This window comes from Coffea arabica, chromosome 7c (assembly GCF_036785885.1).
Source record: "Coffea arabica cultivar ET-39 chromosome 7c, Coffea Arabica ET-39 HiFi, whole genome shotgun sequence".
Taxonomy (NCBI): domain Eukaryota; kingdom Viridiplantae; phylum Streptophyta; class Magnoliopsida; order Gentianales; family Rubiaceae; genus Coffea; species Coffea arabica.
The window spans coordinates 19,548,321-19,620,409 of NC_092322.1; the positions used below are offsets into that span (position 1 = coordinate 19,548,321).

Sequence of the window (72,089 nt, forward strand, 5' to 3'; positions counted from 1 at the left end):
TTTTTAAATTATTGAGGAGCATAATGAATGCATAATAATTTAGAGCCCCAATTGGCAAATTAAAAATTAAAGGATTCGACAGAATTTTTTTTTAAAATGAAAACGGTTAACTCGAATTCATTACCATTTCCGAATTCAAATTTGGAAGTGAAATGAATTCGGGTATCTCCAATTTAAATTTAAAAACGATTTAACTTTTTATAAGTTCAATAACCAAATTTATCAAATTCATATACCCGAATTACCGCATTTGCACCGTTTGCTCACCTCTATTGCGAATGATTGGGCCTCTATGGCCTTATTTGTGCAAATAAGTTTTTGACCAAGTTTGTCTTTACAGGTTTTTTAACAACTTTAGTTACAATAATTTCAAAAAACTTTTCAAAATTTTTAGACTATACGTTTCAAAATATTTAAAAATTTACACACTTCAAAATTTTTTCTACAACTTCTATACTAAACTACAGTAAAATTTTAGACAAACATCCAAAAAATTCATTTGTCAAATGCGGCCTATATTTAGAAGAATAGATTAATTTTAGTTTCACACAAAAAGCTTCAAGCATGTTTAAATGATTCTAAACACTTGTCTTTTGTGGTAAACAATATTACAGTAACAAGTCTAAGCGTTACTTCATCTTTTTTGGTTCTCTTGAATGCACAGGGGAGTTAGGACTCAAGGTTATGGGTGACAATTGCTTTGATATATGCACTACGATTAAAGATAAAACAATTTTCTCCTACAACAATAACTATATGCAACACAATACATAGTCAATATGATAGTTATGTCAAATTTGTTAAAGTTCAATAAAGTTTTAGAACAATAATAACATTGAAACAACTCTATGACAATCAATTTTATACAATATGAAACAATAGAACTTTTATGTTCATTTTTTTGTACCAATGGTTTAAAAAAAAGCCTTTTGTTTTTTATTTTCAACTAGTACTTGGTTCATTTTGAACCTATCAGACTTCAAGAACTTGGGGGGTAAAGTAAAGAAATAGAGAAATTTTGTGAAATTTAGGAGGTGTAATTGTAGGAGAAGATTGACATTTAAAAATTTTTCAAGCCCATTGTTGACCTTGGTCGATCAATCCTTAATTTTGATGATTAACAAACCAAAATATAGATTTGGGCTAATGTTTTTATGTGAGCAATTTGTTAGAACAGATTCTTGTGGCACAAAAGAAGAAGCAAAAACAGGGCACTCATGTCGGACGTCCGAAAGGAAGCTATCGGACGTCCGAAAGGATGAAGAACATAAAGAAGGAAACTCTGTCGGACGCTCGTGAGGAAGCATCGGACGTCCGGTAGGATCGGACGCACGCCTCGGACGCACATCGATCGCATCGGACGTCCGAGAAATTTCGCAAAGATTTGATGACTCTCTGACGACGTTCGGACGCAGGGTTCGGATGTCCGATAGGTGGTTTGGACGTAGGGTTCGGACGTTCGACAGGTGGTTCGGACGTCCGACAGGCCAACGGCTAGTTTTGACAGCATTTAATATTTGACCGTTGGAGAGCCTTTTGAAACCATTTCTCACCTTCTATAAAAACCCCAAAGCACAAGAAGACAAGGGACTTTTGCCAACACAAAATACAAGCTTACAAATGAGATTTTTGAGAAGAAAGATTTTTTGTTGGTTGTATAAGGGGTTGGGGAAGTTGGGTTGTGAGGTTGCTCAAGTGAAGGTTTCTCTCTAGGAGGAGTAAAACGTTGGTGAAGGTGAACCTATCACTTGAAGTGGTAAAACCTTGGTGAAGGTTGCCTCATTTATATAAAATAGTTCTTAATTGGGTGAGTGATCTTTCAAGTGTAGGTTGTTGAGGGTTAACTAGAATAGTTGTAAAACTCCTTGGCTCAACCAAAGTGTATTTGGGGTGAGGAAGGAGTGAGCTTTCACTTGTACATCTTGGTTAGCATCGCCATCTATTGAAGAGGCTATTGGATTGATATTTGGTTTGCATTTCTTATCTTTTCTCTTTAATTAAGTTTTCTTTATTGTGCTTAAATTTGATATATCTTTGTGCATCATTGTGAAATTGTTTGTACTCATTGGGTTGCACCAAGCCTTACAATTGGTATCAGAGCTTGGTCTCTTTTGATCAAGTTTAACCGCTTAGAGTAAAGATCATGGCAACCATAAAAGTTTCTTTTTTAGAAGGGCAATCTATTGATAGACCACCTATGTTTAATGGTTCTCATTTTAGCATGTGGAAACAAAGAATGATGATTTTCTTACAATCCGTTTATATTGAATTATGGTATGTGGTAGAAGATGGTCCTTATGAAGCTAGAATAGTTGACTCTACCACCAATTTGAATAGATTAAAGACTAGACAAGAATTGAATGAAAAAGACAAGAGATACATTTCTTTGAATGCCAAGACCATGTGTATATTGTACAATGCATTAGATGTAAATGAATCTAGTAGGATTAAAGGTTGTAAATCAGCTAAAGATATTTGGGATAAATTGTGTGTATTTCATGAAGGTAACCAAGATATTAAAGAACAAAAGAAATCTTTGCTTGTTTCTCAATATGAATTTTTCAAAATGCATCCTCTTGAAAATGTTGATAAGATGTGTAGTAGATTTTGTGACATTATTGAAGATCTTAAATTGCTTGGAAAAGAATATTCTTTGGGTGAAAAAAATAGAAAGATTTTGAATGTTTTGCCAAAAGAATGGGAAAACAAAATAAATGCTATAGAAGAGGCAAAGGACTTAAATTCTATGTCTATTGAATCTCTTGTGGATACCCTAACCTCTTATGAATTAAAGCTGAAATTCAAAGTGCAAGAGGAAGAAAATGCAAGAATGTATAAGAGAGGCATAGCTTTTAAAGCATCTCAAGTGGGGGATAACCCATCTTTCATGGGTAATGAAAACATGGAAGTGGACAATGATATAACTCCTCACATCAAAAGTTTCAAGAAGATCTTCAACAAGAGAAGTTCAAGAGGAGATTGCAAAATTACATGGGATGAATGCAATTCAAAAAGAGAAAAAGAAGAGTTGGCACAAATGGCACTAATGGCCTTTGGAGAAGATGAGGTAAATTCTTATCACTCTTCTTGTGAGGAAGATAATGAAGATGATGATGTGAAAATTCTTATGATTAAAATGCATAAAAGTTTGAGAAAATCTTATGCTAAAAATAAAGATTTGAAAACAAAAATAAATGATTTGTTGGAAGAAAACTCCAAACTTTTTCAAGAAAACAAATGTTTGAGAATGGAAAATGATGATTTAAAAAATCAAAAAAGTGTTTTTGATTGCAAAAATAATTTGAAAAGGAAGTTGGAAGAGAAAACAAAGTTTTATGAAAAAATGTTGGAGGAACAAAATTTGTTAAAGAAAAGAATTAATGACTTGAACGAGTTTCTCCAAAATGAAAAACAAAAGTTTTCTCAAACAAAAGAAAGCAAATCTTTTCAAGGCACAAATAAGTTTGCTATGATAAGAAATAAGAAAATTAGTTGCATTAAATCCACCTATGTGCAAAATACTTCTATCATGTGTCACTTGTTGCAAATTTGGACATATGCAAAATGATTGCTATGTAAAGAAAAATATGAGAAAAGGCATGAAATCCATGTGGATTGCTAGTTCATGTCGTATTAACTCCCAAGGACCCTATAAAGAAAGGGTGCCAAATGAAATTTCTCATATTTAGGTATTTCATGAAGATTTGATCCATGAAGTGCTAAATGGTTGTAAGTTCATTTGAAAATTTTGATATTCAATATGGTCTTGTTTTGAAAAATAAAGGGGGAGTTTGTTTTTTTTTATTGATGCCAAAAGGGGGAGTAGGATTTATTGAAATTTCTTTGTATGTTAGCACTTTCTAAGGGGGAGCTTTATTTGAACTTATTTGATAAAAGAAATCTTCATTTTGTTTGTCATCATCAAAAAGGGGGAGATTGTTGACCTTGGTCGATCAATCCTTGGTTTTGATGATTAACAAACCAAAATGTAGATTTGGGCTAATGTTTTTATGTGAGCAATTTGTTAGAACAGATTCTTGTGGCACAAAAGAAGAAGCAAAAACAGGGCACTCATGTCGGACGTCCGAAAGGAAGCTATCGGACGTCCGAAAGGATGAAGAACATCAAGAAAGAAACTCTGTCGGACGCTCGTGAGGAAGCATCGGACGTCCGGTAGGATCGGACGCACGCCTCGGACGCACATCGATCGCATCGGACATCCGAGAAATTTTGCAAAGATTTGATGACTCTCTGACGACGTTCGGACGCAGGGTTCGGACGTCCGACAGGTAGTTTGGACGCAGGGTTCGGACGTTCGACAGGTGGTTCGAACGTCCGACAGGCCAACGGCTAGTTTTGACAGCATTTAATATTTGACCGTTGGAGAGCCTTTTGAAGCCATTTCTCACCTTCTATAAAAACCCCAAAGCACAAGAAGACAAGGGACTTTTGCCAACACAAAATACAAGATTACAAGTGAGATTTTTGAGAAGAAATATTCTTTGTTGGTTGTATAAGGGGTTGGGGAAGTTGGGTTGTGAGGTTGCTCAAGTGAAGGTTTCTCTCTAGGAGGAGTAAAACCTTGGTGAAGGTGAACCTATCACTTTAAGTGGTAAAACCTTGGTGAAGGTTGCCTCATTTATATAAAATAGTTCTTAATTGGGTGAGTGATCTTTCAAGTGTAGGTTGTTGAGGGTTAATTAGAATAGTTGTAAAACTCCTTGGCTCAACCAAAGTGTGTTTGGGGTGAGGAAGGAGTGAGCCTTCACTTGTACATCTTGGTTAGCATCGCCATCTATTGAAGAGGCTATTGGATTGATATTTGGTTTGCATTTCTTATCTTTTCTCTTTAATTAAGTTTTCTTTATTGTGCTTAAATTTGATATATCTTTGTGCATCATTGTGAAATTGTTTGTACTCATTGGGTTGCACCAGGCCTTACACCCATTTTGAGAATTCTTCAAAGCTAAAGGGGACAACTGCCTCTCTCACATAAATGTAGCTCTTTTTATGGGTTTTTAAAAAACATTTCTTCAATATATTATGTACAAACACTAAGGATATTTTTATATTCAACTTTTACATTTGCTCTTTTATTTTTATATGTATTTGCAAGGTTTGTAGTATGTTAGTGAACTTAAATAATTATAGTGTTATACTTGGTAAGTTTTTTGGTTGTCTGCTATATTTCTCTTATATTGATCTGTTAGTCTAATCATGTATTTACAACTATTTACTAAAAAATTGTAAAATAAAAGAAATCTTTGTTGTTCGAGTAGCATTAAGACTTAAAAGGGATTAAATCCTTTCCAAATTTCTTGTTCAATAAACAGTTCTTAAAACTAGTATCTAGAATATTTAGAGGTCTAACTTTCCTTGATAAAAGTCAAGAAATTTTATTTTTCTCAAGCACTAGAATAAAATCCATTAATGCATAAAATGGGGAAAATTCTAAAATGTCATTGTTACATAATTTAGACCAATAAAATTAAAAATTGACAATAAGAAGTAGTAGTAATAGTAAGAATGGGGTTTCACCATTTTGTTAGGTAAACTTGTACTAGCTACTTCTTTTTCTAAAAAGTAAAAAAATTCATTTAATTTGTCTCATCACTTCTATATATTTATACAACAATTTAAAGATTATTTGTTTATTACCATCAACTTTAACCATGAACACAACAAATGAACTTTTTGTAATTAAAAAAGAATTGAACAACCAATACTTAATTTAAAAATAAATAATTACACTTTCTTCTACATATCTTGTGAAAACAACAATACATTCAAGTTCTACTATCTTGAAGCCTTTAATCCAATACTGTACACCCTGACATCATTGTGGTTGCCTGAAATCCATATCATGTATTTCTTGGACAATCTAAAGCAGAAGGAGTATCAGCTAAACCCCAATCCCTCAAGTTTACAGATATGTGATTTCACTACCAAAGCCCAAGTCACAAAAACAATCTAAAAATCAGTCCCCGTTCAAGGAGGCCTCTTCTCGATCAGCCCAAAACTGAGCTTGAGGCTGCATTAATTGATTCACAATTTTTTTTTTTTTGGGCAACTCGTTAGACCTCATCTTTTTTCTTTTTCTCACATCTTTATTTGTTACTATTACTGTTAGCATTCCTGTAAAAGTAAAGAATACTTAACATAAAACAGTAATTTTGTTAGGTATATATCCAGATATGGATTGGAGTTTATTTATTTAAATCAACTCCACTTTAGTTTAGAATGATAAACTCCTCTAGTTTCAAATGAACCACCACTCTGAGGGCTCCAACTAGTCACATTTGAAATATTAGGAAAAAAAACACAAAAGCACTTTTATCATAAAAGGGGTCAGAAATTCAAACTAATTCAAGAAACCACTCTCTATCTTGTAGTTGTACTTGCTGCTCGCCTTGCCTAAGTTCATAATATAATTTATCTTGGAGGACAACGTTGAATTACTTAATAAATTGGAGGCTCTATTGGAGAAAATACACATTTGATGAATCAAATTAAGAGTCCTAAAACTGAAGGGTCAATAGCGTTCACCCTTTTATTAAGGGGTATTTCTGCAAAATTTCATTCTCACCTAGTTAAGTTCTCTTCTTTTATTCTTGTTCTTGGGTGCAACAACAGTAAGATTTGAGGGACCAGTCTAGTAATTTCTTCACTAAGCTACTAGTAATCCTCGTTAGTCCGATCAGTACTAACATAATACAGTTCAAATAAAGCCACAACTTGTAAAACTAGAGATCATGATATCTAACTCCCTAAGCACTTATGCAAAAATCTTATGATTTATATTTTCTTCCTTTTAACTGATAAATGGAATTGCTTGAATAATTTGGACTTGAGATAAGAAAACAATGTTAGATAAAATAAAAATAAAATTAAACCCCCCATAGAGAAAACCCATGTCACTCAAATCCATAATTGGACTTATAAACTTGTTTATGTATTTATTTGTTATTTTGACAACTAAGGGGAACATCGAGTAGGAATCAAGTAGTTCTGATATTGGGAGAGAACTAGCATAATTAATTGACCAAAAAATTTGTCATAAATTTCCTTTTACAAAAATTTTCATAATTTTTTTGGGCAAAAACGTCAACATTTCATTCATCAAAAACCCAGTTACACACCCTAGAGCAACTACTCTTCAATGTCTGCTTGAGCACTATCAAGCAACCAAACTGGACAACAAGCTTTCGAATCAGCAACAAACCCTAAATTTAGAGCAAATCTTGCTAACTTATGGCTAACAGAGTTGAACTCCCTTCGAACAAAGGAGAAACAACATTCTTCAAAGTTATGTTTTAGCAACTTAATATCCTGCAAGACTGTGGATATAACCACATCATCCGTATCCTTCTTTGTTTTATCTATTACAACCTTACAATCTGATTCTATAATAATTCTTTCCCATTCTTCCAAAGCAACTTTAACCATTGCAGTTTTGATTGCCAATGCCTCCTCAAGTATTGGTACTGAACATGTAAAGGAAGGACAAGCCCATGTAGCAACCAGCTTCCCCTTCCAGTCCCTAGCAACAATACCCCAGCCAGCTTTATTTGTCTGCTAATTCAATGCAGCATCAGTATTCAGCTTGATCCACCCTTTATCAGGAGCAGCCCATCTGTCTTGCTTCCCTACCCTTTGCCTTAACTCTCTCTCTTCCTCTCTTCCCTCTCCCTGGATCTCCTGGTACTCCATCCATTTTGTTAATGCTTTATGTACCACCACCCCTGGACCTCTACCATTCCTATTGAAGTTTATCTCATTCCTATCCTTCCAGATTTGCCATAGCAAGTTGACTATGAAAGTAATATGCTCCTTCCCCTTCTCCCTAGCTGTTGCCTCCACCAGCTCAGACCACCACAACCAAAACTTCTCTCTCAGATTCTCCAATCCATCCCACTGAATTGGAGTCACTTTCCAAATAGCCTCTGCATGACTACATAGAAACAACATATGTTCGGTCGACTCTGAGAAGACACCACAACATTTACACAGTGGATTGCCTTGCATGCTCCTAGTCTTGATGTTTTCATTGACTGGCAAGATACCCTTTATACATTTTCAGATAAAAGGTTTCAGTTTATGCTTCATATTAAGTTTCCATAAGACTTTCCATCCCCTTGCATTTACTTCATTCCTACTTCCAGATTCCTCATGACTATCTCTCACCCTCCTCCATATCTTTCTCTCCTGAGCAGACCTGTATCTAGACTTGACTGTGTATTCCCTTGAGGCAGAATGAGCCCAGAAGAGTCCATCCTTGATATCCTGCAGGCTCAAGGGAATCTGAAAAATCCTCTCCCTATCCTCATTAGCAAACACCCATTCCAATTCCTATTTTTAATCAGCTCACTAACTCTACACAATCCCAGGTCTGTATCCTATTGTGTGCTCACCTTCCCTCCTGCCACTCCAGGGATCCATCTATCCTTCCAGATGTCTATAGTTTTCCCATCTCCTACTCTCTTCCTCATCCCCTCTTCCAACAGTGACCTCGCGCTTAAAATACTTTTCCAACACCAGGAGTCAGTTTGTTTCCCTTTCATCTTCCAGATTGAGGTTCCTTTGAAGTATTTGGCTTTAAGGATCTTGCTGACCAGCAAATTTGGCCTAGCGAGTATTCTCCATAATTGTTTGGCCAGAAATGCCAGATTGAAATTTTCTAAATCTCTGAAGCTCAATCCCCCATTCTGTTTAACTTCAGATAGCTTACCCCCAACCTAACCAGTGCATCTTGCTCTCCTCACCCTTGCTTCCCCACCAAAACTTAGCCATCTCTCTCCTAATACCCCTACAAAGTTCCTTAGAAAGTTTGCAATATGACATCACATATGCTGGAAGAGCCATGACCACAGATTATAGTGGCACTTCTTTCCCAGCCATACTGAGCAACCTCTCTTTCCAACATGATATTCTGCTAACCACCTTTTCCTTAACAAAATTAAACACTTGTGTTTTTGATCTGCCAATTACCAAAGGTAGACCCAAGTACCTGCTCTGTTTAAGCTCCTTCATCGCTCTCACTCTCTCAAGCATCTTCAACCTCTCCCCTATTGGATCATTCTTACTGAAGAAAATTGATGATTTCTCAGTGTTGATGAGTTGTCCTGAAGCTTCACCATATTGCCTTAGAACCTCCATCAACTGCACTGCCTCCTCTTCCTTTGCCTTACAGAATATTAATGAGTCATCTGCGAAAAAGATGTGAGATAGTCTAGGTCCACCAGAAGACAATTGGAGATCAGTTAGTTTTCCTTGTCTGACTGCTTGATTGAGCAGAGTTGAAAAGCCTTTTGCACAAATAAGAAACAGGAAAGGAGACAAGGGATCTCCCTGTCTTAGCCCCCTAGATGGCTTGATACCCTTCTTCTCCCCATTAACATTGACTGCTTAGGAAAAACTAGAAACACACTCCATAATCTATCCTACCGACTGCTGACAGAACCCCATTCTCAACATTAGTTTTTCTAGAAAAATCCATTCTACCCTATCATAGGCTTTGGACATATCTAATTTGATAGCCATAAATTCCTCCTTACTAGATCTTTTGTTATTAAGGAAATGAATGCATTCATGAGCCACAAGTATGTTATCCAGAATTTGTCTACCAGGGACAAAAGCAGACTGAGAAGGACTGATGCAGCAACTGATAACACTTCTTAACCTATGGACCAGAATTTCGGAAATAATTTTGTATAGTACATTACATAGACTAATAGGCCTAAACTGAGTCATAGCAACATGGGAGTCAACTTTAGGAATCAAACAGATCAAAGTCTCATTAACAGCTCTTAGTAAATTACCAGAATGAAAGAAACTTTGAATAGTATTAATCAAATCTAACTTAATGTCACACCAAAACTTTTGAAAAAAGATAGGGGTCATACCATCTGGGCTAGGTGACTTGTTTGGATGCATAGAGAATACAACTCTCTGAACCTCCTGCTCAGTCACAGGTAAGATAAGCTGCTTGTTCATCACACTAGTTATGGACTGTGGGATTTTATTTAGGATGGCATCAATTCCATGAGGAGCCTCAGCAGTAAAAATGTCCTTGAAATATTGTATTATTTTTGTGCTAGTCTCCTTCTCATCCTTGCACCAATCCCCATCTCTTTTCTTGAGAAGACCAATCCTGTTCCTTTTCCTCCTTCCAGCCACACATTTGGTGTTCTTATCTCCCTCCATTAGCCATTTCTGTCTAGCTTTTTGACTCCAATAGGCCTCTTCATCCTTATAAGCTGCAACCAGTTTCTTCTTCAGCAATGCCAGTTTAACCCCTTTCCCACTCACATTACTATCTCGTAGCTCCTTCATCTCTTTTTAGTCTGTAAGATGATTTTCCTAAAGTTGCTCTCATTCTGCTTGTTCCATCTCAGTAAGGCCACTCTACACTGCTTGATTTTAAACTGAAACCTGAAGAATCTAGACCCTATACAACTAGTGTTCCAAGCTGACTTGACTATATTTCCCACCTCCTTATGTTGAAGCCAATTCCTATCAAACACAAACCTCCTCTTCCACCTCTTCCCTATTGCGGGTTTTGTATTGACCAACAACATGGAATGGTAAGAAGCTTCTGTCTCTAGATGCCTGCATCTTGCCTTCCTAAAGCTATTACACCAACTCCTAGATCCTAACACTCTATCTAAACGTTCTCTGATCTCTCCCTCATTATCCTACCCATTACTCCATGTTCAAGGTTTCCCCTCATAGCCAATGTCCACTAGTTCATTGGTATTAATGAAATCTCTAAAATTTTTAAAGATGATATCTGCTCTTTCCCTGCCACCCCACTTTTCTCCATTAGAGACTATATCATTCATATCTCCCATTATGGCTCAAGCCTCGCCCCACATCTGACTCCTTCTAGTAATCACATCCCACTGTGCTTTCCTAACACTGTCATCTGGACTAGCATAAATGCACACACCACCATTTCACATTTATGTCCCTATCAACAATCAACAATTCTATAGTAAAACTAGTGAACAGTACCTTTTTGACAGATACCTTTTTCTTCCACATCAATGCCAAACCACCAGCCATACCCACAGGATCCATAATAAAAAGGTGATCAAACTTGATTTTTTGCTTAACACTATTCAGGACACTTTTTTTATTTTGTATTTCTAACAGAAAAACTAAAGAGGGGAAATGAAGTAACATAGCCTCCTTGAGTAGGGGAACTATCAAGGGGCTTCCAACTCCTCAACAGTTCCACACCAGAGCTCTTATTGGGGCTTGGGAGCCCCATTTAGAGAGGGCTCCACCACCTCAGAAACTTCTATATAACACATCTCCTGGTCAGACCTCCTGTTCATTTTCCAGTTAATGCCAGGCTTAATTACATTGTCCCTCCCTACATTAATCTTAGAACCTTTCCTCTTCCTTGATTCAACCATAAGCTTCCCATTTGACACATCTCTCAAAGGTTCCCTTCTCCCTATTTCTTGCACTACCCTCTTCCACCCCCTACAGTTCCTACCCTTGCCTTTCTCTGCAAATTGATGATTAGCACATAGCAACCCACACCTTATCTCCCCTTTGTTTATTACCTCCATACTGACCTCCTTCACTTCAATTGCTATAAGTTGCCCCATCTCTTTGCCTGTCTCACAATCCACCCAATCTTGATCATACATTACCCCTCTGGAATTTGTTCTAATCCTATCTCCTCAATCTTTCCCTCTCCTACTCCTAGAACCTTCCCTATTGTGATAACTTCCCTCTTAACTTGCTCCCTTAGCCCCCTTTCTCCACTCCCTTGCACTTCCTTCTCTTTCATCCCTTTACTATCCTCAATTCCCTGCAAGTTTTCCTTACCCTCACTCTCCACCCTCAACCCCACAGTACCTACTGCGCTCCCTAAAGTATTCCCATCCACTATATGGAAATCCTCAGTATATGTCAGGAATAAGTTTGGAGGTCCAGTATGATTATTGTGATGCGAGGTGGACTCCTTGTGGTTGTTACTACCCAGATTTCGCTCTTTCTCACTACTAATCTTTCTATTAGGACTCCTAGGGAAACTTGCCCTTAGCCAGTTATCATATTGTTGTTCCCCTTTCATTGCAGAACCTTTCAAACACAATTCTTCTCATCGTGGCCAATGATCCAACAACGAAAACAAAAAATCTGGGCATTTTTCATATCGAAATTCTATCCATCTCAACTTGCCATTGGACTTAACCGTAGTGCCTCTAGGGAGAGGTTTAGTCAGATCAAATTCCGCAAGTAATTTCATATGTTTCCCCTCTTTACCTCCTCCTGGAGGCATGATTACCTCAAAAACATCACTGAAAATTCCCCCCATCTTCCTCCCTACCTCTCTAGTCATCCAGTGAAGGGGAAGGTTCCATACCTGTACCCATATCCTCCCATTATCAAATGCTTCCAAATCATCCTCAATGCCCTCCCTCCATTTCAACAGTATTAGCGGCTGACCATCATAGATCCATGGCCTCCCATTCAATGCTCACTCCAGATCTAATTTCTAAACAAACAAAAATTGAAACAGGTTAGTATGGATCTCCGTCACCTTTAGGTTTTTTGGATGGAGCCACATATTCTCCGCGAAGCTCCTAACTCCATTCGTATTCACTTTCTTCTCCCCCAGACTTTCCCCATCAGACTCAGACTGCATTCATCCACAACTTTTGTGAACTCCTCCTCCTCCAACCATACGCCCTCTTTCTCTGAGTTTGAGAGAGTAAATCTCCTCATCATCTCCTTCAGATTATCCATTCTTTGCAGAAACCACAATCCTCTCCTGCTCCAAGCGAACCAATCTTACCTCAGCTGAGCAGGAAGGTGTTGCAACTCTATGCTTTTCTCACCAAGTACCTACACCACAAACAAACAGAAGAAACTACGAGAGACGGACACTTGACTCAACAATTGAAAGAGGTAACCTGAATCAAACTTTGGAAAGCTTTGAATGCATTCATTCCTACAAAATTTTAGATCTTGCTCAGAGTTCGATCCAGGCTCCTAAAATAGAAATTCCTAATTTAGATCAGAAATTGGCGCCAATCTATAATAGGAAATACTTGAAACGAAAGGTTATTGAAAATGGAAACATGAATGAAGAATGACTGTTAGTTATATTGGAAAGAGTGAAAGGAAAGAGTGAAAAGGAAAAGGGAAAGGCCACCCACTACGGGGGAGAAAACTCTCTTAGAGAGAGAAAGGACTTTCAAAGAGAGAGATTTACAAAAATTTTCATAATTGGAATATGGAATACGTGTGTGTGTTATAAAAACATGTACTTTAGACAAATCAATCTAATTCAATGAAACAATTTCAATGTCTTGACAAAGTTACAACCAGAAAATTATCGTAACTATTATGCTAGACAACTATTTAGGCCTTGATAGATGACATTAAAATTTTTGTACTTAGGTGGTTTCAATTCTTGACTATTCCAAATATCACAAAATTTTCTTTGTATTAATATGTTTTGTGCAATGCATTCTGTTTCTTAACTCCCCCACCCTCCCCCGCGGGCAACAAAAAAAAAGGCATTCTCTTTCTTATGCAAAAAGGCGGGAAAAAAACTTGGAGTGGTGGGTGAGGAAGAGATTGTGGAGATATTGATATAGCTAGACCAAAAAAAGTGGATGATACAAATATATATATATATATATATATATAGTACAAGTTTAGTTACAAAAAGAGGGTGACTGCCCTAACGTCATCCTGTGCATGATTATTTAACCACAAGGTAAAGCTTGAATCCCATTTAACATCAGAGATTAGATTCACAGCAAATTGAGCAAGAGTATAAGCACACCTATTTTCAGTTCTATATACAAATGAGAAGGTATGGTGGATAAACATCTCACTCAGAACATTCATCCTCATTCTTTCCTTGGATTTTGTCTACTATAGCTTTGCAATCTGATTGGATTACAATCTGTAGTCACCCTGCCTCCTTAGCCATGATCAGAGCCATCCTTATTGGTTCTGCTTCCTCTATCATTGCATCCCCTTTCCATTGTTTTTTAACATCCCAGACTTTGACTATTTTTCCAGTCCAATTCCTTGTTACAATGCCCAGTCCTGTTTTGATCATGCTTGCTGAGATTGCCACATCTGTATTGATCTTAATGATACTTTCACTTGGAGGAGTTCATTGGTGTTTTAGTTCAATTTGATTTGTTTCAGAACTATGCCTTCCATCTTGAGGTGTTTGAGCTTCTTTGAATTCCAGCCATTCACTTTGTGCTTTAACTATAACTGCTTTATGATATTTCCTTTTTCCATTAAATTCATGTTCATTTCTTGCCTACCAAATTTGCCATAGAATGTAAGCTATCAATGTGATATACTCTCGTCCCTGGTATCCAGCCTTTGCATCTAAATGCCCTCCTATCATCTCCAAAAATTCCCTCGTGATTCCTCCAATCCATCCCATTGGACTGGTGATAGTTTCCATATTGTTTCTATATATTTGCAAAAGAAGAATATATGCTCAACTGTTTCTTCAGTTTCACCACATCTTGTACACAGTGCATGTGCATCCCCCTTTGCCTGTTCTCCTATATATTGGATCCTTACAGGAAGTTTATTTTGCAGACACTTCCATAGGAAGTGTTTTACTTTGTACTTTAGATGCATGCCCCACGGGCTTTTCCATACCTTATCCCTCTGTTGGGAGTAGCTTGTACCTTCCCCGCTATCTGGTCCCTAGCTACTTTGCTTGCCTCTTTTTCTGCAATTGCATGGGCTGATTTAACCGCGTAGGTCCTAGACATTGAGAATTTCCATTAAATTCTGTCCTTTCTGTCGTATAAGCTCAATGGGATTTTATGTATCATCTGGTGGCTCCTTCTCAATTTGCTTTTGCAATTCAGTGCATTGTTCACAAGGGTCGAAACATGAAAGACCACAGCAAGCATTTGTCTTAATGGTATTGCTGCTTGTTTGTTTGACTTGCGAAAGAGACTTGATTATTGATTATTTTGTCTACTCCATCATATCAACAGTTTTATCTGCTCCTACTTAAGTGCATGATGCAGAAGCGTAGTTTAGTAATAATTACATTAACTAATTCAAGAAAGAATTCAGAGTGACATATGATCAACTCTTAAACTGAACTGCTGGAATTGTCCCGGTGGTTAGGGGCGGGCTTTTTGAGTTCTTCCCACTTTAAAAGAATCTTAAACCTTGAGTACCAAAGTAATTTGATTAATATTAATAAAAATTTGGTATACCTATTACAACTAAGCCCATTTATAGGTTCTAGGTTTAGAGCAACAAATTGCAGGGACAACAAAATAGAGAAGCTACTAAAACGATTAACAAGCAAAACCTTAGAAAATACCGAAAAACAGTATGGAAACTACTTAGAAAATAAATAAAAATGAATAAAATTACTAAAGGAAAGCACAACGAGTACCTAAATGAATAACCTTAAAGGGTTTCTTGGGTAGATTTATCAATGGTTTCTTGGTAGGCTCAACTCACAAGCTTTGGGGGTCGATGTTCCATAGTAATGCTACATATCATATGATGAGTAACAATTTTATCAATTATTTCATTCTATTCCTTTGGTGACTAAAATATTTCTGTGCAATAATTTCCTAGAAATATATGTCCACCATTGTATTATAGGCTGATATGGTCCTCATATTATTAGTATCCAATGAGGTAAAAGCTTGGTAGACTCGGTTTTAAAAGATCCGATGGATCAAATTGTACTACATTACTTGGTGAGATGGTGTAGCACAATCTAAGCCTTAGATTTTTGAAGATCGGGTCTACTCAAATGTGAGCCATTAGATGAATATGCAACATTTTGAAAATAACAATAACATTTCTTAGCTTTCATTGCCACCCTCAAAATAAGAGTTTTCTCCACTTCCTTTGGATTATCAAAATTTAACAAATAATAACTAAGGGTTGATGTAGGAGATTAGTATACTTAACAAATGAACTTTCTAAAAAGTAATGGATATTTATTCCGAGTGCTTAGAAGGAATTTTGCTTAGTTTATTGAGGATGCTCACCTCGGCCACCCCGCATGTCCGAGGTGAACCCACCTCGTCCCTCATCAGAGCTCATCCGTGTTTTGAGCATAACCCCTGAGCTCGGCCGGATCCCTAGTCTACCGTGTAGGTGACCTCGGCACCTCCACCTCAGCTGCACGCTGATGATGTCAAGCCACCTGACATCACCCGGGACCAGTGCTTTATCTGAAAAGCACTGGAGGCTCTTAATGGCACCTGCACAATACTCTCCGTCATCATACCCAGAAGGCTACAGTGTCAGGGTCAGGCTTCCTGACATGGGACAGAGCCGTAATGCCAGAGAGTGGGTCCCACTAGCATGAGCCTTCCGCCATGTCCTCTACTCTCCTTCTATAAATACCACACACACACTCCCAACAAGTAAACAAACTGTTCACTCACTCATACTCTTATTATTCTCGTTCTCATACTAACTTGATCGTCGGAGTGATCCCAGGGGAAATGCCCCGACTTCCACTTCGACCGTGCAACCTCACTTCATTCCACCCTAGGTGAGATAATCGGAGTACCTCCAGGCGCGCCTCCTCCAAGGCAACCTCCAAAATTGCCTCCATCTCCCGTGCGTTTTCCCGGGGACTGCTAGGGAAACGGGCCGAGGACCCACCTCGGCGCCCCGGGGGCCTAACTTCTGACTACATGAGGGCTCCGCCCTTCACCGATGACATCAATGGGGAGATGGTGCCCCCGAACTTTAAGCTTCCAAACTTGCACACCTATGACGGCCGAGGTGATCCCGAGGATCACCTCCGCGCCTTCATCTCCGCATTCCGACTCTACTGCGTCCCCGACGCTGTGATCTGTCGGGCTTTCTCCATTTTCCTACATGGGACTGCCCGGAAGTGGTTCTGGAGCTTAGAACCAAGGAGTATTTCCTCCCTGGATGAGCTGATAGACCGGTTCGTCCACCGCTTTGTGTCGTCCCGACCCATTACAAAGACTTCAACTTACCTCCTGAATTTGCAACAGACTTCCGGCGAGTCACTGCGCTCATATTCGCAGAGGTTCAATGAGGAGAACGTACAGATACCTGATCAAAATGAGCAAGTTACCATAGTCGCTTTTACCAACGGGCTGATTGCGGGAATCTTCAACACCGAAATACATCGAGACTACCCCCGCACACTTCGGGAACTTTGGGAATGAGTTAATCAAGGAATCCAAAGTGAGAACGTGAATCACATGAAGCGGGAGGCCCAAGCAGCCCGTACCGGACAAGAATTCCGGAGGAGAAAGGACACCGGCCGAGCTGAACAAGGCCCCGGCAGCTCATCTAGCCAGTTCCGAGACCGCCGAATCGTCTTCGATCGGATCGTGAAAGGGAGGTTGTCCACTTCGGACGCCGAGCTGACACCCCTCAATTCCAGCCTATCTCATGTTTTGGCTGTGATGAGGCAGAATCACCTCGGTCGAACTCCTCCTGAGATGTCAGGAAGAAGGGATAAGAGGAATTCCAACCTCTACTGTGCCTACCACCGAGATGTGGGGCACGAGACCGAAGACTGTAACGACTTGAAGCGAGAAATTGAAAACCTGATCCGACAAGGATACTTGAACCAATTCGTCCGCAAAGATGGGGGCTTCAACCGAAGCGCCTCCCACCGGGAGAGCCGAGGTCCTCGCCGAGAAGACAGGCGGGACACTAAACTTCAATGCCGAGATCCCGAGGACCGAAAGGGGGATCAGAGGCCTCCACGCGACGGATCACCAGGCTACGGTCCAAATATTGCCGGGGTGATCAACACCATCTCGGGTGGCCCCACGGGAGGAGACAGCCAGAACTCCCGAAAAAAGACCTACCGCCAAGCCGGTATGGAGGTGGCCGAGCAAAGTTCTAAGCTGTCCGAGGATATAACCTATGGTCCCCATGACCCTGTACCCGCCGCCTCCAGTAATCACGAGACCCTCGTGATCGAGGTCCTTACTAATAATTATATAGTCAAAAAGGTCTATGTTGACCCCGGAAGCTCGGTAGACGTCCTGTACTACCGAACTTTCGAGAGTTTGAAGCTGACCTGGGAGCAACTCACTCCGGTCAGAACTCCCCTCGTCGGCTTCGGGGGACACGTCGTCCACCCGGAGGGTATGGTGACCTTGATGGTGACTATCGGGCGCTATCCCACCTGCCGAACCGTGCCTGTCAGTTTTACGGTGGTCAAAGCGGACTCTCCTTACAACATGCTGATAGGCCGACCCACGCTCAATGCCTTGAGAGCTGTGTACTCTACCTACCATCTGAGTTTCAAGTTTCCAACGCCAGAGGGGGTGGCCGAGGTGAGCAGCGACGTGAGCGCCGCCCGGGAATGCTACCTCGCCACCATCCAAGCAGCAGTCACACCTCGTCCCTCGCCGAGGTCAGAAGAAAAGAGGTCGGCTGTCCTCTCCATAGACTGCATCGACCCTCAGAAGATAGGAGAGCCCAGCAGGCTTGAGCCCGGGGATGAGGTGGAACAAGTGGTCTTGGATGAGGCGAGACCTGACCAAGTGGTCCAAATAGGGGCCGGACTCCCCTCGCCCCCAAAGGAAGAAATGATCTCCTTGATCAAGAACCACCGAGACGTCTTTGCATGGTCCGCTGATGAAGTGGTCGGAGTGCCACCCGAGCTCATGATTCACCAGCTCAACGTTAACCCACAGGCCCGACCTGTGCGGCAGAAACGAAGGCACTTCGGACTCGAACGTAGCAAGGCCATATCGGATGAGGTCGACAAGCTCTTGCCGGCCAAGATGATCCATGAGATCCAATATTCCACTTGACTGTCCAACCCAGTCATGGTCAAAAAGGTATCGGTGGTTGGAGAATGTGTGTGGATTTCACCGACCTCAACAAGGCCTGCCCCAAAGACTGCTACCCTCTGCCGAGGATAGACACCCTGGTCGACTCGGCAATGGGATATGAGATCCTCTGCTTTCTAGATACCTTCAAAGGGTATCATCAAATAGGAATGAGTGAAGAGTACCAAGAGAAAACGGCGTTCTACACCGACCGAGGTACTTATTGTTACACTACCATGCCATTCGGGCTAAAGAACGCCGGGGCGACCTACTAAAGGCTGATCAACCGACTCTTCAAAAACCAAATCGGCCGCAATGTGGAGGCCTATGTAGACGACATTCTCGTCAAAAGCCTCACCACTTCAGCCTTTCTGTCGGACGTAAGGGAGGTCTTCGGTGTCTTACGGGACTCAAGGATGAAGCTCAATCCCAAGAAATGCGTTTTCGGCGTCACCTCGGGAAAATTCTTTGGCTATCTGGTTTCCCACCGGGGAATCGAGGCCAACCCCGACAAGGTCAAGGCCATTCAGGACATGTCCCCACCTCGGAACATCCGAGAAATCCAAAGGCTGAATGTACGTCTGGCCGCGCTGAACCGCTTCCTGTCCCAATCAGCTGAGAAAGCTCTGCCCTTCTTTAAGGTGCTCAAGAAGGCTGATCAGTTTGCCTGGACGGAAGAGTGCCAGGCTGCTTTCGACAAGTTGAAGCAATACCTCCATCACCTACCCACTCTCGCTTCACCTCGGCCCGAGGAGAAGTTCTACCTCTACCTCTCTGCAGCCGACGAGGCTGTCAGCGCTGTGCTTATCCGAGATGAGGGCACTCAAGTACCAGTCTACTATGTTAGCCGAGCTCTCCGCGGGCCGGAGATTCGATACACCCAGGTGGAGAAACTCGTAATAGGACTGGTCCACGCAGCCCGGCGGCTGAAGCCTTACTTCCTGGCTCATCCCATCTCCGTCAGGACCGACCAGCCCATCCAGCAGATATTGGTGCGTCCCGAGGCTTCTGGTCGCCTCACCAAGTGGGCTGTCGAATTGGGAGAGTATGACTTGTCATATGAGTCCCGCACTGCCATAAAAGCATAAGCTTTAGCCGACTTCCTCGCCGAGTTGACCTTCACGGAAGGTCCAGAGTCCACCTCCGCCAGTGCCGAGGTGTCCACCCCACCCCATGGACATTGTATGTCGATGGATCCTCTAATGGAGATGGCTACGGAGCTGGACTGCTCCTGGAAGGACCTCAGGGAGAGGTGTGCTCGTACGCCCTCCGCTTTGGCTTCCCGGCCACCAATAATGAAGACGAGTACAAGGCTCTGATCGCTGGACTCCAACTAGCCCGTAGACTCGGCGCCCAACAGATCCATGTTCGCAGTGACTCCCAACAAGTAGTACGCCAGGTTCTTGGTGAATACGAAACCAAGGAAGAGACCATGCAACGGTATCTCTCCAAAGTTCATCAACTTACCGCGTATTTCGAGTCCTTCGAAATCCAAAAGATACCTCGATCCCATAATAAGCGGGCCGACGCCTTATCCCGGCTGGCTTCCACATCATTCTCTGACCTCAACAAGACAGTCTTAGTAGAAGTCCTGAATGAACCGGGATACATGGAAGAGGTGGCCTACCCTGTGCACTCTGAAGATATTTGGATGACCCCGTTCATCCTCTTCTTGGGTCAGGGAACCCTTCCCGAAGACCGAGCCGAGGCGAGAAAGATACAAACGCAAGGCTGCTCGGTATGCTTTCCGCGATGAAGAACTGTATAAGCGCTCCTACCTCGGCCCGTGGCTGAGGTGTGTCACCCCCGAGGCAGGACGCCAGGTCCTCCACGAGATCCACGAAGGCCTGTGTGAAACTCACGTCGGCCACAGAATGCTAGCCAAGAAGGCTCTGTTTCTTGGATATTTCTGACCCTCTGTTCGGCAAGACACCCAGGATCTCGTTCTCGGCTGCCCTTCCTGCTAAGTCCACGCACCCGAGTTTCACCAGCCCGCAAGCTTCATGGTTCCCATCACTTCACCTTGGCCGTTTGAGCAATGGGGGACAGACATCATAGGTCCTTTCCCCAGAGCCGTCGGGGGTTATACTTTCCTGGTAACCGTTGTGGATTACTTCACCAAGCGGGTTGAGGCCGAGCCTCTGAGGACCATCACCGGACTGGCAATTCAAAAATTCTTTTGGAAATGCATCGTTTGCCGCTTCGGCATACCTCAAGTCATCATCTCGGATAATGGAAGGCAATTTGCCGAGAACCCCTTTAAAACTTGGTGCACAAACCTTGGCATCAAACAACATTTCACTTCGGTGGGCCACCCCCAAGCCAACGGTCAAGCAGAAAACTTCAACTGAATTCTCCTTCATGGTTTCAAGACCCGACTACACCGAGTTGGGTCATCTTGGGTGGAGGAACTCCCCAGTGTCCTGTGGTCGTATCGAACCACGCCGAGGTCAGCAACGCAAGAGACCCCCTTCTCCCTGACCTATGGCGCCGAGGCTGTCATCCCGGCTGAGATCCTTACCCCCAACACTCGGCTGGCAGCCTATGCCGCCGAGGTGAACGACAAAAAGAGACAGTTGGGTCTCGACCTCGTCGAGGAACGAATGGACCTCGCCTCAACCCGGATAGCTTCCTACAAGAACACACTGGCACACTATTACAATGCCCGCGTCAGACACCGTAGATTCCAGTCTGGAGACTTGGTTCTCAGAAAAAACTCGATCAGCCGAGCTGAACCGCAAGGAAAATTGTGCCCGAAATGGGAAGACCCTTACCGAGTTGTGGAATCTGACCTTAAGAGATATTGTAAACTGAGCTACCGAGATGGCTCACTAGTGCCGAGGTCTTAGCACGCCGAGAACCTCAAAATGTACTATGCTTGAATTTTTAATCAATTAATGATTTCGGATGTTATGTTATTTTTCAACATCGATATTACGCTATTCAAAAATAAAGGGAACAAGCAAGGGACGAAATCAAAGTAAGAAATTAAAGTGCCGAGATAAGAAGAATAAACATTTCATTTAATGAAAGGACAACATAAAAAAGAATACAAGGCTGAGGTAGGGAGTGCTACTAAGCATCTCCCACCTCGGAACCCTACCTAAATGTCTACGAGCCGACCCCTGTCTCGGCTCCCTTCCCCGTCTCGGCTCCCTCCTGGACAGCCTTCTCTCCGGTCTCCTCTCCGCCGGAGTGAATCTCTTCTCCCCCTCCAGGCTCTTCGACGACCTTCTCGCCGATGTCTCCCTCATCTTCTTCTCCTCCATCCTCATCAAACACCTCGTCGATCTCGGATAGCCATTTGTTGAACTCTTCTCGGACCTCGGCCAGGTTCCTTCCAGCTTGGATGCCCTCGGCCATCCGGTCGCACAACTCCTTGGAGTCCTCATTGTAGTTGGCATTGTCTTTCAGCGACTCCGAGGCTTCGGAGGAGAGGTGAGCTGCGGCCGCGTCCACGCCTGACGTGAAGCCGAACATGAATCTCGGCGTGATCAGTTGGCCGAGATCTTGGGTGAAGCCCTCGGACCTCCGAAATGCGTCCACGGCCGAGGCTCTAGCCTCCTCGAGGGCTTGTTCATGGGACTTCTTTACCTCGTCCCCCCTCTTCTGCTCTTCCTCGAGGGCCGATCTGAGGCTGTTGATTGTAACCACGGCCTCCTCATCCTTCGTCTCGGCCTCTTTAAGCTGTCTTTGAAACTCGGCCTTCTCAGACTCGGACACGGCCAATTTTTTCTCCAACTTGGAGATCTGATTTTGTAACTTGCCGGAATCCTGCTCCTCGACCAGAGCACAATATCGGTGTGTCATCTCGGCCACAAAGGCTGAGTTGGAGGCTGTGGTCACCATGAGGCTTTGAACCACTTCGGCCGGAGTCAGTTTCTTCATATACTCCAAGTCCCTTGGCAAGGTGGACTGCATCACCAGCTCTTGTGCAACCCGAGGATGGCTGCACCTGTCGTTGACCGTAAGTGTCTAGTTCGGACACCAGTGCTCGTCGGGGTGCGTTTTCTCCTTCCCAAAAAACACCGGGGGGCTATGGAAACGGTTTCATAGTGAGGTCCCCGAGACCGGATTGACTGGGGGCTTCAGCTGCTTACCTCGGTCATAAGGAGGCGGGAGTGCCCTGAAATTTCAAGAGGCACTCCTTCTGACACAGGAGAGGTAGACCCAGTAGCCGCGCCGGCCGAGCTGCTTTGGGCTGCCGTGGCGGGAGTGCTCTTGGCCGCCGAAGTTTTGGCGGCCTACCCTTGTGACTTCTTCTTCTTCGGAAGGGCCGACGTCTCATCGGAGCTCTTCCTCTTCGACCTTTTGGCCACCTCGGCCGAACCCGATGTGACGATGTCGGACAATTTGACCACTGCACAAGAAACAAACATTATTATTTGCCACAGCCGAAATGAAAGAAAAGCCATGAAAGAAAATTTACAAGGTTTCTTAAGTTTAGTGGAAGTGAAGGGAGCCTTGTCAGGATTGAGCAAAACTCGGCTAATCCCCCCGTCAACCAGCACGGCTTCGGGGTAGTCCAAACTGTATATCTGAAGTTCTGACCCCATCAGCTTCTGGAAGGCCTCCTCCTCGGCATCCCTTGCGGAAGGGTCGGCTTTCGCTTTAATTGACCTCCACAAAAAACCCCTGGGGAAGTCCACTCCGGATACAAAGAAGAAGTCGCGCTTCCAATTCTTGATCGAGTTGGGAGCACCAATCACGAACTTCGGGATGGCATTGTTCCGGTTGCAGATATAAAACCATCCCTTGTCCGTCCCATGCGTCTTGAGAGTGTAGCATCGGCGGAAGAGATCCACAGAGGGAGTCACCTCCTGATGTCGACACAACATCTCGAAACCTACGAGGATGCGGACGGCGTTCGGAGTGAGCTGAGTAATCCTCACGCGGAAGTGAAGAAGTACGTCTCTCAAGAACCTCGACGTCGGCATCTTCAGCCCGGCCTCCAACTGTTGGACGTAGATGGCCACCATACCCATGGGGGGCTTCTCAGCTGAGTCATCTGGCCCGGGCGGTGTGATGATATACCCCGGCCGGAAAGGGTACTTGCTTAACACCTTTTCGGCCCTATCTCTTCCTATGCGACTCCTAAACTTCGGTATCTTGCTGAAGTCGATGTTGGCCGCGTCCCTCGGAGCGACTGGCTCCGATACGCCCTCGTCGTGGGGTATCTCGGTCCAGAACTCGATATCGTAGACGACCTCGGAACCACCCTCGCTCATCTCGGATGACTCTAATTCCGAGCCTGCCTCGCCGGCTCTCACCTCGGCTGATCCTTCCTCAGAACTCGGCGTCGACCCCTCAGAGCTGGACGTCGTCACTTCTTCAGGATCCAGCCTCACCTCGGTCTGGTAGCTCGGTGTCACGGTTTCTTTATGGGTCTTAGCTATTTTGGCCATGTGTGTAAGACGAGATGGAAAGAAATATACTTACTGTTGACTACGGTATCGAACGAAGATGATGACTTCGGCTGGGATCTCGGCTGGCAGGATTGATCTCGGCAACACTCGTAAATTTTGCAAGTCGCAGGCAAAGAAAGAAAGTGATGGGCCATACGGTGAAAAAGACCCCCTATTTATAAGGGTTTGGGGGGAATCCGAAGAGGCGGCAAGAATGCGGAAAGACGGCCACGTTCGAATTCAAAACGCCGTGCCTCCCTCTCTCCTCATTAATGCCCCGTCCTTTCGACTGACACCCTCTGCACGAAACGTCCCACTACTTCACGACGCGACGGTTACCAGTGACCACGTCCTGTCAACTGACTCGCCCACGTGTCACGTCCCCGCATCTTCTGGAGCAGTTTCGGGACCCCGACTCTTTACGACTTCGGCACAAGGAAGCCTCGGTACCTCCCTGGCCCGGAGCTCCCGAGGCTTGGGGGGCTTATTGAGGATGCTCACCTCGGCCACCCCGCATGTCCGAGGTGAACCCACCTCGTCCCTCATCAGAGCTCATCCGTGTCTTGAGCATAACCCCTGAGCTCGGCCGGATCCCTAGTCTACCGTGTAGGTGACCTCGGCACCTCCACCTCAGCTGCACGCTGATGATGTCAAGCCACCTGACATCACCCGGGACCAGTGCTTTATCTGAAAAGCACTGGAGGCTCTTAATGGCACCTGCACAATACTCTCCGTCATCATACCCAGAAGGCTACAGTGTCAGGGTCAAGCTTCCTGACATGGGACAGAGCCGTAATGCCAGAGAGTGGGTCCCACTAGCATGAGCCTTCCGCCCTGTCCTCTACTCTCCTTCTATAAATACCACACACACACTCCCAACAAGTAAGCATACTGTTCACTCACTCATACTCTTATTATTCTCGTTCTCATACTAACTTGATCGTCGGAGTGATCCCAGAGGAAAAGCCCCGCCTTCCACTTCGACCGTGCAACCTCACTTCATTCCACCCTAGGTGAGATAATCGGGTTCACCTCACCACATTAACAAGAGAGCTGATTCCGGTTGGACTAATTACCCGCCAAAAATCACCTCTTCAAGTTTATAAACTCAAATTTCTAAGTATACTTTCCTAGAAATTTAAGTTCATAAGAAAAAAAAAGAAAAGTACATTACAGCAACACAAAAAGAATTAAAACCAATTTTAATTGTTATTATGATATGTAATTTTATAATGAAAACATTTGCCAATATTGAAATAAAATGATTTTTTGACCTTTTTATCACAAAATCCATAGAATGACACAAAAAGAAAATATCTAAATATTAGCATAGGCTATAACTTCAAACTTTAGTGGACTTGTAAAAGGTTTGCGGTTTAATTCAAAGAGAAATGATATCCTCTCCAAATTAGAAAGACTTGCAATTTCCATCAAGAATGCTTGACATTATATTTTGATCACATGCATTAGCATAAGTACCCACCCATTTCGCACCATTAATGCCTAATTGTGTAATTTATCGCTTTGAACTTTGATTTTCCTTTTTTTTTTTTTAACCCTTTGGACATTTGTTTTGTATCCTTTTTTTTTCGTATCTTGGAGTTGGTTGTATCTTGTATCTTAATGCTCGTTATGCTTATGGAATAACTTCAATAAAATTGACCTAAATTCATGGATGTTTGGATTTGGTGTGATAGTTCGGTGAATTGGTCTATGTTATTATCTGAATATCTTTGTTACAATATTATTTACAACTCTCGGGAAAAGATATAAGTAGGATGCATATATGTTAGAATAGAGTCTCAACATCTGATCTAATTGGTAGCGACATTATTAAAGTATCATGGGATTTTTATTCGAATTTCAAACTCTTCTGTTTTCTCTTTTCTTTTTGTAAGGATTAGAATTCCCTTGAAAATAAAAAAAAATTAGGGTGTAAAGTTTCCTAACTAAAAGTTTAAAGAGCATATTGAAAATAAAAAGAACTTCTAGGGCAAAATGGAATAAGCCCTTCACAATAATCAAAGATCTTTTTAGGAACTTTTCAATTTTAAGAGTTGACAATTGTAGAAAAAACAATTATAAACTTTAATTCAAGTGATTTCACAATTAGAAGGTTTGTCTTTGACCAAAGAGGCCTTGGGTTTAGTGGCATAAGTTGAAATGTCAAAGCCTAAAGGTCCTAGGTTCAAATTTTCTTTTTTCTTCTTACGTCTTAAATCGCACCCTTCCCCTACTAGGAATTTAAAAAAAAAAAAAAAAAAAGGGCTTGTTCTTGACTTGTTCCAAGCATATAAGTTTAATAGGGCAAATGCTTTGTCTACTACCCAAGCTTTGTGCTTAAAAGCACTAATTATGTTTTGTCAAACTAAAATATTAGTGCCCATCCATGAAGACCATGTCGTTGCATGCATAAAACCAAATCTATAGATACCAAAGTTTTCATTTTCACTAAAACTTTCTTTTTCTCAAATTTTCTGTTTTCCATTTTATTGGTCTTTAATTTTTTTTGTTGATGTTGCATTTAATCATATTTGTAGGTTTCTTTTATTTTCAAACCAAAAAAAAAAAGAAGAAAAATCAACGAAAGAAATATGTAACAACATTCATATGATATAGTGGTTTCTGCATTAATTTCTATATTATCGTTCTTTTTTTTTTAATTTATTTTAATAATGTAAATGGAAGGATTCGAATCCGAAATCTCTCACTTACATTCCCTCCCTCGAATCACCCAACCCATTCCTCCCCCTCCCTTTTATTTTGTCTATTCATGATTGTTACCTCGTTTCATAATAAATCCATAATTTGACTACATGTGCGAAATGAATGGTTTCATAATGCTAGGATCGAAGTATTTGCTCACATTGCAGACAACGTAACTCAACAAGAGAAGCATCGGCGGTGGATTCACGACTTTTTTTTCAAAGGATGAAATAATTTTTGGATTCAACTCACAACCTACGGTTTTTTACTTTTTATTTTTTTTGGATAGAAGTACTTGTTACAGTAAGTTTAATATGCGTGAACAAATTATTTTTCTTAATTTCTTTTAAAATTTTGTTCTTGCAGAGGAGGAGCAATTTAAGAAATAGGGAGGGGACAGAGAGATCAAAATACAGGACCTCTAATTCCTAACTTCTCAACCTTAACTATTAGACCAAGGCCTCCTATGCATTCATGAACAAATTTATTGAACACTGTAAAAATAAAATAAAAAATTTTGATATAGCTTGTGATTTATGATCTATAGTAATTATCATGTTATCTAATTGTATGATTGCAAAATTGTTAATATTACTTAAAAGATACACTTTTTAACCTATCCAATAGTAGATAATCTGCACACACTTAAATTGTTAAATAATTGTTTGGTTCACCTATAATTCGTATGATTAGATATAAAATGCAGTTCAATGTTAAGTAAATAAGATTTATTAGAAAGAAATTAAAAAAATAGCATTATATTTTATTTCAAGGTTCTATTTTAGAAATAGTGAGGGCAAATATAAAAAATTTTAGTACATTTGGGGGAGACTAGTGGAGCTAGCTAGAATACTTTTGAAAAAATGAGGAGGCAAGAGTGAGGCAATGTTAAAAACTAAATTTTTATAAGTTATTTTATTATTTTCAAAAATTGAGAGCATGCAATTATAGCTGTAGAGTAAAAGCAGCCCCATCTTCTTCTATCGTGACAAAATACTTCAAAACGTGAAGACATATTTTCAAGCTGTATATGTATAACGGAAAGAGATGGATTACATCCAACCCTAAAAACAGATGCAATTTTTCTATTTAAATTATAGAGAATGGAAATATGTGTAATGAAAAGAAAAAAAAATTATGTTGACAAAAATATAAGCTCTTTCAAAATTTAAAAAAAAAAGGAAGAAGAAAAAGACTTTTCTTGAGGAGAGAATTTTGATATGTGAGGTCACTTGTCAGAATGCATCATAAATTATAATAAAATCCTTTATGGAAAAACTAGTGATCCTTAATGTAAACTATCTATTTCAGTCTAAAAGAAGATCTTAATTTGATTGTCGTTAATTTCTCTAGAGGAAGAAACTGTTACAAAGCAAGACCAATTGGATAAAGAAGTGTAAACATTGCTCAACAAAATTGTCATCTAGTTTTTTTTTTTTATTTTTCATTCTGATCAGGTTGAACAGTTAAAATTGATCAAATTGTATGCAGTGAAAAGAGATGGACTACGTTGAACCCTATAAAAGTGATACAATTTTTCTGTACAAATTGTAGAGAACAGAGAGTTGTGTTATAAAAATTAAAAAAAAGGATTAAAAAAATATGATCTCTTTCATTGAAAAAAGTATTTTCTTGAAGACAGAAATTTGATATGTGAGTTCAAAGTCCATTATAAATTTTAACAAAATGATATATCTTCTATGCACTGACCGTGTATACACTAATGGGTCAAGATGCTTGCAATATCTACAAAATTTGATAATTAAATTCCAATTCAGATGATATGTCATTCATCCAAATCCATTAGTATATACGCTCTCAGTGTGGAAAAGACTAATTCATAAAGATAACTATTGCACAAGTTTTTAGATGTTCTTTTCCTTTTGGCTTGATATCCAAAGCTATTTCTAGATCCAATGCCAACGAAAATGGGCTGCAAAGAACAACAATACGCAAAGTGTACAAGACAACCGCTTGAGGCAAATTTTACCTTTCTTTTGCCACTCCCTTTATCTGTTGACTAGCAGATAAATACCGTGCTTGCACATGGTGAGAAATTAAAATCACGCCGACGGTGACAAATAAAAATGTGCACACAATCATTTCCAAGCATTTGACTTTTGTTAAGTTAAAAAAAAAAAAAAAAGAATGTAGTATGTTGTTTTTGTGAGTGTATTTTTAAACATGTGTGTTGTTTTGTTGGTCTCAAAATAAGATAAGATAGTAGTAAATTGCACCATGTAATTCATATGTCAAGGAAATTTCATATATTTTTTTTCAAGTTGAATTTACGTATTGTGGATAATTGTATCTAACATTTTATTTCCCTTTTCTAATAATTGTTCATAAAGAGGTCGAAGGCTTAATAATTCCAATAATATTTAATCCCTCATCCTGCAAAGTAATTTAAAATAATTCCAAAGCATGACTTTTGCAGGATGAAAAACTGATCATCAGGAGTTTTAGAAGTCATAACCTCATGTAGCAGCCCCTCCTTCAAAATACGAATGCTTTTGAAAATGCACAGCAACTATAAGTATTGCAGAGTCCTTTCAAGACATTATTAAGTTTACCACATTCAGAAACAGTTCATGCTAACAACTATAAGTATATAACTGAATGAAACCCAAGCATGTTTAGAAGACTTTAATTCCAGAAAATTCTAACACTAAATAAAAAATGCACAAAAAAATAAGACTTGCAGAACATCAAAACATACAAGGAGTACGTAGCTATTGTATTAGAGTATTGCTGTGTTGATATTTACATGGCAAGAAAACCTATAAATAACCAAATTCACAAATATGAGTTTAAATTAGTATCAGAACACAACAGAAAAAATCTACTCAGATTGAAATTACTGAAGTAGTGGATTCCCAACTAAAAATTAGCGTCGGATTCTTACGAAATACGCAAGGAGATAATAGCAATGCTGTGGCTACATTCAAGGTTGCAATTTAGGAAGAAGCCACCTATAACTCAAAACCCGAAATATGAACTACATTCAAATGTCGAGTGACCCTACTGGAGAAAAATCTCTCCATTTTAGCTGCCACGTGTCAAGTAATAAAGGCTGCTATAGGACCCTTATTTATCTAGTAGGTAGATATAGATATTTGTTGATTATAAAAAGAGGTTAAACTTGAAAAAAAGTATTATCGAGAAATTCGAATTTAAGATCTCTAATTTTGAGGTCTCAACTTTAGTTACTAAATTAAGATCTTCTTAGCCGATTGCACTTAGATCTAATTTATAGATCTAATTTATGACACACGAGAATTCCATCATTTATTTATACGTGAAAGGCCTCTTAAAAGTAATACATAAAAGACCTCTTAAAACTAATACAATTTATAGAGATTTTTTGTAGGGATATTTTTTCTAGTTATTATTTGGGAAAAAAAAGAGCAAAAAACAAAATAGAAACACAATTATATATTTTATTATAAAAAGACAATAAACTCATTAAAAAATATTGTCGGTAAAAATTTTTTTTGTGATTATTATTATGCATTGAAATCATAGCAATAGCATTCAAATATCAAAGTTGAATAAACCCCCCGCAAAAAAAAAAAGAGAAAAGGATATGAATTGTTAAAAAAAAAAACTCCATCCAAGAGGTTAAAATAAAAATATAGATTGCACCTGTATCTATTTTTTTTTTCTAGCAGAGGATAGGTGGAACTTAAAAGGCAAATAAGGGACAAGGAGATTTACACTTAGAACCCCTAATTTTTAGAATCTCAATTTTAACTACTAAACCAAGGCCTCAGCGATTGATTGCACCTCTGTTTCATTTATTTATACATGAAAGGCCTCTAAATAAAAGTAATAATCAAGATTGCAGCAGTACTACAATCATATATCAAGCTTATTTCTTTTCCTTAATTTGAAAAAGCGAAGGCCTTAATAAAACTTCAGGAACAAAAATTAATACAAACTTGTTGCAAAGTGGGTAAAAAAATTTGTGAATAATTTTTTCTTTAACTTATTATTAAAAATAGAAAGAAAACAACTAAGTAATACAATTATATATTTTATTATAAAAAGCTCACAAAAAATTACAATTTAGACAAATAATCATGACAAAGATGCAGTAAAATGGGTAGTTAAAAATCTAGCATGAATTTTTTTTCTTAATCTATTATTAGAAAAAAAAGTAGTAATCAATACAGTAACACAATTGTATATTTTATCACACAAAAAAAGAATAAACGTGCACAAAAAATTCCGCACTAAAAAAAGGATGTCTTTTTCGATTATTATTGCATAAGCAGAAATAACAAAAAAAAAAGAATAAAATCCCACAAAAAATAGAAAAAGATATCAATTGTATATTAAAAAAATGAAAAAGGTGTAAAAGAAAAGGAAAAATAACAACTCCATCTAGCAAGGGGAAAAACAGGATCCTATCTGTATAAAAATCTAATTTGTAAGATACACGCGAACATCATAATTCATACAAAAAAAAAAAAGAGAAAACATTTCAAAAGCAATGTAGCACCACAATTATATCATCATTTATGATTTACATTTACATAAAAAAGGTAAGAACTCTAGTAGCAGCGCAACTATTATTACTACCTATGAAAGCTAAATAACAGTAATAAACATAATATACTAATAGTAATATAATAATAAACGTAACAATCTGGTAAGCAACTTAACAGCAACAAAGTTTTTGGAAAAAAAAAAAAGGAAGCATTCCATCCAAAAAGGAAAAGTACCACGTAATAATAAAGAATTTTCGCAGGCGCAATTTCTTTGGCAAACTATTTTTCAAGAAAAAGGAGAAAACTACATAATAGCACAATTGCATATTCTATTATAATAACAAAATATTATAAAAAACAATAACCTTGAGAAAAAATATTGTCGGTAAAAAAAAAAAATCAACATGAGATTGAAAGTTAGGATACTTAATTTCTGCACCCTTATCTTTAGTTACTAAACTAGGACGTCGTCAGCTGATTACATCTATATTTAACTCATAACACACGCGAATTCCATTATTCAATCATACCTAAAAGGTCCTTTATTCCATGATTCGCAAGAGTAATTTTTTTTGACAACTTATTATTCAGGAAAAAGGAGAAAATAACATAATGGTACAACTGAATATTCTAATAATAATAATAATAAATTAATAATAATATGGCAAGCAATTTAATAGCAAGAGAATTTGGGGGAAAAAAGGAGAACAAAACCAATATAAGAAATGTAGCAACACCACAAAAATATATATTCTAATACAAATAATACAGTACTAATAATAACAGTAATACACATAATACAAAAATAATAACATGGCAAGCAATTAAATAGCAGCAGAGTTCCGGGGAACAAAGGGGAAAAAGAAGAGGAGGGAAAAAATCCAGCACCACAACAAATATAATATCACAAGAAGAAAAATAAAAAGAAGAAAACAAAAAGAACCATTCCATCCAAAAAAAGCAACTTCAAATCCACAATGCACGTGACTTGAGCATGCAGGAGGACGACCACCAACTAATTTAAGGGATTTGGACATCATCTTTTTAAGTTGAATTAATCCTACCAGATATGCATTGTAGGAGACGGAAAGGAGCCCAAGTCTCTAATCTCTTCTTAATATTTGTTGCAAAAAAAAAAAATAGATGTTTTAACATATTAATTAATTGAGTGTATGGTTCTTTGTCGAGGAAAAAGAGAAGCAATTAAAAAGTCTGTACTACTCTGACCGAAATACAAAGAAGCAAAAGTGTATCTTGCATATAGGCTTGTGCTTAGCTGACTATATGCATCATATCAATCTGTAGCAGAATTTAAAAGAAAAAAAAAGAACTGAGATTTTATGGCTGGAAGCATCAAGTCAAACAAAAAGGGCCAAAAAAAAAAAAAAAAGGAAGCTTTTCAAGAAACTTGAATTAGACTCCTTGTGAGGAGATTGACTCTGTTTCCGAGGAACTTGACTATTCTTCTTCTTCTTCTTCTTCTTCGCTGGAACTCCATGGATCTTCAATTAAGATCTTTAGAACCTCATTTCCCATATCTATCTGTTCTTGTTGAATTTGCTTCACTGAACTTGCAACAGACTCAAGACACCCTCTCACCTCAATCATTTCAAGAGTCGGACATTCCCCTAAACAAGAAGGCACCTCTTCCATCATCCAACAATTGTGCACAATCAATTTCTCAAGACGGGGAAAATTATCAGAAGATGCAGCCCAGCTGCGAAAGTCCCGCAAGTTTGACAATTTCAAGACTCGGAGCTTAGGGAACTCCCCTTGTTTCATTTCCCATTCTTTCCCAAAGAAGGGGTCATCGACTAATTTAAGCACTTCAAGTTTGGGCAACTTTCCAATTGTTGAGATTTCACTCCATGGCTGCTCATTTTGTTTTAGAGTCAGCTTCTTCAAATTCAACGGGAATTTAAATCTAGTCGACTCAAAGCAACGCAGAGTAAGTGATTCTAGTCGACTCAAGCAGTCAAACACGAGAATCCCATCTCCAGTACATTTTTCTCTTGATGCCGTCTTCGTACATCTTAGCCTGCAGATGTTTGGTAACTTTGTCAGTATCTTTTGCAAGCTTTGAGAGGAGGGATCAATGGCAAGGCTTAAAGTGTCTAAATGAAATAAGCCTGGGCATTCTTCAAGATTTTCAACAGGAAAAATGAAACCAGCATAGGGATATGTAGTCCATAGATGCCTCAATGTCTTAATGTTCCAGATAGCCTTGGGTAACAAACAATGAATGCCGTTTCCTCGTAGCAGAAAAGTTTGTAACCTTGAGAGGTTAGCTATTGCAGCTGGGATGAATTTTACTCCTCTAGTACGAAGAGCTAAGTATCTCAAGTGAGCAAGCAAAAATACTTCCATAGGCAAATATGCATGAAACACCAATTCCCCCAAATCCAACACTCTAAGAAGTTTAGGTAACCAAAACCCCAAATCATCCTCATTAAACAATAATAAACTGCGTACATAGGGAAATTCTAGCAGTGACTCCCAAATCATCAAATTCCTGGCATTTCGATCACAAACTCTGAGGGGGTTGCTTGGGCCAGTATGATCATTCCGACTATGCAAAACATGTAGAAAGTTTTCTTCTTTGGCTTTTTTCACACAAAACTCATGTACTAAATCATGTAGTCGGCAGGCTTTAGCGCCACCCATACTTCTTTGTTCAGAAACCATAACTAAACTTCTATCAACCAGATCCTTCAAATAGTCATCTGCCACATCCTCAAATCTCATTCCTTCAGTCTTTCGCACAAATCCTTCAGAGATCCAGAGCCAAAACAACCTTCGGACAGGAATGTTTTCGTCTTCTTGAAATGCACTGAAGTAAAGAAGGCATGGTTTCAAATCATCCGATAAATGATTGTAACTCAGCTCAAGCGTCATCATGCAGTATTCATCATTAAGGACAATACTGGAAGTTAGACTCTTTGCAACTTCTTCCCAGCAGTCTTCTGCAGTATTAGCAAGAATTCCAGCAGTGAGGACAACTGTGAGAGGTAAGCCCCTACATAATTTTGCTATTTGAGATCCAACTTTACCTAGTGTCGGAGGAAAACCTTCTTTTCCAAATACCTTTTTCTGCAGCAATTTACAACTCTCTTCGTCAGTAAGGTGGCGGAGATGGTGAGCCATGCTATCAGGTTTGAATTGCAATTGAATTCTGCTAGTGAAGAGAATCCTACTTCCATTGGCATCATCGGGTAATGAACTTTTGACCAAATTCCATGCCTTGATCTCCCACACATCATCCAAAAAAATGAGATACCTATTTCTCTTTAAAAGCTTGAACAGCTTGGGAGCCAAATCACTTTCATCCATCTCAAGATATTCATCAGGACTTCTAGAAGAAATACTGCATAAAAGCTGAACTAACAAACTGTGCATGCTATACACTTGAGAAACAGTACACCGAGCAAGGATATGAAAGTGGCTCAAAATTAATGGATCATTGCAAACTCTATTGGCCAATATTGTCTTACCAAGTCCAGCCATACCCACAATTGAAACAAAATCCAACAGCTTTGAACCCCTGGTAAGACTGTGAATAATTGTCTTTATCTCATCATCAAGACCCACCAGAACTTCATTCAACACTGGGATGCTACGTCTTGACTCAATGCGGAAAGATTTCTGGTTAGTTCTCTGAGCTCCGCAGTCATGCCTCGTGCTATGATAGGTTTCACGGGCCTCAGTCCTCAAAAGCTGGATATCTCTGGCAACTCTTCTCAAATATTCATGTTTATCACCAACCACGATAGAGTCAATGACAAACTCTGCCCAGTGTGCAACCTCCATAATCCGACTCCAAAGAGCTTGGAGTTTTCCATTCCCGTTGCGCTGGTCTGCTATCTTGACAAGGAAAGATCTTAAGAATACGAGATCTTCTAGGACTGTGCGGATTTGATCTTTCGGGAATGCAATTGAATCATCAGCCTCATTACAACTTTCTAGTTCCTTCAGATTTTCAAGGAGAAAATCCATAGAGCCCAACTCATTGGTCCTAGGAAAACCAAATCCTGATACTGACGTTACTGGATCGGTAACTTCTGCCCTAATAAACTTGAGCACTTTAAGCAAATGAAAAAGAGCAAGATCAGTTTCCTTGGCCAAGCCTTTTTGGATTTGATTCACGGAAAGAGAGAAAATTACAACTGCTGCATCACAGGCCACAACTCCAATAAGATTCTTCATTTCAAGGCACAGCTCTTTGAACTTCTCCTGGTGCCTGAGGAGGACTGTCAGGAATCTTAGCCCCTCGAGGAGCTCTAGCATTTGATTCATAATCGGAGCCAGAGTAATAGTACAAGATTTCAGCAGCTGCGTAATACTGGGAACGAGATGATCCATAAAGTCAGCTATTAGATGCCTATTTTTCACCAGATCTGAAATGTCTGATGATCTTGATAACTTTGCAGCAGTCAAGACATGGATGTAAGTTTCCCGGACCTGGGGATCACTAGGATTAATCATCTCATCTATTAGTCGATATATTTGACGTGTTGTTTGATCCCATACTTCATTATCTGTGGGACAGTAACATGTAGAAGACAGAAGTAATGCATTGATAGCCATCACTTCAGCGTGAATCAAGAGATCTATCAGTTGCTGACCCTTGACACCGCGAAGCACGGCCAAGAGAACGAAGCTTTTCAAGAACATTAGCTTCTTTCCAAGGCATTTGAAATGGAATCTATTCATTTTCGCCAGAGTCTTTAAAACCGAATCAATGAAATCAATAACTAGCTCTGGATCTCGCAGCCAGTAACAGTCCAGCAGAAAGTTGATGCACGATTCGTTGATATCTGTTTCGAAAAACAACTCGATTGCTTCCAAGAATATGGTGAGCTCACCTTCAATATGAGCCCAATCAGGCGAACGAGAATGAATCAAGTATTCGCTGCAAGCAAATTCAAGACCTTCCATTCTCCTGATAATCAGATCTTGAATTCTGGAAGACGTAACATCCTTCTCCTCCTCATCTTGTTCCAAACAGGTTTCATCGTTCCTCCTTCTACACTTTGTCAGGTACAGATCAAAGCTTTGTAATACTCTCACCTCCTTCTCCAGCTCACGGATAGCAGAACCCCGATAAGGTAATGTCTTATTGATCCAGCCCAGATAATCGAGAGCGAGCTCAAAGCAACTACGGCTACTGCTGCAGGATATCTCCATTGTTGTACCTCTATTCACTCTGAGATCAAATCTGTATCTTGAATAAACTTTAGTTCAAGGCTTCAAGCCTTCGAGGTTTACAACTTTGTCATGACCAGAAGATAGTCAAATATATTGTAGGCGAGACTTTTCCTTCTTTTCCCGTTGCAAGCCGCGAGACCTCTAGGGCGACCCCACGGTCCCCACCTGCTTCTCCAGCTCACAGACCTCTTGTCGTGTCCTGCTTCCTTGTTGACAGAGACATTTAGGGTCCCCACGCCAGAGCCTAAGCGAGATAGCTATTGTCTACTTTCGGCCCAAAGTGCATTTCGTAATAATGGGTCCTAAAGCAGTAAATGGTTGTAATGGTACGATAAGTGTAGCATTGGTTTCGATACTACAGCAGTAAATGGTAGTAATTTTACCAGAATGTAAACACCATAGTCACAATTCTTATAAATCACATTCATTTGCGATCCTACCAATTTCGAAACAGATCATCTACAAAAAAAAAAAAGAAAAAAAAAAGCATTCTAAATCATGACATTTCTTCCCAAGTGATAGACACAGAAATGAGAATCCCTAAAAATGCAAGAATCCCTAAAAATGCAAAGAGGTGGGTTATCTATTAATTTATTTCTGTTGCTTAAATCATATATGGCTTAGTATACAATTTTTTAGAATTTTTTAAATCCTACCAATTTAGAAAAAAGTTTACCTAGAAAAAGTGACTTTAAATCACGAAATTTTTAAACAATAAATACAAATGCTGGAACTCATAAACTCGCAAGAAAATGGTTTATTCATTAGTTTGTTTCTATCGCTTAAATCGTATATGGTTCAGTATAAGATTTTCTCCTTAAAAATATGATGAACTTTAATTGTGATTCTCTTGTCAAAAGAAATTGATTGTTCTTTGAACTATTGTATAGGAGGGCAGAAAAAACCATAGCAATTAGCTAGCATAAAGCCATCAGTAAGACTATATTGTTGCTAAAATCATTTTGGGACAAGAGTTTGCTAGTAAACTAATAGTCATAACAACCAAAAATCGCCCTTTTTTAATGAAAAATCACCTTGCCTGATATTATGATATTAGCCCAACATTTGAATTTTCCAACTGAAAACATGAAAATTGAAGAAATATAGCGTCCCCTTAGAAAAGGTATTTGCCAACCACCTTAAATTAGTAATCCAAATTTCAGGCTTCTAAAGTCTTCCAGATATATTGCCCATTTTTAGCTTTCTTTCGACAATGTGCTTCAATACTTCAAAGTAAAACAATACGAAGATAACAAGAAATAACATGCCCAAAAGGTAAATCATCCGATCTACCTCTTCCAAGTAGAAAATATCATCTAGACTCTCAACCTGCAACTGCTGTGCTGGCAGCAATAATATTTTGCTGGCTCGTGAATGCCAACTTTAGGAAGTTCTCTGCTCCATTAAGGAAGTTGATCGCATAAAAGACAGAAGCCGAGGCTATGAGAATTCACCTAAACTTGTCAAAGACCAAGACATATTTGTCCATAGAGGCACCAAGAGGAGGATTTGTATGGTAAAATTTTGGAAAAGTACAAATCTTCCTCAAACACCAAAAATTGAGGCTTAAAGTTCCTTCAAGTGTTGGAAAAGTCTACAGTGAGGAAGAGTTACCATAAGTCACAAATGAGTGACTAATGTAATTAGGGCTGTCAACGGGCCGGGTCCGGGCCGGAATTCATTATTCCGGACCCGGACCCGAATTACTATGCCGGATCCGGACCCGACCCGTTTACCCGACATGTCTTTTATTCTACGTTCCGGATTCGGATCCGGCGGTCCCGGATCCGGATCCGGGTCTACCCGAACAAATTTACCAAATTTTATAATTTCTAATAAAAATGAGAAAAAAATATACTTGTAAACTAATTTCTAACTAATGCAAAGAAAAAATCAAATAAGAAAAGAAATCAAATTAACTTTATTAAAATACATCACCCTAATCAAATTATATTGATAAATATATATTTTTTAAATTATTAATTCATTTATATCCGGATCCGGGTCTAATACGGGCCGGAATACTATATTCCGTATCCGACCCGTTTTTTTGTTTGACAAAACGGATCCGAATCCGGATCCGGGAAACGGAATTAAATCCCTACCCATACTCGCAATAATTTCACGAATCCGGTCCGGATCCGGGTCTAGACCCGACCCGTTGACAGGCCTAAATGTAATACGACATGTAGGTTTTAATAAGCTATTATAAGTTTCACTTGGGACAAAGTTGTGGCAGTAAATTGTGTATAACCAATAGTAAGTTTTTGTATAAAAGAAATGAATTTCACAGTTTCTGTAACTAACTCTTTAAATAACAATCTTATTAAATTTTTAGTATCACTTTTGGTCCAAATCTTTTCATTTTTTATATAAAACATATCTTACTAATTTTCAAGCGAAACTTACCGTTTGTTCAAACACAGAAGTTATTACTTTCAACGAAGAAATCAGAATTAAATTACTAACCCTTAATCCCAGGTAAACCTCAAAAGCCGGCAACTCTTGAGGCCACCCAAGGAACTAATAACCTAACCCTTAACCCCCCCCTTTGATCGATGTGGGATTCTTGTGGTAAGGGCAGAGAGGCCTCTGCTACTAAAGGTGTACCAACCCCCAAGATACTCAGAAACCTCACCACTCGTTTCTTTTTCTTTCAACGAAGAAATCAGAATTAAATTACTAATTCTTAATTCCAGGTAAACCTCAAAAACCGGCAACTCTTGAGGTCACCCAGGGGACTAATAACCTAATCCTTAACCTCCCCTTTGATCGATGTTATTATTACATAGAAGTTATTACTTGTTCAAGCATAATTTATTACATTATTAACATATCTTAACATTTTTTCATGCAAACCATTCCAATTTTTAAGTAAAATTTACCGTTCTTTTATTGAAACTCACAACTACTTTTTTTATGACTAAAAAGTTCTTGGTAAAATTTATCATCCTGTTAATGATATTTACAAAATTTCTTCAGGCACTTTTTATGCTTTTTTTTTTTTAAAAAAAATACTCTTACTTAGCAAAAACATATAGCGTTATTAGCAAAACTTATTACTCTATAACATTTTTCTGTGAAAAAATTAGTTAGTGCATACAATTTTCGATCTGTAGCTTATATATTCACAGTCATTGCTTATTTACAATTGAATACGTGTTTAAATAAAACTATATTCTAACAAAACACTAAATTTTTTACTCTACGCAACCAACCAATGCCTTAAGATGAACATTGCACTAGTCCTTAAAGTATAGCACTATTCTTTCTCATGAATATTATTGATAATTTTATTACAAAGTGTAATTTTATTAGGAACATACCAATTTTCTTAGTAAATTTACAACTTTATTATTAACGATTCCTGTTTTTTGCAAACATAAGAAAACATCTTATAAGTTTGCATGTTACTTCCTCCGTCCCATTTATTTCGTCATGTTTGGAGAATTTAATTTTTTAATAATAGTGATTTGATTGTAATGTTTGTGCTTTTTTTTCTTTCTAATTTTACTCTTACAAATTTAAAATTTAAATTTAAATAATAGCATGCATATTATTAGAAATAAAAATTATATTGAAAAGAGAGATTAAAAAATATTTTGATTTTTTTAATATAATAATTATTTTGAGATATTTCAAAATAGAAAGTATGACACGGAAGGGAGGAGAGAGCACTGTTTAGGATGTTTACAACTACTATAGTCAAATATTTGGCAGACTCTTTGTTCTTGTCCTTTTTGCAGCTTCCAGGACTGTTTATCTTGTCTTGGTCTGTTTGGGGGAGACTTTATGATGCAAGGGGCGCCGTTAGGGCTGTCAACGGGCCGGGTCCGGGTCGAGATTCATTATTCCGGACCCGGACCCGACCCGTTTACCCGACGGGTCTTTTATTCTATGTTCCGGATCCGGATCCGGCGGGTCCCGGATCCGGATCCGGGTCTACCCGAACAAATTTAGCAAAATTTATAATTTCTAATAAAAATGAAAAAAAATATATTTATAAACTAATTTTTAACTAATGCAAAGAAAAAATCAAATAAGAAAAGAAATCAAATTAACTTTATTAAAATACATCACTCTAATCAAATTATATTGATAAATATATATATTTAAAATTATTAATTCATTTATATCCGGATCCGGGTCTAATACGGGCCGGAATACTATATTCCGTATCCGACCCGTTTTTTTGTTTGACAAAACGGATCCGGATCCGGATCCGGAAAACGGAATTAAATCCCTACCCATACTCGCAATAATTTCACGGATCCGGACCGGATCCGGGTCTAGACCCGACCCGTTGACAGGCCTAGCGTGCATAATGGATCCCGCCGCCGCCGCACCGGTGCACGATGGACACGATGGAAAAGCGATGGTGTCTACTTGCTTGGGTCCGCCAAACCTATTTCAATACAACCAATCGTTTGAATCGGAATGGATCTTCAGCCACATTTTATTTTCTGTATCAATCTTTGTCCTACTTTAATTAATTTAGTTGAGTTTTACGTAGAAGATCAATTTATTAATCCAGTTGCTCCCAAGAAGTGCAGAAGGAGAAAAGACTATATAAAATTATTAAAATGATGCAAACACTTAAACCTACCAAGCCAAATACTGTGATGCCTTGGCCAAATACAGAATCCACTAGCAGATATTAAGCAAAAACCCATTAGAAAAATGCATTATTTGTTTTGCTATTTATCCATATGAAATTCTAATTATATATTTCCTTTGAGGACAATAGGGTAGGTACAAAAGGAAGAGTACAAGGCACATAGATCTTTTTTTTTTTTTTTTTCGTTGAAGAGGCACTAGGTATTGTAGTTAGGGGTGGACAAAATTATCCGTTATCCCGAAAACCCGTCATATCCGATCCGATCTGATCCAAAATTAGGATATCCAATTTTTATTATTTGATTGGATCAAAAGAGGGTCGGGTACCCGCTAAAATGCGGTGCGGGTTAGGATCACATAATTAAAAACTCGCGAGTACCCGATCCGCCCCACATATATATATTTTTTATTTTTATACACACACTATAAAATAGTTAGAACTAAATAAGTAATTTTATTGAACAAATTGCATTACAAATATGAGATGTTATAGTTTTATTTACAAGATTCATTTGTATAGGTCATGATCTTATATTTTATAGAAAAAAGTTTAATTAATGTGGAACATATATATTAAAAATTGTGCTTCTTATTTCAAACATTTATTGATTTTGAATTCTTTTAATTTTTTCCTTTATCTTATATTCTCTTCACATGCTTGTTTCTTGGTGAAAAACCTTTTTTTAGAAATCTTAGATGAATGTGTAAAATATAAAATTAAATTGCTATAAATCCTTTTTTTTTAAAAATTAAATGATAAATAGGGCGAGGCGGGTACCCGCTGACTTGACCCTATCTCAGCGGATACCCGATTATAAAGTACCCACTGATATGCAGGGCGGATAAGGGTCAGAAAATGGCTGACCCGCAAGGTGCGGGTCGAGTCAGCCAAATGATAAATGGGATGGGTACCCGACCCGCGTCCACCCCTAATTGTAGTATTCACAGAAACAAAAGTCCGTACATCTGCTCATGTTGAACACTAATAGTGCATAAAAAAATAGCATATGTATGCAATGATAATGCATAAAAATATTATATCTGAAGAATCACAAAATTTTTTGTGTGAATTTATTAACGTTTTAGTTGTATAGAATAGAATCAATGATTTCTCTAATTGAAATATATTTTTTGAAATTTTTATAGAAAAATATACCATGGTGATTTGATATATGCAACGTAAAAAAATGATTGAGAAATATATTCATAAAAAATATAAAAACTAAGCTCCTAACTAAGTTGGTGTTCACAGGGGTAATGATGGTATTCATGGGAAAATAATTTAAGCTATTAGTGTGAGCAGTTCTGGGTATGGTATTTACATGTTAAATTTTATGGACCATTGAGGCCTTAACAACAGATCCCTTGAAGGCCTATGCAAGGTAAATATGCTATGTGTCTATATTAAAAAAAAAAGGTTTAGAAATAGATTTGAATTTACGGGTTTTATTTTTCAAATTAAATATTATTTTGCAAAGATGTTTTCGATTTGTAATTCGGTATACCTAAAATCTGATACTGCAAGACAATTCATATTTTTATTAAAACCTTTTTTTTCTACACTACTAGTGATGGGCTCAGAATTTGTCGCATTCAGAAATCCCATTTTTGGCCCTTTTGTTTTCAAACCCAAGTGACTATTGGCCGAACATAAATTGGAGATGCAGATTGGATGACAAGATATCATCAGCTTCAGCTTAAGTCAAGCTTTGAAGATAATTATGTATCCATCAAAATAATCTTCAATTTTCTTCTTACACTTTTTTACCAGATTTCCTTTTTACAATTTTCAATTTTCAAGTCATGCAATAATGGAATGTATTCTTTAGCTCTGTACTGTGTGATTTATGGCAAGAAGTAGGCACTCGTCTAAGTGAATACAAAATTTAAGGGAAACATAAAACAAAAACCTGCTGCAGACCAGCCTGATGAAGCAGTGAGATCTACCTTGGGCATCATTATGCTTTTTAAGGACTGTGAGATAGAAGCCCTGATATTGCATAAAATCTTTTCAACATATCTGTGAAACTATTTTCGTATTTTACGGTCTTTGAGTCTCAGTTGTGATCACTGTAAGTGCTTACTTTAAATATTCACTGAGGAAGAGCTATATCTGGCAAATGCAAAGATAGGTTAGCAACCATAGATCCGTCTCATTTTTGTTGTTTTGCTTAAAATCTTTGTTCACCCATTAAGATTTACGTTTCTGTGGTTTACCCCAAACAGTTAGCAGTATGCTTACGGTAATGAAATGCACATGCTCTGCTCTTGGCAACAATATCTGCAGTTTTTTGGGAAAATAAATGCGACAAGCTGATAGCTTATTTCCCGAACTCTGATGAATGGTTCAGTGATCCATAAAGATTGTGTCCAACAGAATGTGGAGAGAAATCAGACTCTTGGCTGACTCTAAGCCTGTTGTTGCATCAATGGCTGATGTGGCAGCTAGTGGAGGATATTACACGGCAATGGGAACTGGAATTATAGTTGCAGAAAATCTAACATTGACTGGTTCAATTGGAGTTGTGACAGGTAATTATGGAAACTCCAAGTGATAATTTTCTTAAATTATATCTGTTCTTTGTAATGTTATTTATATGTCATTTGTTGTTTAAGACCTTTTCAGTAGCTATGGTGATGAGTTTTGTATGAGCAGAAACCAACTGGATAAAAGAGATAATGATTCCACAAGAAATGCATGTAGCATTTTAAATGTGTTTCCTGGCTAGAAATAAGCAGTCCCAATGGCACTCTGGTATTGTCTATGGGAATAGCATTTGACAGGGCCCAAGTCAGGAGTCATTACTGCATTACTGCATGCAATTGCTGTAATTCTCACCTTAGACAAGTTTAGAATGCAGGATAAGCTACTTGTAATGTTATAAATCAGATTTAGGTGGGAATGCTATCTAATTTGATCATCAACTGCAGGAATGAGGTCACCTGTGTAATTAGATGTACCTAATTGTGATTTAGCTAGCAAAAGTAATTGTCTGCCAGGTCTTTTCTTTCCTGTTCTACTGACGCGGCATTAGTGGAAATTTATTCTGTGTTTTCCACTGCTTTGTTCGATTTTTTCTGCCTTTATTTCAATGCCTTTTCTTTTTCTCGTACAGTTGTTGCAAATAGATGAGTAGTGTTCGTTCTTTAAATTAAGCACCTTTGACCCAAGCCGAGCTTTCCATTGGAGATTGCACAAAATGTATTCATGCACTATTGGCAGATTTTGTCACTGTTTTGGTGCAAGAAAGTTCAGTCTGGGAAAATTATATGAAAAGATTGGCTTTAACAAGGAGATAATATCAAGGGGGAGATATGCTGAGCTCACTGCTGCAGAACAACGGCCATTTAGGTTAGTTTTTGTTCTGCTGTTTGGTGAATTTCTATAAAAATGGACAGCATTTCGTTCATCATTTACAAGACAAATTTATGAAAAAATAATGGATTAAGGGAAAAAAAAATGGTGTTCCAGTATAGATGCTTCTTTTCTAGCCCAAGTAATTCACTTCCTCAACAAGAATATTTGATGTGCCACATATGCCCATGTTGCCTATTATCAGATATTAGACGGTAAAACTGGAGCAGTGGATTATGCCGATCTTCGAGTGAGGCACATTTATGTGGCCAAACCATTCTTCTGCGCAGATTTATTAGCTTCGTGTTTGTGAATTTCATTTACCCTTGATATCCATTTTTGGGGTAGCAGTCTGCAGACATATGCTTTAGTTTGTGCCCAGGCATACAGAAAAAGGGGTTAATTCTTTCTTGTCTTGCATCTCCTCCTGCACCCCTTAAGTGCCATTCTTTTTGCATTTTTATCCATACACTCCATTTGGAAAAGAAAAAAGGAATGATAAAGAAACTACCTGTAAATGCTGAACCTAATATGTACACTTGATTTAAGCTTTTGCATGATTGAACAACAAAATTGATCTTGATTGCAGTTGATCTGAAACTACATGCCCTAGGATTTTTTATTGCAGTTTTAGAGTTAGGATACTAAGATATATGTGTTGGATAAACCTGAGAAGCATTACATAAGGAAAACGTGATTCGGGTACTGGATCTGTGTTTAGTCATCATGGTTGAGCATTTCTGTTCTGTCTGCAAAGTGTGATGCTAAATAATCGGTGCTTGAAGTTTTCTCTTGCCTGCGGAGCTTGTTTACATGATATCTGCAATCGATTTGATGAGATGGGCTTCACTTTTCTGTCATGTTAATTTTTCTGTTGGATTGATGATGATTCATGTTCAGGTTACTCTTGTTGAGCTGGTTAAACCATCGCCATCGCTGCCAGAGATTTTAACTGGCATAGGAAACTCTCTCGTCGGAGCAGACAGAGTTTTGAAACAACTATTGGATGAATTGGCAGTTTCTGATGGAATTCAAGCGCGCATGGACGGGATTATGTTTCAAAAGTTGGAAGGGGCTGATTATTCCAGTCCTATATTGACGATGGTGAAAGATTACCTGGGTTCACTTTGACTTCAATGTATAATTGTTCGCGTCCAAATGTTTCATTTGGTTTACGCTTCCGTCCATCGGGAGAATATATTCCTAGATGGGCGTTGAGACATTCTTGTACAAAAAGATCTCTACACCGTGTACACGAACGCAAATTGAAAAATGAGGGTAGAAAGAAAACCAATTTCTGCCCTCTTCATTTTCTCTCTCTATTTCCTTATTGATTCCCCAGAAGTTAAATGTACACAGTATAGGGTGGTCCGTACATTGTGGGGCGACAACCATTTATACTTTTTGGTATGAGAAGTTGACTTCGTTGCCTCATTGCTAAATTGTGTGCTCATGGATTACAAGAATTTCACCTTAACCTGGTCCAAAGAACTAATAATAATCTCCACAAGAACATGTCCCGTCTCTAAAGTGATGAAAGCAATTTGAATCTCGTAAAATGATATGACGGCAGAACATTTTCGATATGAGTTTCATAGCAGCATGGCAGTCACCACAGACCCTAAGATTCTTGTACATCCTAATGGGTGCTCCTTGTGGCACATATAGAAGGCCAAATGCAACGGCCAACTTCTCACTATGGTAGGCAAGACCTTGTTCCTTGCCCTCGTAGTTGATGTCATGGAGTGCAAAATTCACGTCTGGTACATATCCAGCTTTCTTGATTAAACCCATGACTTCACTAGTTCTCAAGTAGATCTAATCGGACTTTGGATGGCTTCTATCTTCAGACATAAATCTGTGCACCTTACCGTTCATTTCGAGCCAACTATACCCAGGCTCCTTGCTTATGCACTTTGATTTCATCAGTTTCTGATACAAATATTGAGGCAAATAATAAGAGAAGCAAAGGACAAATGATTCTTTCTTTGTAAAACTCACACAACTTATAATATGAAATTACTCTATTTATAGAGTTTAAACCAACTCCACTAACTATCCCACTAACTCCACTAACTATCCCAATAACTCCATTCACTCCACTAGCAACTCCACTAACTCCACTAGGTACTCCACTAATCCCACTAGTTATTCCACTAACTCCACTAATTACACTAACTCCATTAATTAATTAATAACGGTAAATATTTCTAACAATCCCTCCCTTAAACTGAAAGTTTCTCAAATATTCGATCAGTTTAATAGGACTTATCAACTGCACAGACTCCAAGTAACTTCCTTAATTTCTGAAATGTGAATAACTTCAATGGCTTGGTCATTATTTTAACAATCTGATCTTCACTTTTACAGTAGAGAAAATCAATTATTCCATCCCTTGTGAGCTCTCTTAGAAAGTGAAACCTAACGTCTATGTGCTTGGTTCTTCCATGTAGAACTGGATTTTTAGATAGATTGATGGAAGAACTGTTGTCACAATAAATTGTAGTAGCTCTTTCTTGCTGAAAATGCAACTCTTCAAGAATATTCCTTAACCAAATTGCTTGACAGGCACAGGCGGTTGTAGTTTGCTTCAGTTGTTGATAACGTAACAATTGGTTGTTTTTTTGAACACCATGAAATAGCTGCTGAACCCATCATGAACACATATCCAGACGTACTCTTTCTATCACCAGAATCGCCTGCATAGTCACTGTCAGTAAAACCAAACAAATCTGATTTTTCACCATTCTTGTAAAATAATCCATACTCAATGATTCCCTGCAAGTATCGAAGAATCCTCTTGGCAGCTAGAAGATGTGTCTCCCTTGGACTTTCCATGTATCTACTAATAAGACTTACAGCATGCATAATATCAGGCCTAGTTGCTGTCAAATACATCAAATTTCTCACAATTTGCTTGTAAAGGGTGCTATCAACCATCTTTCCTCCTGGTTCTTTGATGAGTTTTAAACCCACTTCAATTGGCGTACAAATAGAATTACAATTCGACATTTGAAACCTGTTCAGAATTTCTTGCACATATTTTCTTTGAGAGACAAAAATTTCATCAACAGATTGCACCACTTCAATACCCAAAAAATAATGCATCTTTCCAAGATCAGACATATCAAATTAGGCCATCATAGATTTCTTGAATTTCTCAAACATGGCACTATCATTTCCAATAAAAATAAGATCATCAACATATAAGCAAACAATCAGCAATTTACCTCCATCTCCAATCTTTATGAAAAGTGTATGCTCATATGGACATTTCTTAAATCTCTCCTTAGAAAAATAAGCATCTATACGACTATACCAAGCACGTGGGGCTTGTTTTAACCCGTATAATGCTTTCTTGAGTTTGTATACCTTATGTTCACCTCCAACTTTCACATAACTAGGAGATTGATCAATAAATACCTGTTCCTGTAAATCACCATGTAAAAATGCTGATTTTACATCCAACTGGAAGATAGGCCATGAATTTTGAGCTGCCAATGCTATCACCATCCTAATCGTGTCATGCCTTGTGACTGGAGCAAAAACTTCTCCATAATCCACCCCAAACTCTTGCTTATAGCCTTTAGCTACCAGACGTGCCTTGTACTTGTCAACTTCTCAATTCTCCTTTAATTTCGTCTTGTACACCCACTTGACACCTATAGATTTTTGTCCTTCTGGAAGATTGGTTAACTCCCAAGTGTTATTTAGTTCAATAACGGCAATTTCTTCATCCATTGCCTTCTGCCACTTCAAATCTTTGACAGCTTCTTCAAAAACTATAGGATCACAATCGGAAAATAGTGCAAAATATGTAAGTGGGTCTTCAAATTGATCAATTCCAGTTACCTCATAATCAATCATCCATGCAGGTCTTTTTCTAATACGTTGAGGCCGTCCTTCATCTTCTACTACTGTTTGGGAATTTGATACATTATCTGGACCATTTGATGGAATTTGTTCTGTCAACTGCTGCCTGTTTTCTTCATCAACTCCATCAAAATTAGCGGGTATTTGTTGTTTAATAATATTGCTGCTCCATGGCCAAAAATTTTCCTCATCAAAAATTACATCCCGACTGATGACAATTTTCTTGGTGATAGGATTATAAAGCTTATAAGCTTTTGACTGATCACTAACACCAAGAAAAATGCATTTCTCCCCTTTGTTGTCTAGTTTTGTCCTCTTTTGCTCTGGAATATGAGCATAGGCAATGCATCCAAAAATTTTGAAGTGATCCACTGTTGGTTTCCATCCGCTCCATGCTTCCTCAGGCGTCATATTTTTAACAGCAAGTGTGAGACTTCTGTTCAATATATGAATGCTCCAATTGACAGTTTCAGGCCAAAAATTTTTTGGAACACCACTTTTTGTCAAAATGCTCCTCACCATGTTCAATATTGTACGATTCTTCCTCTCTGAAACATCATTCTGCTGCGGCGTATAAGCTGTTGTAAGCTACTTCTGAATTTCATGCTCCTCACAAAAATTTATAAATTCTTGTGAATTATACTCTCCACCACGATCACTGCGAAAAAATTTTATGGATTTGCCTGCTTCCTTTTCGACAAGAGTCATGAAATTTTTGAATGTTGAAAATGCTTCAGATTTTTCCTGCAAAAAATAGACCCAAGTTTTTCGACTATAATCATCAGTAAACGTCATAAAATAACGTTTTCCACCATTAGATGATGGATTTATAGGTCCGCATAGATCAAAGTGAACCAACTCCAAGACATTTTTTGCTTTCCACGATTTTCCTTTTGGAAAGCTATCTCGATGTTGTTTGCCAACAACACACTCTTCACAAACTTCTGAATGAGTTGTGATTTGAGGTAAACCAGCTACCATATTTTTCTATTGCAAAGTTTTCAGTCCACCAAAATTCAAATGTCCAACGAAAATGCCATAACCATGCCACATTTTTCGATTTTGTCGAGAAACATGAATGAGTCAAGTTCTGCAAATAGAGTGGGAACATACGATTTGCCGTCATCTTAACTTGAGCAATTAAGCCCAACTTTGCATCTCGAATCTGACATACACCATCTTTGATTGAAATCTCGTACCCTTTTTCGAGCAACTGACCCACGCTAAGCAAATTTGTCTTTAAGTCTGGAACAAAAAGAACATCAGTAATAGTGTGGGTAGAAGAATTTTCTTTAGCTTGGATAATTACCCTTCCTTTTCCCATAACAGAAATTGTAGAGTTGTCACCAAACTTGACAGTGCTACGGAATGACTCGTCCAATTCAGAGAATGTCTTCTTATCTCCACACATGTGATTGCTGCAACCGATGTCTAAATACCACGTGTTTTGTTGAGTTTTTTCACTCATGTGGCACACCATCAAAAGAGACATTTCTTCTTCTTTTTCTGCAAAATTAGTCATTTCTCCATTTTGTCTATTCAAATTAGTTCGACATTCGGACTGATAATGGCCATACCTATGACATTTGTAGCATTCAACATTGGACTTGTCTGCTGAATTTGGCCTTTGATTTGTTAATGGATAGCCTCCTCGTCCTCTTCTTCCTCCTTGAAATTGATTTTCTTGGTGTTGGTATTGTTGTTGTTGGTTGTCACGATCATTATTTCCTCTACCTCTGCCTCTGCTTTTGCCTTTGCCTCCTCTCCATGTTGAGTGACTTTCTGCTGAAGCCACCAGTGCTTGCTCCTCTTTCTCTTGCTGGTTAATTTTTTGCTCATGAACCAACAAAGAACTCTGCAACTCATCAATTGAAATTGCATTAATATCTTTCGATTCCTCTATACAGCATACAACAAAATTAAATTTTGTTATGATTGATCGAAGAATCTTCTCGACAATGGTGGTGTCTTTCAAATTTTCTCCATGAATCCTCATCTTGTTAGCGATTGCCATCGTTCTTGCGAAATAATCAGTGACCGATTCGCTTGACTTCATGCGTAAAGTCTCAAATTCGGTCCGAAGAGCTTGAAGCTGCACCCGCTTCGCCTTTGCATTTCCTTGATACTTTTTCTTCATGGAGTCCCAAATTTGTTTGGAGGTATCTTTGCTAAGAATTGTCTCCAAAATGGCCCGATCAATAGCTTGAAAAAGATAATTTTTGGCTTTAAGATCTTTCAGTTTCAATGCTTCCAACTCCATTTTCTGCATCTCTGACAATATTTCTCCAGCTGTTGGCTCTGCTACTCCAGATTCGACGACCTGCCAATACTCCTTGGATCTCAAGAAGTTCTCCATTAGCATGCTCCAATGATCATAGTGATCGTTAAAGCGAGGAATTGCTGGCTGCACAAAATTGTCAGTGGCCATCGTAATTTACCAACACAATTCTCACAACTCACTTTTGTTTTCACTCATAAGCCTAGCTCTGGTACCGCTGATACAAATATTGAGGCAAATAATAAGAGAAGCAAAGGACAAATGTTTCTTTCTTTGTAAAACTCACACAACTTATAATATGAAATTACTCTATTTATAGAGTTTAAACCAACTCCACTAACTATCCCACTAACTCCACTAACTATCCCAATAACTCCACTCACTCCACTAGCAACTCCACTAACTCCACTAGGTACTCCACTAATCCCACTAGTTATTCCACTAACTCCACTAATTACACTAACTCCATTAATTAATTAATAACGGTAAATATTTCTACCTGCAGTGAGGCAAGGGCATGTGGACTCTTAAGAAAGAATCGTACACTCCAAATTGAAGTGGGCTTGATGGAGTGGATGGGCTAGGGAAAGAAGTCCGATGTGGAAGAGATTCACAATTGAGGGGGAGATTGTTGGGATATCAAGTGTGAATCAATGTCTCACATCGGAAAGAGATGAGTAGAATGAGGAACATATAAGTGGGAATGACCCATAGACTCAATGCCTTAAAGTTTTGGGTTGGATGTGGTGTCAAACCCATGGTTGTGGTTCCCATTCTAACTCATGGTTAAATTCTCCCCGAGTTTGGCTTTCCCAGAGCCCAACAGTTTCCTCACTGCTGTGGCATCTTCCCACTTGCCAGCTTTAGAGTGCATATTAGACAGCATAACGTAAGGGACAGCATCTTTTGGCGTCAATTTAAACAGGACCGAAGCTGCCTTCTTTGCCAGGTCTATATTCCCATGTTTCCTACATGCAGTAAGGAAAACTTTCCAAACAGTCGCACTAGGCTCCACAACCATTTCATCAAGCAACTTTTCAGCTTCTAGCAGTTTTCCTGCACGTCCCAGAAGGTCAACGATACATGCATAGTGATCAGGACCAGGCCTTAGTCCATGAACATTTATCATGGATTCAAAATATCTACATCCCTGATCAACAAGCCCTGCATGGCTGTAAGCAAAAAGTAAGCCTATGAAAGTAATGAAATCTGGTTTTATGCCGCTGAGTATCATTTGGTCATACAACCCGAGAGACTCCTTTCCTTTACCATTCTGAGCATAACCAACTATAAGAGCAGTCCAAGTAACCACATTCCTGTTAGCCATTGACTTGAAAACTCTGCCGGCCTCGTCTAAGCAACCACAATTTGCATACATTGTCACAAGAGAGTTGTCAACCAGTAAGGATGACTGAAGTCCAGATTTCATGAAATTTGCATGAACTTGTTGTCCAAACTCTAGCAAAGCCAACTCTGCACAGGAACTGAAGATGCTAGAAGTGATAACTTGGTCAGGTTCAACACCAGAATTTCTCATCTTGTGGAACAACTTCAGGGCTTCTTCATGGGAGCCATTATGAGCGCAACCAGTAACAGCAGAGGTCCAAGAGATCACATCCCTGTCCAATATAGTGTTAAACACCTTAAATGCATAACTTAAATCTCCCTATTTTGCATACATATCCACAAGGGCATTGCCAATGAGATTATAGTCTTGAAAGGCAGTCTTGATCAATCGACAATGAACGGATTGTCCTATTTTCACATCTTTTTTGGAAGTAAGACAGTTCAAGATAGATGGGTAAGTGAAGTCATCAACTCCGATATCCCTCTCATGCATCACCTTAAATAATGACAATGCTACCTCTTCATACCCATTTTTCACATACCCAAGTATCAATGAATTCCAAGAAACCGCATGATCAGCTTCCATTGACTCCAATACCTTCCTAGCACTATGCAAGTCCCCACATTTAGCATACATGTCAATTAATGCACTCTGAACAAAAATGTTTGCTTCAAAACCTTCACGAACAATGCAACAATGCACTTGTACCCCAAACCTAATTTCAGAAACAGCAGTACATGCTGTCAAAACTCCTGGAAAGGTATATTGATTTGCCTCAACCCCCTCCACCTTCATGCCTTTGAAACAATGAATTGTTTTGTGTGCATCACAATTCAGCGAAAAGCCATTAATCATAGCGGTCCAAGTAACATGATTTCTCCCGCTAGGCATCTCTTCAAATAGCAACTCAGCTTCCGTCACACACAAGCACTTTGCATACATATCAATAAGGCCAGTGATTACAAATAAATTTGTGTCAAAATTGGTCTTAGTGGCATATCCATGGACCTGTTTGCCTTTCAAAAGCAAACCGTTTACAGAGCACACCCTTAGAAGACTGCCTAATGTGTACTGATTCGGCTTGCAGCCCTCGCATTGCATCTCCCAAAACAACTGAAAACCTTCAGTTTCACACCCCTACTTGCAATACCCACAAATGGGGGATGACCAGGTGATTGAACTCTTATTTGGGGCATCATCAAACACTTTCTTTGCTTCAGTTAACCTCCCTAAATCAGCATACCCAGAAACCATAGTGTTCCAAGTGAACCCATCTCTCTTGGGGAATTTTCTCAAATAGTTTCCGTGCTTCGTCTATTCGGCTTGATCCCACCAGCTCATTCAAAGATCTATTGATGCCAAGCAATGAAGATTTAGTGCTTGCCAAGCTCGCAATGCTGCAAGCTTTAAGACTCAAATCGAAGCACCAATCTGGATAAGAAGAAGACTCTGTTAATAAACTATTGTACCGCGACCATAGTTTGTACATGAGCACAGGCTTTTCTTTCTGCAGCCTCAGCCAGAAAAAATCGTTATTCGCTTGTCAGTCTAAGTGAAAGGCGTGAAACTAATCTCTAACTTGTCCTAACGACTTCAACTTACATTACAATGCCAATGTCTTGGCAAATTGGTCAGTGAAGAAGCTTAACGACTCAACAAGGGTCACGACTCACGATGACTCGAGTCCCTTGCGAGTCAAACTCAAGTTTTGTGAGCAATGCATCAAGGTTAAGCTGGAGTTTCAGTAATATTACTCGCTTGAGATTGAGTATCTTTATTGTTAGGTCTGACCCCAGAAAATTGATGAAAGGATTTTTGGCAACCCCAAAAGACAAATAACAAAGCAGAAATAAATAAAACAGGAACACAAGAATTTACGTGGTTCGGTCAAATCGACCTACATCCACGGGCGAAGGGGTAGTAGATTTACTATAACAAAAAGAGAGTGCAAAAGAGAGGGTACAAAACCTTAGGAAATAATTCCCAGGTCCAAAAAGCATCTAAACTGAAAACACAAAAGAGTCTAAATAGCACTAAATGCTTAATGACCCAAAGGCCCATAACTTGCTCTTTTGCTTTGATGCCAAATCAAAACCTCTCTTAGGTTGGGGCGTGGGCCCCTAAAAACTCTCTTGGACTGGTGCATATGGCACTTGGACTGGTACCCTTAGCACACTTAAACTCACTTAAATCCACTATATTTATAACTATCAAGAGGAGATACTTCTTTATAAAAATCCAAATGTGGGATATAAAGACACACTCAATAAATCTCCACCTTGTCATGTATCCAACATCGACAAATACTAGATCAATAGCAAACAAGCTCCACCTTCTCCATAAAAATTCCAACGGATTTCAACGAACCACAAAAATCCCAACGAACCACAACAAGCCACCAACGAATCAAGATGCAAAAGGCTCAACAGGTCCCAACGGGCCAAATCACACAAAAGGTTCAACAGATCCCAACGGGCTAAAAATCAGAAACATAGTAATCTTACTCCACCTTAATCTCAAAATCCTTAACGAGTTCTAACGGGTCAAATAACTCTTCTTCAAAACCCAATTGAACTCTAACGAAATTTTTTCTTTCATTTTCTGTAGCACCCAAAATCTGTTATTGTCATCAAGAACCCAATATTTGACCATGACCCAAAACCTGAAGCTGAATCTAGAACCTGAAGCTCTGATACCAGTTTGTTAGGTCTGACCCCAGAAAATTGACGAAAAAGATTTTTGGCAACCCCAAAAGACAATAACAAAGCAGAAATAAATAAAACAGGAACATAAGAATTTAAGTGGTTCGGTCAAATCGATCTACATCCACGGGCGAAGGGGCAGCAGATTTACTATAATAGAAAGAGAGTGCAAAAGAGAGGATACAAAACCCTAGAAAATAATTCTCAGGTCCAAAAAGCACCTAAACTGAAAACACAAAAGAGCCTAAATAGCACTAAATGTTTAATGGCACAAAGGCCCATGACTTGCTCTTTTGGTTTGATGCCAAATCAAAACCTCTCTTAGGTTGGGGCGTGGGCCCCCTAAAAACCCTCTTGGACTGGTGCATATGGCACTTGGACTGGTACCCTTAGCACACTTAAACTCACTTAAATCCACTATATTTATAACTATCAAGAGGAGATACTTCTTTATAAAAATCCAAATGTGGGATATAAAGACACACTCAATAAATCTCCACCTTGTCATGTATCCAACATCGACAAATACTAGATCAATAGCAAACAAGCTCCACCTTCTCCATAAAAATTCCAACGGATTTCAACGAACCACAAAAATCCCAACGAACCACAACAAGCCACCAACGAATCAAGATGCAAAAGGCTCAACAGGTCCCAACGGGCTAAAAATCAGAAACATAGTAATCTTACTCCACCTTAATCTCAAAATCCTTAACGAGTTCTAACTGGTCAAATAACTCTTCTTCAAAACCCAACTGAACTCTAACGAAATTTTTCCTTTCATTTTCTGTAGCACCCAAAATCTGTTATTGTCATCAAGAACCCAATATTTGACCATGACCCAAAACCTGAAGCTGAATCTAGAACCTGAAGCTCTGATACCAGTTTGTTAGGTCTGACCCCAGAAAATTGACGAAAAAGATTTTTGGCAACCCCAAAAGACAATAACAAAGCAGAAATAAATAAAACAGGAACATAAGAATTTAAGTGGTTCGGTCAAATCGATCTACATCCACGGGCGAAGGGGCAGCAGATTTACTATAATAGAAAGAGAGTGCAAAAGAGAGGATACAAAACCCTAGAAAATAATTCTCAGGTCCAAAAAGCACCTAAACTGAAAACACAAAAGAGCCTAAATAGCACTAAATGCTTAATGGCACAAAGGCCCATGACTTGCTCTTTTGGTTTGATGCCAAATCAAAACCTCTCTTAGGTTGGGGCGTGGGCCCCCTAAAAACCCTCTTGGACTGGTGCATATGGCACTTGGACTGGTACCCTTAGCACACTTAAACTCACTTAAATTCACTATATTTATAGCTATCAAGAGGAGATACTTCTTTATAAAAATTTCGATGTGGGATATAAAGACACACTCAATATTTATGCATGTTAAGTAGAGTTTGAATATGATGATACTTGAGTTTAATTTAACTCGGTTACATCCCCAATCGTTTTATCATGTCTTTCATTTTAATAATTTTCACGAAATTAAAAATTACGATGGAGCTAGCAGGAAATTAGCTTGGGTCTTGGGTTAGACAAGGAGAAAAGATGGCTAGGAATTCCCCAAAAAAACAAAAAAAATCCCCCAAAAATTCTGCAGCACTTGCATACAGCCTCAATTTAATAATAGTAACTTCTATGTCATCTATATAATGGAGTACCCATCGAGAGAAAGTTCATATTTCCACCGATATTCGTTGACAGTTAGAGTTATATAAACAATCGAAGTTGGTCACTTAACAATGATTAAATGATCATTAACTATATTAAATTATAAAGTTTGGATAGTCCAAATCTGTACTCCACAAGTCTCTCAACTTCTTTTGCAGACCTCTTTTAGTCACCATCAATATTTTGTTCCCACGTTTTGGTTGTTTATAATTTGCTGCAGACCGAATCAACCTTAAAAATGGTCTTTGGCAAGTCAATGCATAGCTCTTCGTGCCAAATTAATGGTCGTAAGCTAAACCACAATATGTAGAAAACTAGTTGAAACCTACCACAAAAACAAACTTGGTTGAGTTTTGTGGTTTTACTCTCTCTTCCACAGCAATCCTAACTTTATGAATAGCCTTTTTCATTAGGTAAACGGGGTCTTGCATGAAGGTTGGGTAGATTGCATGGTAAGATGGGATGAATTGTGAATAGAAAATTTTGAATTCAAAACCTTTCACTTATCAAAAAAAAAAAAAAAAAAGGCCTAAAGAGATATCGTGTCCATTGTAACAAAAGCAGAAGGTTTGGGATCAAGGCCATGCGCATATAATAAATTCTAAGGGGTAAACAGGATACCTTAGAAAATTTTAGGGACTTCTAAGGTAATTTAACCACTGGCAAAACATTTGTTATTTTTTGGCCCGGCAGCCCTTGGAGTTCTTTTTATTTACTAACAACCAGAGCAAGGAATTCAGCAAGAAAAAAAAAATTTCATTGAAATTCGGGCAGAACCATATAGAGGCCTGAGTAAATTTGTGACCCATTAGTTTTCATTGCGTTATTCTGACAATGTACATGGATGTTGAGAAACTTGTAATGATTTGAGTGGGGGATCAGACAAGACGTGTTCAAGATTTTGCATGAGATTTAGGACCTTCAAATATCCTGATAAGTACGTAGAAAGTATTTTGTTAGTCCCTTTGCCTTGAAGTAGGAACAAAAAAGACCAAAAAAAAAAAACATTGAATACGTAATTATATTAATGAGTATCCACAATATTTAATCAGTAAATACTAGACAAACCATGAAGCCAGTTAAAAATAAAAATAAGATTCTCGACATTGAATTATCATTCATGCACACAAAATAAACAAGAGCAAAAGCACATCCAAATACAGGACATGGCAAATGGCAGCTGAATTGGCTGACAGAAAATTGAGATATAACATGAAGAATATGGTGAATTTCAGTCAAACCTGGAAAAGCACACTCTACTTGCTGGATGGATGCGTAAAAACCCGGAAACCATCCTGATAAATTCTTGCAGATAGCTGGTGTTGCCTGAATTCGTGGCAATGGATCTCAAGATGGCAGGCAGGGAATTCATTTGGACTATAAGGGAAAACGCCAGAAAAATCTCCATTTTGACTGATGAAACTATCTCTTACGGCCATGTTTGTATATCAGAGATGAATTTGAAGAAGCTATATATCTCTTAGGTTTGTTGTTAATGGTAATGGGAATACTATTTGTAAGGGGAGCAAATGCCCTCCAGGTCGGAAATAGAAAGGCCTTTAGCTTTCTTCAAATTTTCTCTAATTTCTTTTTGTCTTGACACCATGAGAAAGTACATATTAGTGCTGAGAAACGATCGAAACAGACAAAACAAGAAAGTTACCCATTCCCGTATATGCATTTCTATTTGCTGGAACAAACTCAGAGGCCACAGCACTGAGAACATTGCGCAATAGGAAGCTCAACGGAGGAGCATTTTGCAGAAAACGTTAATCTGATACCCATCAAGCTAGTGAATAATGAATCTAGCCAATTCTCTTTTTGCTTCTTTGGCGATTTTTTTTATGATACCTTATAGTTCAAAAAATGACAAAAACAAGACAAATAATAAAGTTATCATGTCTTTTAGGCTTGAGAACGTTCTCTTTTAGTACATGCATGCAATTCATCGGCTCAATTTAACAATATCTTTGCTTGCCAATTCTTTTCTAAATTTTGACGTGGGTTTTCTTTTGGAATCCCATTTGTTATTTCAGGCATTGTTTTTATCATATCTATGTATCTCCTATATATCTTTCTTCATCAACAAGTACTCAATTAAATATATCCAACCTCAGAGTCCAAAAGATCACTAGATCAATAGGATCATTCCGTGCGATCCATTTTCGCTTGCATGCAAAACAAAAGTTGGAGCTGAAGATCATCAAAATCTAGTTATATATAAGACTACATTATTTGCTGAAGACATACTTGAACAATTTTTCTTTATGAAAATATATAAAGACATTGAAGGCAACCAATTAACTTTCCCTAATATCAAGTAGTATACCTTCATGGCTCAAGAAATAGTATTTAAAAAGTATTTCTTACCAACATTAATGCATGCTTTGGCATCAAACATGATGATAAGCATTCTCAATATATCATTTGTATTTCACAATAATTTAGGATATATAGCAAACATTATGTATTCATATATCTTACAAACAGCGGTTGCATAGCAAACTTCATTCATAACTTTCAATTATACATATCAAATACATCCATTTCATTCGTATTTCACAATTCAGGATGTATAGCAAATACTATCGTATCTTACAATGGAAAATGCATAGCAAACCCGGATTCTTTCACAACTTCCATATACAAAATATTGGAGGATAGCTATATATTAGCAAGCACCAAGCAACGTCATAACTTGCAAATTTACGAGGACGGGTAGCAAGTAGCACGTAGCAAGCACTGGCAGCATCTTCAGTGGTAACATATCGATTTATCTCCCACTTTTATTTAGACGTTTTGGGGTTTTTCTTATACCTCCACACTTTGATAGCAACAAAGAGTCGACATATTATAGTAGTACTTTACGATTCAAGAGAGGGTGGCGACTAGAAGGAGTATGACCATCTTTTGATGGAGGGCTGATTGAGGAATCAAGATCATGCTTTCTTGGGAAAAAAAAAAGCAATTCAGTTTAAGCGATAAGAAAGATATATTCCAAGAAGGCTTAAGGCATAGATAGACCAGGATATTAGCTTAAGCCAAAGGGGGAAAAACATGGTTGTGGCAAGGAAAAACAAGGTGGCTCCAAAGAAGACCCAGGCATATTGTAGCACAAGACCCAGAGCAGGATTGGAGTTCCTAGATATGTAGACGGATAGAAAGAGAGCGGTGAAGCATAATATTAACATGAGACAAGCCAAGTGGAAGGCTATTGGAATATGGTTCAGATTCTGGATCTTTATCATTGGAATATTGATTGCTGCGAAGCAAAATCCCAAAATCAACAGGTGCTGATCTTGTTGATTATTTGGGGCAAAACCTAAACGTGGTGGTGGTGCAGGTACAACGTTAGCAGGAAATAGTTGCTCATGCAACTGAGGAGGAAAAACTATGACTTGAACGTACCTCAGAGACTGCTCTACCATTCTTTTGGTTGATGTATATAAACTTGCAACATAGTTTGCTGCTTTATCTCCCATTGTTCAAGTCTAGTAGTCAAGAATGTCTGAGCAATTTTAGCTTCAGGTCACCTATATATATACATACTGCTTAAACCCTAGGACGGAAACCACCTTATTACGTTTCTTTAAGAATTGTCAAAAAGAACTTCAAGATGGTTAACTATCAACCATTATCATCTAAACAGTAAAGTTTTACATTTCTGTGTCCAAACGAAAGGATTAACGGGGAACTGTTTGTCATGCAATAAAAATTAGATGCAAATGAACGCTTAAAATTTATCTGCTGTTGACTATTGAATTATTGATAATAATGGAGCACTATTTATCTTATCAATGGTTTTTTGGAAGGAAAAGTTGCCCAAATTGTCTGTTAGATTGTTACATCTATGATTATCCTTTCTCTAATTTCTCACAATTAAAGTGATGCATATGCACAGAAGATTATTACTCGAACCAGGAATAAGTGGATCAACTTTCCTTGTCAAGCTTCATAAACGAGTTCAATCAATACTGCAAATAACGTACAGAGATGGAACATAAATCCTAAGGTTTCGTTTGGTTTGGTTCTGTCAGTAACAAGCACTATATCTAATTATGCATGGCCAAGAAACGGAAAGGACACATCAAACTCTTATCAGTTATGTTGATTACAGTTGTTTTCTCTCCCCGTTCTGGGGTTACATATATACCCGTTTGCTAGAATTCAGTTAATAAAATTCAACTCCTTTTGCTAGAATTTTGCTAGCGAACACACAACAATTATATTCATCTCCTTTTTTTTTTTTGTAAAATTGAAGATTTTCTTTTTTTTTTTTCGATGCTTAGAAGTAGATTATTGTTTAGAACCCTTGCTAATGAGTCATAATGATATTTTAACTCTTGTAATTATTTATTTATTTGTTTGTAAGTACAATATCTATACTATACACAATAGGAGAGCTTCCATTCGATGTAATCAATTCATGTCACTTAATGGTATATCAAAAATATCCTCTAAAATTACTTTTCAAGCTACTCAAGTTACCTCTTTTTCTCTACCATGATCTTAAGTACATCCACTTATTGACATCTCCTCTTTTTTCTCTACCATGAATTTAAATACAATAACTTCCTATAAAATAAAAAAAAAAAGAATAGAATTTATAGATTTTTGAGAAAAGCACACATATGCTCTAACATGATTTTAAATATAATAGTTGATCATAAAAAAATATAATTATATATTTTTGAAATAAGCACAGATGTAAGATGTGTCAAAATCTAGCACTAGTTATTTATTATTACCATTAGGGCATAAAATTACTTTAAGAAGCCAGTAGTTGCCAGTACTTTAAGAATCGCAAACGTATAATAAATTGGTAGAATACTAACAGAGCGCAAACAGTGAAGGCGGGAACATCGTACTCATTAACGTTAATGTGTGTCGTACAAAGATTTCATATTTATTTTTTTAAAAAATAAAAAGTGCAGCAATTAGCCATTATCTCATGAATGAATTTTTAGTTTCCAGTGAAGCTAATAAATGTAACAACGCAACAATTAGATAATTTTACTTTTGCAAGAGAGATAAACCATAAGTAAAATTAATTCATGAAAGAAAGTTAAATACTAAAAAGGGTAAAATTAAACTATTTATTGACCTATCATTTATCTTCAATTAGGCATATCACTTGGTCAATAGAAAGTAATTAATTTTACACACATAAAGAGACACACATATACATATACACATATTTAGTTTCAAAGTCGTTTGTGGAGACTAATAGACTGGCAACTATTATGGAAGGTGTGCGTTTGAACATATGTGAGAGACATGAAATAGTGTGTATAAGTTGTTTTGTCTGTGAGGTCGAAGAAAGGGTTTTTATATGTGTTAATAGATAAAAAGTGAATGCAATGTTTGCCACAAGAAAAAGAGTGTATTTATTTATGGGTCCGTGGGTATGTAAGGGCGTGGGTGTATGTGCATGTGTGTGTAAGAGAAAAAGGGAGGGTGAGAGCTTGTCCGTGTGTATGTTGGTTTGTTAGGTGATTAATTAGGGACAACTTAAATTTATATGGGTCATTTTTGCATCTGTATGGCCAGGTGGTGATTCAGTTATCGTCAGTTCTCCGTGATCCTGTTAAGTTAACTCCTTAGTATAAATTAGAATAAGAGCAGGAGTAAGCGTATATGGTGATAATAGATTAAAAAAAATTAATTAGAGAGAGAGTAAGAGATATGTATGAGTAAAGAGAAGTGTATGGTTGTATGTGACAGAAGAGTTTGTGGAATAGAGATAAATTGATAGTTGACTACTATTAAATTAGCACAAATTGCAAAAATTCAGTGATAAATTTAGACTTAAAGGTGTTGTATACAAACTGAATGATTATTTAGTCAGATTTAAGAAAAGATGAATAAGAAAAAAAAAACACTTTAATCATTAGATAAACGATTATTGGGGTTGTCAATACCCCATCTAAGAAAACAACTACTTTTAAACAAGAAGTTAACCATTTGAAATATTAACAAGAGATAGTATTGCAAATGAACTGAGTTGAACCAGTTTCGGTCTAATTAAGTTGAACTCAACTTTTGACACACTTGTACTTGACCTCGAAATCAATGAATTTCTAGTATAAAACTCAAGTTTAAGCTAATTGAATTCAGAACACAAAAATAATCGTATTTGATAAAATGGATAAAAATAACATTTCACTCTAGAAAATGCAAAAACTAAAATTAACGAGTAATAAATGTATATTATGAGCCTTGTAGCATATGAGTCCAATATATCTAGATTCGAACTTCGTTCGAAAGCTCACTTCACTTGAGCTATTCAAACCTCGACTTTGATCACTGAGCTCGACTTGAGCCTTGACCGAACTGATTTGCGAGCTTTCCTAAATCAGTTCCATCATTTGCAGCCTTAGGTAAAAATACGACTATCGATAGGTGAAATAAAATTATTCATGGAGACCCTTCGTGAAGAAGCTATAAACAGCCGCCACATGACTCAGGTTAATTCTATGCAGTACGCAGTTATTCATTACTAAAAAAAGAACTCAGAAGGAAACAAAAATGGAAAGCAAGATTTGAATAATTTATATTTTTTCCACTAATGACCATGACGAGAAGAATACTTTTTTTGACAGAACAATCTGGCATATTGCTGGGGAAGATCTAGCTGATGAGTCATGACTCACTAAGCCCGGTAATTACATCGTACTTTCGTACATAAACACATCCTTTTTTTTTTAATTTATTTGTTTGCCTACTATAATTGTGTTTTTTTTTTTTTTTTGGAAAAAGGTTTGAAAGTTAATGGGGTGTTTGGCATGTGATATTTCACTTAAAGTTTGGCCCAAATAGGAAACAAAGAAAAGGTAAATACAAATAGGAAAGATTAATCGTATATTTAGAAAGTAAATCCATTGAGATGTTAAAATAAGAGACTTTCATTAAAACTATGTAGATAGTTTCAAAGAAGACATAATGCAGTTATAAAGGTGATAGATTAGATTCCTCCAAAAGCAAAAAAAAAGGTGATAGATTATCTTGAACGCCAACAATACTTTATTGGAGTATTTTATTTTGAATGCCAAGATCTTTGCTTGTGGACCCCATAAGCATGCAAAGTAATTAATTACTAATTACATACTAATTACTTTGCATTTTCGTTATATAAGCTCAATAATTACCTCGAAATTTCGTAAGCTACATAAGCTCAGTAATTACCTCGAAGTTTCATAAGTTTGCTTAAGGACGTCACTTAACCACTTTTTTTTTTTTTAATTTATAGTGCATGAGAGAGGTCATAAATTCAAAATCTTTCATTTACACTCCTTTTTTTATACTATCCAACCCATCCCTCCACCGTCATTTTACCACTTAAATCACTTATTAGTTGACTAGTAGTAGGCCAAGCAAGCCACTGCTATTTCTAAGTGTATTATGTCTTCTTATGTATCCATTAGGAAACATTTGCTGTACCACACATGGTTAATAGATTGAGAGCAAACAGCAGGAGTCTTAACTACATTTTTGAAACTCCTTAATTAGTCCTTGAACTATTTCTTTACTTAAAATGGTTATACAATTAAAGAAAATATGGTAAATTACTTAGGAAGCCTCTAAACTAATTCAATTGTCAATTTTGGCCATTTATTTATTTGAAGTCTCAAATTGACCCTTCAAGAATCAAAACCATCTAATTTTGACCGTTGAATCTATTTCCATTATTAAAAGTTAAAACTGATGGATATAAGGGCAAAATTTGAAAATTCTATGGTAAAAATGGAGTGAAGGATCAAAATTTCAGACCTTTTATTGTTAAAGAATCAAATTGAGACTTGAAATAGAGATCGGGTCAAAATTGATGATTGAAATAGTCTAGGGACTCCTTAAGTAATTTACCTATAAAAATATGCATAACTAACCATGCATCTAATGGAACGGAAATGTACATTATTTCGACACAAAATTTTTTAAAAAATAACCACACATTTCTTTTTGGCAGACAAGATGTATGTTTTAGTTGGTGAATGATCATTTATTCTAAAGGAAATCACTGAAACAAAGAATTTTTAAAATTTTAGTGTCCAGTTAGGTCATTTGGTCATGAATTAATCAAAGCCGTAAAAATTCTCAAAGTAGCACGCGCACGAGGACCCATCGAACAGTAGAAATCCTTAAACGACTTTAGAGCGGGAGTTAAGGGATTTTAGGTTTACTTAAATAAACTAGTGGCCTGCTGCTAAAGAGATGAAAGCTCCACGGACCCACAAACATAACAAAAACATCAATAACAGACAAGCCCTAATCAATATCCGAACGCAACCAACATCAGTTGAGAATTATTTTTTCAGATTAAAAACAGTTGATTTAGTCACTAACAACTCTTTATCAAGCTTCCTTCTTGCCCTAATCTTTTTGTTAATCATTGATGGGTCAATGCAAAGTCTATATCCAGCTATAAGTTGCAGATTGGAGCAAAGAATGATGATACTAAGCTGCCTTTATTTTTTTTTGAGTATTGAAACAATGCTAAAGATCGCAAAGAGATGACCATCAACTTTTATTTTGTAATGATAAAGGTATACAAAATTAAATTCGGCTATGTAATTCGGGCACTGAAAGATTTAAGAAAGAATGTCTTTTAATCTATCCTGTTGACAGAAGAACTTGAAAATTTAGCAACACATCGGAACTTGAAAAACTCGAGAAGACGAACTTGAAGAACTTGAAAGGACTCATTGCTCAACTGACTCCAAAGGAAATTGAAGATTAGCTGCATCCCCAAGTGTATATTCCTTAGGGACTGGACTGCTTTTCTTTAAGGAATAAGGTGTCTAGTATGACTTTCAATTTCTCCCCTTTGCTCTATTCCTCGTAATGAGTTTTCTCTGAGTGTGTTTTGTATAGTAGATTATTGGAGATAATTTTTTGAAAAAAAAATATTGTAACATTTTTTTATATGATGTATATGAGGTGAAAAAATGGTTGAAAATATGTACACTTTGTCCAAAATTTAAGGAGGTTTAGCGTCTCGGCAATCAGAGAGGTAAATGCTGAATGAAGATAGCTCCAACTTAAATTTTAGTTACTTGGTATTAACTCGTGTGGATTACTCCCAAGAAAGGGCGAAATTCTATCTTTGTTGGATCACAATTGATATTTAAGAACATTTAATTTTTTATTGTTTTTGTTTTTGGTAGAATTCATTTTAGAAAACATGCATTTGTTCGTTGGTAGTCCACCTTGACGATTTTGGAAGCCCTCTTTCGCTGGAATATTTCCGGCTAACAATGGCCGTCTAAATCTAAAGTTCCCAACTGTGAGGATTGAAGGGATAGAAAGGCTAATTCTATTGTTAAAGTCCATAAAGCAAAATCAAACAATCATAGCGCCGCCTAAGTCAAAAGCATATCGTGGATTATTTGCACTCGCATGAGGAATCACTAGTCCAGCAGATGGTGGATTTGGGTGTTCTTTTCTTTCTCCTTCTTCCTTTGCCACTTTTGAGATACTAATACTAAAAGGGAACTCTTCTTCTCAAAGTCTCGAAGGCTCAAACTTTTGGCTTTTTCCGCTTTTCCATTTTTTCTAATAAAATTACCAAGTAGACAACCTATTGGCTTTTTGTTTCCTCGTCACTCTCATTTTAAAGTTTAAAAACCTCACGTCCTGATCACACCATATAACCACTGGGCCAATGGCTCAGTGGCCACCAGGGAGTCCCTCCTTGAACTGTAAGTTGAGGATTCAAACCTCATCTGCAGCGAAAAAAATCTAAGGGAGTGCTATACCACAGCCTCCTTAGGCTCCCTCTCCCTCTAGATTAGAATAGAATAGGGTCTGTATACCCACTAGCATCTACCACAGCCTCCTTAGGCTCCTCCTCCCCTTAGATTAGAATAGGGTAGGTTATCGTTACTGACAAAAAAAAAAGATCACACCATATGCTATTCAGCTAGTGCTACCAACATTTTTTGCCCTCATTATTATTTTTACTCCATACATCAACAAGGCTCCAATTATTATTAGTCTTATTGGTTCTCCCTCCCTCATTTGTGCTATCTTTCTGCTTTACCTATATACAATTAACTTTTCTTTCCATTCTTTTCTTGACCTTCACCTTCACTAACAAAACACTCTCTTTTCTGCGTTAAGATTAGCTCTTGATAATCTCTTTTCCGGAGTAATAAATGAAGGTAAATAGCTAGAGTTTTTTAGAGGATATGAACCAACATACAATATGCTGATCAGGTAGTATTAGGGTGTGATTCAAAATGAACAAAAGAGATTAATTACCTTTTACCCCTTATGTTTTAGCATTATCATATAATTCTTCTATAGTTTCGAAATCTACAATTTACCTTCTTTGGCTTAGGGTAAAATTAGTGGCTCTATTTGTGTCCCTTGTTTTTTATCCTATTTTTAATAAATAAGTTCTTTTTTTACAACTTTGTCCACAATAGCCTAAAATATTCCAAAATACCTAAAACACACAATTTTTTGCTTTCTTTTCTTTTTTTTTCTCCTCCCCCATCTTAACCAACCACTGCTGGTGCCCTCCTCTCTTTTTTTTCCCCCTCTCTCTCTCCCCGCTCTTGCCTCCCTCCCTTCTCCTCCTTTTCCTATCATCTTTGTCTTTCCCCTCCTCCCTCTCTCCCTTCTCCTATTCTACCTCTTCTTCAACACCCTCATCTCCCTCTCCCTTCCCCTCTGATCATAAGGTAAGGAGAGGGAAGAAAAGGGGAGGAAGGAGGAAAGAGGAGAGGAGGAGAAGGGAAGGAGCGAGGGAGAGAAAAAAAAAGGAGTGAGGTGGTGATGGCCTGCCACTGGTAGCAGGGAGGGAAGTAGGAGGAAGAGTAGCGTGGCATGGGGAGGAAGGAGAAGAAAGGAAGAAAAAGGAAAGGCAAAGAAAAAAAATAAATTTTTTCTTCAAATCCTCAAATATACAAAGTTTTTTTTTTACAATTTCTACAATAAGTTACCATAAAATTTTATAAAAATATCCAAAAAAAAACTTATCACCTAAACCGACCCAATGATGGTATCTAAAATTATAAAGGTGCAAAGGGTAGTAGTATAATCATGACGGTTTCTTGGAGGGGCTTTCGGGTATGTTTTGAGAACTCCAAATGATGGTATCCAAAATTATAATCAGGGAGTAAAGCTCCTGAAAAAGCTAAAGTAAAACGTACTTACCATTACCAAATAGAGGATTGGTATACAAAATAATACCAAATTCACAAAGTCTCCCAGCTTTCTTTATCACATCTACTATAGAGGTCTTGTAGTAGGATGTGTTCATTCATAACAGGCCCTGACCAGTGTGATACGCACAAGTCCGGCCTCATTTCTAACTCAGACGCAGCATGTGTGGGAAAACAAACATGAAGAGTCCCAGACGTGGCTCACTGCCTTGATTAGAAATATCACAAAACAAAAAAAGAGTGATTTGATGAAAACTTGGTGACTTGTCATGAATGGATCTTCAACAAATAAATATGCTATGCTTATCTTACAGGGTACTGATGAGATAGTTGTGGATTCAACTGGGCATAAACTACTGTATTTGCCCAAAACAAAAATCCAAGATGGAGTTAGAACCAATTTTGACAAGTAACCCATTCTTTCCATCAATAGGGATGTTTGTAATATTTTTTTTTTGGGGGGAGGGGGTATGGTGAGGGAAATGTTCTTCTCTTATATTCTGTGAAAATGTGGAAGTTGAAGGAGACGACAACTGCAATAGTGAAACTGCATAAACGATTCAATAAATAATTTTGAGGCTAAGATGAAGACAAGGGGTGATGTCCAAAAAAAAATCTCGTTGGTCCGCAACAGAGCCCAACAATTTACCGGGGCCTGCGCCCCTAGCTGTCCATTTTCTGAATTTTATTAATATTTGAATTTAGGTAAACGAGGGCTTGTGGGACTCTATTTATGCATTACTCATAAAATTTATGTGCCAGTTTTATTTGATTTTCTGAATCGACAGGTAAGAAGATATTACTTAATCCCTGATTTGAATAATGCGACAGAAATGAGATTTCAGTACATACATGATTTTAATTTGTTAATTAGGGAGGTCTAAATTTCGAGTAAACAAGAACGTAGGACGATTAAATTACCTCTGTATAGGTCAACGTAGGACGATTATAGTTCATCCTGTTGCTAAAATTACCGCTGTATAGGTCAACATAAATTATTTTTTTTTTGGAGTGGGAATCATTTTGCCTCAATTAAACGACATCACCTAACAACTTGGATTGTGTCACTTGATCTTTGATTAATAGTCTTCAGCCAATTCAGACCCCAGACAAGTATTTAAGGCGTCAAATAGCGGACGGACATGTGAACGAGGAAAGATTATTTCTTTAAGGTAGAAAGGGGAAGGATAAAATATTTGTCAAAGCAAACCAAAGTGAACCCTAAATCCAAAGAAAACCCCAATTTTCTTTAGTAGTTGTTGTTAGGAAATTGGCTTAATTTCTTTTAGGTAAATTTCTTATTTTGTGTGAAAGTAACTAGTTTCTTAATTGGTTTTAATTACTTGAAATAGTAGTCAAAGAGTATTCTATTTAGTTTAGAATTAGAAGTTATTTCTTACAAGTGTAGGAATTAGAATTGATTTTTTATTGTTATTTATGTTTTAGCCAAATAATGTTCTCTATAAATAGGTGAGTTGGCATACTATACAGGGACATACATAGGCACACAAGAGGCGACATGTAGCCTTATACATGGGTGGTGAGAGAGGGTTCTTGGAAGATGAGAGATGGTATACAAGGTTAGATTTGGGTTCAAATTGTATTCTTGTATAGGGTTTTCTTCTCATAATAAAGAACAGGTTTCTCTCCGTGACGTAGGTTCAATGGTGAAGTCGAACCACGTTAAATATTGTGTATCGTCTGACTTTTATGCTTGTAGCTTGTTTCTCATTCAATTGTTATGCACTTGATATCTCAATAGTTGTTTGTTCCGCCTTTAAATTCTAACAAGTGGTATCAGAGCTTAGTTGCGAGACTGGGTTGCTCTTAAGTACTTAGATCCTAACAAACTGAATGGTTAGATCAAGAACTTGATTATTTGTGGTTGGATCCTAGTTAACTATTGAGATCAAGTGGGTTGGTGGCTGTTACCCATTGAACAATTTAATGAGTGGTATTTTTGTTTCAATGACTTGGCAAAAAACATTGATGGTGAAGAATGAAAAGTCGAAAAGCATGGAGATACTTGACGGTGAATTTAGACAGGTGATTCAAGGGTCAAGGAAAAGATGGAATCCAATATTAATTTTGGACGTGAATCAGTGGAGATTTTCTCACATCTCCAACGGTTGATATTTTCATCCTGATGAATTTTAGATTTCGATTATTTTCTTTGGGTGGTGTGGCACTTGTCCCAAAGAAACAAAGAAAGCTAAATTTCGTGTGCCAGAAGATTCTGACTGTTACGAGTTTTTCGTTTTAGGTGGAGTTTTAAAAACCACACGTGACGAGACAGTCCCGAGGATGGGAAGAAATGTGGTGACTTTACTACTTAGTTGCCTCAATACTTAGGGTTAGAGCTCATAGAAGGGGATCTCGGATTGCAAATGGTGGTGAGAAGAAATCCTGCAAAGAGAGACTTGTTAGGAAATGGTTGAAGGCAAATGGTTGCTAAAAGAAATTCTCGCCAAGGAGGTGATTTGTTAGGAAATTGGCTTAATTTCTTTTAGATAAATTTCTTATTTTGTATGAAAATAACTAGTTTCCTAATTGGTTTTAGTTACTTGAAGTAGTAGCCAAAGAGTATTCTATTTAGTTTAGAATTAGCAGTTATTTCCTACAAGTGTAGGAATTAGAATTGGTTTCCTATTATTATTTGGATTTTAGCCAAATAATGTTTCTATAAATAGGTGGGTTGGCATACTACACAGGGACATACATAGGTACACAAGAGGTGACATGTAGCCTTATACATGGGTGCTGTGAGAGGGTCCTTGGGAGATGAGAGACGGTATATAAGGGTTAGATTTGGGTTTAAATTGTATTCTTGTGTAGGGTTTTCCTCTTATAATAAAGAACATATTTCTCTCCATGGACGTAGGCTCAATGGTGGAGGCGAACCACGTTAAATATTGTGTGTCGTCTATCTTTCATGCTTGTGGCTTGTTCCTCATTAAATTGTTATGCACTTGATATCTCAATAGTTGTTTGTTCCGCGTTTGAATCCTAATAGTTGTTGACAATGACAATCTTGAAAGTTGTTACTTGTCTGATTGCCAAAAAAAAAAAAAAAAAAAACTTGTGGCGGCAAAGCTGAGATTAATTATCAGAGATAACCATTCATTCTGGACGCTTGATTTTGATCATGCGGTACGATATGAGTTTTAGTGTTTGAGTTTACGGAAAATGTCAGTATTGCTCATCCATACAACCTAGTTTAATAAATATGAACGAATTAATTACCACCCTAGTCCTAGATTAAACCTCTAAATATAATCTTTTATTGTTCAGTTTCATAAATTTTAAAAAAACATTGCAATATTTGCAGTAATAACAAAAAATTACATCAAACATGACAAAAAATCTAAAGATTTGAAAATCAATCTGTACAACAGATGTGAAAAATAATAAATATGATAATAATATTGAAACTTCAAGGAGAGTATCTTCATTTAAATGAATAACTGCAATCCAATGGAGCTGTACATGTTTTTTAATCGTGAAATCTTATAAGATCTCCTTTAATCTGAAAGAGAAATTTAATCAGAATAAACATGAGATTCCAGCTCCGAGAAATTAGATCTACAAAATCTCTCAAATCTTATTAAAAAAACTACAAATAAAAACCACTGTATTTAAAATAATAATCAGATTTGTTTTATTATTTGAACTATCTTCAATTTTTCTTTTTAATTCTTAGCAGCAGCATGAACCAACTCCAGTGGAGTTTGGACCCTACATGGATCATCTTTTTTATATTGCCAATAATCCGCCAACACTTATTTATGTATCTCTGTATTTATGCATGTGGAACTCGTCTAGTGGTAGCTGCAGCAAAGACGATGATGATCAGCAAACAAAGGCCAAAAACGGACCAAGACATGAGCTTGAGAGAGAGTTGGACATAAAAACAGAGGCTAAGGCAAAGAGCATAGCAAGAGAGAGCAAGTCTATGTTTTCAGAACCGGACCGGATAGCGACTCGGCCAAGCTCAGGGGTCAGGGGTCAATGGGTTCGACCGGGGGTCGATAGGGGTCGAACCGGATGACGTCATAAATAAAAATTATTTAAAAATTAAAATATTATATATATAATATCTAATAATATATTGATATTAATAAAGGTATATTCATATATATTTGATGTTTCAAATATATTTAACATGAAAATACAAAGAAATTAAAACAATCAAATAGCAATTTATATTATTTAATAAATATTAACAAGTTTAGAATTAAAATTATGAATTTAATTGAAAAATAACATCAAATTTTAGGACAATATTTATAAAGTATCAAATATTTGAGGTATATCAATAAGTTTTAACAATTTAGGGGGTCAAAACATAATATTATAAAGTTTGATTTTTTTTTTTAAAAACATTACTGTTGAACCGGAAAAACCGATTTTTTCCCGGTCAAACCCGATCAAACCCGGTTTTTGA

At 37.9% G+C, this 72,089-nt stretch overlaps 4 protein-coding genes and 1 pseudogene across 4 annotated transcripts; 2 read left to right on the top strand and 3 right to left on the bottom strand.

The window, feature by feature from the left end:
* Positions 1 to 7,149: 7,149 nt before the first annotated feature.
* Positions 7,150 to 10,332, bottom strand: LOC140010583 (uncharacterized). Its single transcript, XM_072057879.1, has 6 exons — positions 9,903 to 10,332; positions 8,989 to 9,401; positions 8,412 to 8,705; positions 8,146 to 8,349; positions 7,735 to 8,064; positions 7,150 to 7,572 (listed from the first exon to the last, which is right to left on the bottom strand). Exons 1-6 carry the CDS (start codon positions 10,330 to 10,332, stop codon positions 7,150 to 7,152), a joined length of 2,094 nt encoding a protein of 697 aa, XP_071913980.1.
* Positions 10,333 to 19,237: 8,905 nt separating this feature from the next.
* On the top strand, positions 19,238 to 21,670 carry LOC113699702 (uncharacterized). The gene is made up of 3 exons (XM_027220060.2): positions 19,238 to 19,866; positions 19,917 to 20,559; positions 21,194 to 21,670. Exons 1-3 carry the CDS (start codon positions 19,238 to 19,240, stop codon positions 21,668 to 21,670), a joined length of 1,749 nt encoding a protein of 582 aa, XP_027075861.2.
* An 11,213-nt stretch (positions 21,671 to 32,883) lies between these two features.
* Positions 32,884 to 36,609, bottom strand: LOC113698147 (putative late blight resistance protein homolog R1A-3). The gene has a single exon (XM_072057880.1). The coding sequence runs from the start codon at positions 36,607 to 36,609 to the stop codon at positions 32,884 to 32,886; it is 3,726 nt and encodes a 1,241-aa protein (XP_071913981.1).
* Positions 36,610 to 43,625: 7,016 nt separating this feature from the next.
* LOC113699703 (serine protease SPPA, chloroplastic-like) lies at positions 43,626 to 45,733 on the top strand. The gene is made up of 5 exons (XM_027220062.1): positions 43,626 to 43,779; positions 43,864 to 43,947; positions 44,032 to 44,120; positions 44,808 to 44,852; positions 45,503 to 45,733. Exons 1-5 carry the CDS (start codon positions 43,626 to 43,628, stop codon positions 45,731 to 45,733), a joined length of 603 nt encoding a protein of 200 aa, XP_027075863.1.
* A 247-nt stretch (positions 45,734 to 45,980) lies between these two features.
* LOC113699704 (pentatricopeptide repeat-containing protein At2g03880, mitochondrial-like) lies at positions 45,981 to 53,645 on the bottom strand (annotated as a pseudogene).
* Between the last annotated feature and the right edge of the window lie 18,444 nt (positions 53,646 to 72,089).

What these genes read in the sequence shown, in the direction of transcription:
- LOC113699703 (XM_027220062.1), top strand. Translation starts at nt 43,626, where the DNA reads ATGTGGAGAGAAATCAGACTCTTGGCTGACTCTAAGCCTGTTGTTGCA. An exon ending in GAATGCAGGATAAGCTACTT is followed by an intron (nt 44,121 to 44,807) that starts GTAATGTTATAA and finishes GCCTATTATCAG; the next exon opens with ATATTAGACGGTAAAACTGG. An exon ending in TGGATTATGCCGATCTTCGA is followed by an intron (nt 44,853 to 45,502) that starts GTGAGGCACATT and finishes ATTCATGTTCAG; the next exon opens with GTTACTCTTGTTGAGCTGGT.
- LOC140010583 (XM_072057879.1), bottom strand. Translation starts at nt 10,332, where the DNA reads ATGAAGGAGCTACGAGATAGTAATGTGAGTGGGAAAGGGGTTAAACTG. An exon ending in GGTACTTGGGTCTACCTTTG is followed by an intron (nt 8,706 to 8,988) that starts GTAATTGGCAGA and finishes GAAGTTAAACAG; the next exon opens with AATGGGGGATTGAGCTTCAG. An exon ending in GTAGAGGTCCAGGGGTGGTG is followed by an intron (nt 7,573 to 7,734) that starts GTACATAAAGCA and finishes TTGAATTAGCAG; the next exon opens with ACAAATAAAGCTGGCTGGGG.
- LOC113698147 (XM_072057880.1), bottom strand. Translation starts at nt 36,609, where the DNA reads ATGGAGATATCCTGCAGCAGTAGCCGTAGTTGCTTTGAGCTCGCTCTC.
- LOC113699702 (XM_027220060.2), top strand. Translation starts at nt 19,238, where the DNA reads ATGAAGCTCAATCCCAAGAAATGCGTTTTCGGCGTCACCTCGGGAAAA. An exon ending in TGGGCTGTCGAATTGGGAGA is followed by an intron (nt 19,867 to 19,916) that starts GTATGACTTGTC and finishes CATAAGCTTTAG; the next exon opens with CCGACTTCCTCGCCGAGTTG. An exon ending in TACAAACGCAAGGCTGCTCG is followed by an intron (nt 20,560 to 21,193) that starts GTATGCTTTCCG and finishes CATGGTTTCAAG; the next exon opens with ACCCGACTACACCGAGTTGG.